The sequence below is a fragment of the Callospermophilus lateralis genome, chromosome X, assembly GCF_048772815.1.
Source record: "Callospermophilus lateralis isolate mCalLat2 chromosome X, mCalLat2.hap1, whole genome shotgun sequence".
NCBI classification, from domain to species: Eukaryota; Metazoa; Chordata; class Mammalia; order Rodentia; family Sciuridae; genus Callospermophilus; species Callospermophilus lateralis.
In genome coordinates, this window is record NC_135325.1 from 35,638,438 (window position 1) to 35,708,985 (window position 70,548).

The 70,548-nt window shown below is 44.0% G+C and overlaps 4 protein-coding genes and 2 non-coding genes across 16 annotated transcripts in view; 2 read left to right on the forward strand and 4 right to left on the reverse strand.

The window, feature by feature from the left end:
- LOC143639609 (U6 spliceosomal RNA) overlaps nt 1-70 on the forward strand; it is a 107-nt gene extending 37 nt beyond the window's left edge. Inside the window, exon 1 of the small nuclear RNA XR_013154752.1 lies at nt 1-70. This exon is cut by the window's left edge and continues 37 nt beyond it. This is a non-coding gene — a small nuclear RNA (U6 spliceosomal RNA).
- Nucleotides 1-10,006, reverse strand: part of Tbc1d25 (TBC1 domain family member 25) — a 13,066-nt gene extending 3,060 nt beyond the window's left edge. Inside the window, exons 1-3 of one of the 3 annotated variants that reach the window (XM_077107238.1) lie at nt 9,803-10,006; nt 8,047-8,204; nt 6,935-7,089 (exon numbers count right to left, since the gene is read on the reverse strand). In XM_077107238.1, the coding sequence (XP_076963353.1) occupies nt 6,935-7,089; nt 8,047-8,204; nt 9,803-9,925 (436 nt within the window). In that variant the 5' untranslated portion in view covers nt 9,926-10,006. Of the gene's footprint in view, nt 1-6,934; nt 7,090-8,046; nt 8,205-8,625; nt 8,752-9,802 lie in introns of those variants that run through there. The other 2 variants (XM_077107237.1, XM_077107236.1) reach the window with 2 other exon arrangements.
- Nucleotides 10,007-17,040: 7,034 nt separating this feature from the next.
- Nucleotides 17,041-17,113, forward strand: Trnaa-ugc (transfer RNA alanine (anticodon UGC)). Its single transcript has one exon. It is a non-coding gene; the product is annotated as a tRNA-Ala (tRNA).
- A 1,536-nt stretch (nt 17,114-18,649) lies between these two features.
- Ebp (EBP cholestenol delta-isomerase) lies at nt 18,650-26,333 on the reverse strand. Its single transcript, XM_077107189.1, has 5 exons — nt 26,053-26,333; nt 24,565-24,927; nt 20,574-20,610; nt 20,321-20,451; nt 18,650-19,143 (listed from the first exon to the last, which is right to left on the reverse strand). The coding sequence occupies exons 2-5, from the start codon at nt 24,863-24,865 to the stop codon at nt 18,920-18,922; spliced, it is 693 nt and encodes a 230-aa protein (XP_076963304.1). The 5' UTR covers nt 24,866-24,927; nt 26,053-26,333; the 3' UTR covers nt 18,650-18,919.
- An 874-nt stretch (nt 26,334-27,207) lies between these two features.
- Nucleotides 27,208-40,391, reverse strand: Porcn (porcupine O-acyltransferase). 4 transcript variants are annotated; one of them, XM_077106320.1, is made up of 17 exons: nt 40,293-40,391; nt 39,466-39,638; nt 37,951-38,143; nt 37,508-37,551; nt 36,958-37,139; nt 36,747-36,877; nt 36,612-36,629; nt 35,444-35,458; nt 35,220-35,345; nt 34,962-35,062; nt 33,616-33,692; nt 33,462-33,525; nt 33,273-33,358; nt 32,230-32,265; nt 32,054-32,122; nt 31,816-31,926; nt 27,208-27,592 (listed from the first exon to the last, which is right to left on the reverse strand). In XM_077106320.1, exons 2-17 carry the CDS (start codon nt 39,599-39,601, stop codon nt 27,491-27,493), a joined length of 1,491 nt encoding a protein of 496 aa, XP_076962435.1. In that variant the 5' UTR covers nt 39,602-39,638; nt 40,293-40,391; the 3' UTR covers nt 27,208-27,490. The 4 variants fall into 4 exon arrangements, with proteins under 4 accessions (XP_076962435.1, XP_076962433.1, XP_076962434.1 ...); XM_077106318.1 differs by lacking the exons at nt 35,444-35,458; nt 36,612-36,629 and having other exon boundaries at nt 40,293-40,372; XM_077106319.1 differs by lacking the exons at nt 32,054-32,122; nt 32,230-32,265 and having other exon boundaries at nt 40,293-40,372.
- Nucleotides 40,392-66,257: 25,866 nt separating this feature from the next.
- Ftsj1 (FtsJ RNA 2'-O-methyltransferase 1) overlaps nt 66,258-70,548 on the reverse strand; it is a 12,271-nt gene continuing 7,980 nt past the window's right edge. For all 6 annotated transcript variants that reach the window (XM_077107023.1, XM_077107027.1, XM_077107025.1 and 3 more), the window contains 2 exons: nt 70,211-70,252; nt 66,258-66,612 (listed from right to left, as the gene is read on the reverse strand). In XM_077107023.1, the coding sequence (XP_076963138.1) occupies nt 70,220-70,252 (33 nt within the window). In that variant the 3' untranslated portion in view covers nt 66,258-66,612; nt 70,211-70,219. The remainder of the gene's footprint in view (nt 66,613-70,210; nt 70,253-70,548) is intronic.

The window sequence follows — 70,548 nt, forward strand, 5'->3', positions numbered from 1 at the left end:
GATACAGAGAAGATTAGCATGACCCCTGCGCAAGGATGACACACAAATTCGTGAAGCGTTCCATATTTTTACAATGAGAAAAAAAAATGACTGGGAAGACTCTAATATTTTATTTTTATTTATTTAGGGGGTACTGGAGATTAAACTCAGGGGCACTCTACCACTGAGCCACATCCCCAACCCTATTTTGTATTTTATTGTGAGACAGGGTTTTCACTGAGTTGCTTAGCACCTCACCATTGCTGAGGCTGGCTTTGAACTCACCATCCTCCTGCCTCAGCCTCCTGAGCCACTGGGATAACAGGTGTGCGCTACTGGACCCAGCTAATATTTTATTTTTATTTTAGTACTGAGGATTGAACCCAGGGGTGCTTTACCCCTGAGCCACATCCCCATTCCTTTTTCTTTTTTTATATCTATTTTTTAGTTGTAGTTGGATATAATACCTTTGTTTTATTTATTTATTTTTATGTGGTGCTGAGGATTGAACCCAGGGCCCTGCGTTTGCTAGGTGAGCACTGTCTTGCTGAGCCATAATCCCAGCCCTCCTTTTTCATTTTGAGAGAGACTCTCACTAAATTGCTTATGGCCTTGCTAAATTGCTAAGGCTGGTTTGGAATTTGTGATCCTCCTGCCACAGCCTCCTGAGTTGCTGGGATTACAGGCATGTACCACCACACCCAGCCCTCTAATATTTTAATAACATAAAGTAATAATATTTATTGAATGCTTACCATGTGCCAGGCACTGGGAAAATGACTAACCTAACAAATAATAATACTAATGAGCTGAGCATCGTGATGAGTACCTATAGTCTCAGCTACTGGGAGGCTAAGGCAGGATAATCACTTGAGACTAGGAGTTTGGGACCAGGCTGGACAACAGAGCAAGACCCTGTCTCTTAGCTGGCTGTGGTATCACACACCTGTAATCCCAGCAATATAGATAGATAGGACCAACTGGGCAGGCAACTTTTAAGAAGAAAAAGAAGCTAGGTGCAGTGGCACACATAGCGCAGTGGCTCAGTAGGAAAGCACACCTGGTTCAATCCCTCATACCAAAAAAAAAAAAAAAAGGTTGCTTACAATGAAATGAATGTCAGACTGGAAACAAACAGACTGCTGTGACAACTTTGGAAGCAGGACAATAGCTCAGGCACCCAGAATACTTGAGATCCAACAGGCCTACACATAGTTAAGACAGTAAAGACCTATTTAGCCAATTTTTGCAGTGCTGGGGATCTAACCCAGGGTCTTAAGCATGCTGGAGAAGCACTATACCACCGAACTATACCCCCAACTCAAGAAAGAAATTTTTTTTGGGTCCTGGAGACTGAACCCAGGGGCACTCTGTCACTGAGCTACAGCCACAGACCATTTTAATTTGAGACAGGGTCTCACTAAGTTGTTTACAGTCTCACTAAATTGCTGAGGCTAGCCTCAGACTTATGATCCTCCTGCCTCAGCCTCCCTAGTTGCTGGGATTACAGGCATGTACCACCATGCCCTGGTAAGAAAGATATTTTGACCATTAGAGTACATCTAACCCATGCACCCTATTGGAGGAGAACAAAGAAGTTCTGGAAGCAAATGACCACTAAAGGGCTCAAGATAGGGAAAAGCATGCTGGGGTTGTGGCTCAGTGGCAGAGCGCTTACCTTGCACATGTGAGGTACTGGGTTTGATCCTCAGCACCACATATATAAATACATAAACAAAATAAAGATATTGTATCCATGTATTACTAAAAAAAAAGAAGGGAAAGGAAAAAGGAAAGAGTAAAGAGTAAAGGAAAGAGTAAAAGAAGGGAAAGGAAAGAGTAAAGAGTAAGGATTGGGGGGTGTAGAGTGTGTGCTTAGCATGTGTGAGGCCTGGGTTTGATCCCCAGCACCAACAAATTTTTTATTTTTATTTATTTATTTTTTTAAAGAGAGAGAGAGGTAGAGAGAGAGAGAGAGAGAGAGAGAGAGAGAGAGAGAGAGAGAGAGAGAATTTTAATATTTATTTTTTTGGTTATCGGCGGGCACAACATCTTTGTTTGTATGTGGTGCTGAGGATCGAACCCGGGCCGCAAGCATGCCAGGCGAGCGCGCTACCGCTTGAGCCACATCCCCAGCCCCACCAACAAATTTTTTAAAAGAGAAGGGTAAATGGTGGTGGGGCACAAGTATTTAATATACACAGTCATTAGGTTGGGGGAGTGGCTCGGTGGTAGCACATTTGCCTAGTATGTGTGAGGCCCTGGGTTCAAACCTCAGTACCACCACCAGGAAAAAAAAATACATTTCAAATACAAGAATACTAAAAATAAGATAATAATATATGTAAGCCAGGCTCAGTGGTGCACATCTGTAATCCCAGTGGCTTCGGAGGCTGAGGTAGGAGGATTGAGAGTTCAAAGCCAGCCTCAGCAACCTATGGAGGCCCTAAGCAACGTGGAAGTTCTTGTATCAAAATAAAAAATAAAAAGGGCTGGGGATGTGGCTCATGTAGTTAATTAAGCACCCCTGGGTTCAATCCAAAAACAAAAACCTATCACCTAAAGCTACAATGATTAAAAATACATGAAACAATTTAGGAGTTAATGAAGAGATCAGTGTGGGCTGGGGCTGTAGCTCAGTGGTAGAGCACTTGCCTAGTATGCATGAGGCACTGGGTTTGATTCTCAGCAACACATAAAAATAAAAAAAATAAAATAAATGCATTCTGTCAATCTACAACCACAAATAAATAAATAAATAAATAAAAAGATCAGTGTAAGAAAATCAGTAATTCAGAAATAGACCTGTGCATATGCAGGAATTTTGTAAGTCAGACAGCTTCTAAAAACAGTAGGGAAAGAAATGACTCATCAATGGAAAAATGAGTCTCTTTAAAAAGACAACTTTCTAAAATGTATTTTTGACAGAGATGGATATCTTTGTTTCTCTTTACTTTATTGGCACTTATATAGTTGGAGTATTCCTCATATGTTAATTAGCCAGGCAGATTTAATTTCTTTACCAAAATAGTGCTACTTGTCTACTTTACAGGTAAGGAAACCAAGGCCTGGAGAATGAATTAATTGACTGACCTAAGTCATTGATGCAATGGCAGAAATTCCTGTCTCTAGCTATCTATCTTCCTCAGTTTGTCTTCCCGTGCATCTCTGTCATTACCTTTCTGTCTGACATTTGTTCTCTCTTTCCTTCAGCTGCCAATCTTAAACTCAAAATGTTGTAGAGCCAAATGATTAAGAACAAGGACGAGAGGCTGGAATTTTGGCTCAATGGTAGAGCACTTGCCTAGCATGTGTGATGACCTGGGTTTGATTCTCAACAGCACATATAAATAAATGAATAAAATAAAGGTCCATCAACAACTGAAAAACAAAATTTTTAAAAAAGAACAAGGTGTGGTGGTGCATGTCTATAATCCCAGCAACTTGAGAAGCTGAGGCAGGGGGATTTCAAGTTTGAGGCCAGCCTTAGCAACTTAGTGAGGCCCTGTCTCAAAATAAAAAATAAAAAGAGCTGGGGATGTGACTCAGTCATTAAGCACCCCTGGGTTCAATCCCTGTAAAGGGCTAAGGAAAATATTAAAGATCTCTGTCCATGTGCCTGCTGTGACCTTTGTACATACATCCTTGTTAGAACACCTAAAGAATATAGATTTCTTGGTTCAGCTCACTCATGGGAACTCAGAGACATTCAGTTATCTCAAGGCAAACACTCCCTCCATTTGGGGATCTGACCAGTCTTTGGGAGGATGCAGTATTCTTGAGGAAAACACTAGGTCATGCAGGTTATTAGAATGGAGCTTTGTTTGTTCTAACTTGTATTTAAAGAGCCCCACTGGGAGTAAGATTTTGGAGTCTCACCTGTGCAGAGGAGGCACTGCCTGGAACTTCCCAATCAGGACCCTGAAAAGCTGCCCCGGGACTCCCCAGCTATATGACTTCAGGTGCTGGTATTTCCCTGATCTGGTGATGTATTTTCTTCTATTTTTCTCTCACCTATCACTTTTGATTTTGCTCTTGCTTTCATATTATTACTAAAATAAATGCTATTGTGTATAAAAACAGTGTCTTTATTGTCTATCAGATCTGACCTGCCAACATATGTAATGCTTTACCATTACACCCTGGTAACAACAACAACAACAAAAACAAAAAACAAGGTGAGTCAAGCCAGTTATTCACTGCCTAGGTTCAAATTCTATCCTTCAATTAACTGTGTGTGACTGGAACAAGTCCTGTCACCACTCTAAACTTCAATTTTTTCTTCTATCACATGGGGAATTTACTGAAAAAAATAAGTGCATAGAATGGCCCGAGTGTTGAATCTATGTTGGCTATGGATATATTACTATAATGTCAATAAAATGCCTCACGTATCCTAAATAGTCATGTGAGCCCCCTCAGGCTGGGAACAGTATTTTCTACTATATAACTTCCTATTTAAAAAAAAAACTTGAAACACACATTAAACAATAAAGAATACAGTGAACTACTCATACATCTCTCACCTTGATCCTGTTATACTTGTACTGGGGATTGAACCCAGGGCACTCTACCATTGAGCTACATCCCCAGCCCTTATTATTTTTTTATTTTGAGCCAGGGTCTCGCTAAATTGCTAAGGCTGGCCTCAAACTTTCGATCTTCCTACCTCAGTCTCCAGAACTTCTGGGATTCCAACCTGATAACATTTTTTTTGCCACATTTGCTTTATCTCACTCCCTCTACATAGAAACATGTTTGCCAAACCACTTGCAGATATCATGACACTTATCTGTTCTTACCTGTTTTTTCCAATGAACAACGACATTTTTCTTAAATAGCCTTGCTACCATTACCATACTGCTATGATTTGAATACATCTCCCAAAATTCATATGTTGAAACTTAATTGCCAATGTAATGGCATGGGTTGAACATCAACAATTTGAAATCCACAACCCAAACTTTTGAGTGGACATGATCTCATGTTCAAAGTGTATAGGATTTGGTAGCATTTCAGATTTCAGATTTTTGGATAGGGAATGCCCAATTTGTACAGTTTCTGAAAACATTCCAATATCTGAAAAATACCAAAATCTGAAACATTTCTGGCCCTTAGAATTTTAGATAAGGGATACTAAACCTCAATTAAGGAGTGAGGCCATTAAGAGATGATTAAGTCATGAGGGCAGAGCCTTATAGATGGGATCAGACCATATAAAAGGGCTTGAAGGAGTGGGTTCGTTTTCTTCTGCTTTTCTACTAGGTGAGAACACAACATTCCTTCCCTTTACTTTGCTCTTCTATCCCTTCTGCCATGTGAGGACACAGCAAGAAGGCCCTCACTAGACATGAAATCTGTCAGAACCTTGATTTTGTACTTCCTTGCCTCCAGAACTGAGAAATAAATTTCTGTTCTTCATAAAGTCCTTAGGCTGTAGTATTCTATTATAGCAGCACAAACAGACTGAGATAAGTCTGAGGAAGTTTAACACTGATAGAATACTACTAACTAATATGTTTGGTTCATAATCAAATTTTTTTTGGGGGGGCTGGGGTTGGGGCTCAGTGGTAGAGCGCTCGCCTAGCACATGCGAGGCCCTGGGTTCGATCCTCAGCACCACATAAAAATAAATAAATAAAAAATATTGTGTCCAGGGGCTGGGATTGTGGCTCAGCGATAGAGCGCTTGCCTAGCACGGGTTGGACCCAGGTTTGATCCTCAGCACCACATAAAAATAAAGGCATTGTGTTGTGTCCATCTACACTTAAAAAATAAATATTTTTTAAAAAAGATATTGTGTCCAACCAAAAAAAAAAAAATTGGGGGTGGGGGACCATGTCTTAATTTATCTGTGTGTTTGCAGGGACCAGCATAGGCTAAATTGGAGGAACCAATATGAGAAGAAAATAAGTAGCTGAGAGATTTAGGGAACAAATGAATTAGTGAGCAAGAGTGCAAACAAATATAGGTACAGGATGAGTGAATAAATAAACAAAATTACCATTAATATAATGGGCATTGTTATGTTTAGATATTATAATTGAAATACATAATAATATAGCTATACTGTTATATTATATAACATATATTACTAAGTTATATGCTCTAACAGTATAATAGAGCTAACTTTTCTTTTCTTTTCTTTTTTTTTTTTTTTTTGTATTGGGATAGGGGGCACTTGACCACGAGCTACATCCCCAGCTCTATTTTGTATTTTACATAGAGACAGGGTCTCACTAAGTTACTTAGTGCCTCGATAAATTGCTGAGGCTGCCTTTAAACTCAAGATCCTCCTGCCTCAGCCTCCCACACAGCTGGGATTACAAGCGTGCGCAGCTCATTGTTTTTCTTTTTGTACTAGGGATTGAACCAAGGGGTGCATAAACGCTGAGCTACATTCCCAGCCATTTTAAATTTTTTTTCATTTTGAGACAGGGTCTTGCTAAGTCACTTAGGGCCTCCTTAAATTGCTGTCTGGCCTCAAATTTGTAATCCTGGGCTGGGATTGTAGCTCAGTGGTAGAGTGCTAGCCTTGCATGTGAAAGGCACTGGGTTTGATCCACATAAAAATAAAATAAAGATATTGTGTTCATGTACAACTAAAAAATTTTTTAAAAATTGTACTCCTCCTGCCTCAGCCTTCCAAGGTGCTGGGATTATAGGCATGAGCCCTGCATCTGGCAAGTAGTAACAACTCTTTAACATTAACTGTGCAGCCACGTATTGTTCTAGGCATTTGATGTGAATTCCCTATTTAATCCTCACAATAGCCCTAAAATACTAACATCTTTGTTTTATAGGTGAAGAAATTAAGCCCCAGTGGCTAAGCCAGGATCTGAGCCTAGGATACCTTGCTGCCCAGCCCACTGAGGGAGTGTACTGTAAGGGGTGGAGTCATCCTATAGGGAAAAGGTATGACCCAGAGCAGTGCCCAAAGGCACTGGGTACTCACTGTCCTCTGAGGGCCGAATGTCTACACGCAACTGCAGGTAAGGTTTAGAAGCAGTGGCGAAAGCTGTGCTGAGGTCCCAGTCAGACAAGAGAGAGAGGTAAACTTCCTGTCCTAGCCGGTCCCGGGCCAGGTAGCTGATGCCAAAGTTCTTCTTCCTGGACAGAGGATATGAGGGAGCTCTCCAGAGGTCCTCAATGCCCTGGAAGCCTCAGGGAATTTCCAAAACAAGAGGGGTAATATGGAAGGTACTGAAAACAACTTCCTACTATCTGCTGGGTACTATACTAAGGATTGTGGGTAGTTTGAGGTCAGGTCATTTATATCCACTTTGTTACACAAACACAGAAACAGATACACACCTGCTTATATCTGGAGGGCACACTGAAAACTGGTAAAATGTTGATCCCCTCTGGGGACAGTGACAGTGTAGTTGAGGGACAGAAGTGGGAAGAAAGCAGCCTTCTTACTACATAAAAAAATAAAGCGATCTGTATGTTTGTTATTTTTCACAACAGAAAGTGTATATGTGAAAAGTCAAGTACCAACTAATTTATTCTTCAGGTAGACTTGTGCAACTAAGCAAAGAAGTATGTTATAGGATAATCACTGTAACCATGGAAACATCCTAAATACTCAACAATTCTTTATTGTTTACATTTGTTACCATGGGCATGTCTTCTTCCAAAACAACCACCCCACCAACACAAAATAACCACCACATCTGCCCCCAAGAGATACCAATGTTCAGCTATCAGACTGGCAAATTTTGAGTGTTTTCTAGCAATCACTGAGAGGGGGTGAGGGAAACAAGTATTTTATATGCTGCTGTTGAGATTCTAAATTGGTAAAAACCTTTCTGGAGAGCATTGTGACAATATCCACTGCAAGTTTAAAAAGCACATACCCTTTAATCCAGCAATACCACTACTAGGAATTTATCCTATGTGGGGACTAGACGTCCCCATGTACTCCAAGCTATTCATATCTGGATGTTCACTAAGGGATTATTTAATAGAAAAGTAAACCAAAATCCCATTTAAAAAAAAAAAAGCCAGACAACTGCTGTCAAGGTGAGTGGCCCACTGGCCAGTCCCCAGTATCCCTCTACTCACCCATTCAAATCAAAGGCTCGGATGAGGATGTGCTGTAATACATCCAGTGAGGTGATTTGGGGGTCTACAGCAAAAGAGCGGAACTCATGTGGTAGGAAGCTCTCACATTTCTGGAGAGAGAAAACATGGGGTAGGCCATGAGGGGCCACATTTCCATGCTGAAGGGTAAGAAGTGGTAGAAGGCAAGATTGGAGAGATGTTCTGGGCCATGGTGGGGACTTTGGTTTTTGTTCTGAGTGATGGGGAGCCACAGGAGGTTTCTGAGCAGAGGAGGGATGTGGCCCAATTTACAGAATCCTTATGGCTGCTCTGCAAATAGACTGTGGAGGGCAAGGGTAGAAAAGGGGTCCAGTGAAGAAGAGGATACAGCAATAGTCCAGGCATCCAAACTTGCTATATTCCTTCAAATATGGTTGCCAGAATCATGATGACCAGTCTAACTACAACACTGCACCCAATCTAGCACATCTATCTATCACCTGCCCTGTGAATCTCTTCAGTGACAACCCTAGGGTCCCCAACAGGTGGGCCTGAGAGGCCCCAGCAAGCCACACCACAGTTACTTTTTTTATTTTTTACCTCTACACTCTGGTAGTACCAAATTGTTGGCTGTTATCTTCAACACATCCTGGTTTCAGGCCTTTGTGTGTGCTGATCCCCCTGTCTGGAACATCCTTTCCGTTTTCTTCATCTGGGTGACTCACAGATCAGGCATCCTCTGTTTTTCTTAATTCCCAAACTGCTCTCTTACAGCACTATTACACAAAGCGATCTGTTGACTTTCTTCTCATCTCTGCCAATTCCACCACCCTAGTCTGGGCCACCATCACTGTCTGCTGGAACTACTGCAACATCTTTCTTCCTCAGAGTACACACCAAAGGCTCTTTACCACCTGTGCCCCAGTTGCTTCTCTGTTTCACCTCCTTACCACTCTTCCTTCCCCTCACTCTTGCTGTTCTAGCAATATGGGAACCTACAGGAGATGCCAAGCTCATCTCCAACCCCCAGCCTTTGCCCTGCTGTTCCCTTGGCCTAGAACTCTTGCCCATCCCACCACCTGCCATGAAATTCACATAGCTGACCCTTCTTAATTTGGATCCCTGAGCCTTTAATATTTTCTCCAGAGGGTTTTCCTGTACAATCTGTACAACCTTGGCTAAACTCCCTAGTTCACAACCTTTTTCATTCGTTCCTCATGGCATTTAGCAATGTCTGAAGTATCTCATTTATTTAGCTGTTTATTTCCCCACAAGCACAGGGGCTCAAGGGTAGGGACTCGCACAAAAGTGCACTTTTTTTATTCTTTTGCCACGTTGAGGATCAAACCCAGGTCTTTGTACATGGTAGGCAAACACCACTGAGCTGCTTCTCCAGCCCCAGAAGTACACCCTCACCATCTCTGATTCGGAGCTCCTTTTTCAGTCATTATGGGCATCCCAGACATTAGTCAGGGCCCCACCCCTCCACTACTGTGACCCCTCCTCCTATCCTACAACCCTGCCCCTTCACCTACAAGCTCCACCCATCTATTTCATAATAGGCCTTTGCCCCTTCATTTTCAGTCCCACGCCCTAGGATGTGTCACTAGGACCCATTCCCTCAGGCCCTCCCCGCCACAAGGATCATTCTGCCTTCAAGCCTCACCCCTCGGGTAACGCCCCAAATTTCAGATCCCGCCCTCCATCCTAAGACAGCTACCGCCCTCCCTTCCCCTGGGATGCCAGGGCAGGTTGGCCGACCGGCCGCCAGCTTCACCTTGACTCGGACCCGTACCACCTCTCGCTCTTCCTCCTCAGCTGCCGCCGCCGTCAGGGCTGCCCCGCCAGGCGGGGGCGCTCCGGATCCCACCAAATCCGAGGACCCGGAGGCCGTCGCCATGCCGCCGTCGCCTGCCTCAAGGCGACGGTTGACCGTGGCCCCCCACCCCTGCGCGCACCCTACAGTGCGGGCGCTCACGGCCCCACCTTGCGCCTCAACGCAGGCGCAGAAGGCACCGTGCGACCCTGCCCCCCACCGCCCCTCCCACCTGGCTCAGGAGGGAGGTCGCCTCTGCACATGCGCCTGGAGTGCTCTTACGCGGAGCTCCACCCCGGCAAAGCCGGGCATTTTGCTTCTTTTCTGACATTGTGTGGGCGCCTCCTGAGGCCCCGCCTCCTTTGGTTCCGTGGCAGGTTGTTTTGGAGGTCTACTTCCGGATTCATATTCGGGTGTATTAAACTGAGGTCCCTTTTGGGCGATGGAAATGGGCGGGGAAAGGAAGCTGCTGCGTGAGCACGTCAAGTTTGGACACCCTGCCACAAATTGTCCAGCACTTATGCTGACAGATGATGTCATCTGTTTCAAATACTGTGGCCCTCACTTCAAGTGAATCTCCTAGACGGGAAAAGAAAATACTTAATCCAGAGTCTTTTTAAAAATAATGTACACGTTGTGAAAATTCATGGAACTGTACATTTATGATTTTTGCAATTTGTATGCTTATACAAATTCAAAAAATTTTATTATTTTTATTATTATTTTGGTACTGGGGATTGAATCTAGGGGTGCATTACCACTGAGCTACATCCTGAGCTCTTTTTTAAAAAATTTTTTTTGTAGTTGTAGATGAACAGCATGCCTTTATTTTATTTGTTTCATTTTTATGTGGTGCAAAGGATCGATCCCAGTGCCTCACACATGCTAGGCAAGTGCTCTGCCATTCAGCTACAGCCTCAGCCGCCTCCCCCCACCCCAGCCCTTTTTATCATTTTATTTTGAGACAGCCTGAATGGCTTGGGGGCTGAGCAGGATGGTGCACTCCTATAATACCAGCTACTCAGGAGGTTGAGGTGAGGGATCCCGAATTCGAGATCAGTCTCAGCAATTTAGCGAGGCCCTGACCAACTTTGCTGGCTCAAAAAACATTTTTACACTCTCTGGAAGTCCTATCTTTTTATTATATTACAACAGGTTTTTATTTCTTAAACATTTATGACTGGTCCTAGGTTTTTCAAGTCTGCCTTTGTTTAATTTAATCCTCACAATATGTTGAAGTAAGTCCTGATATTAAACAGTGTGTCAGGTTAGAAGTATCACTCAGTTCTACAGCATTTTCCTAGTATGCATGAGGCCCCAGGTTTGGTCCCCAGCATCGTAAATTACAAAGTGTCCAATAAATATCAACTAAATGATTGGATATATTTTGGATATTTTTTGAGAAAACTTATGTGTGGCAAAATGCAAAAAGGTATTCTTCCTACTTTATTCTACAACATAGCATCCATGTGTTTTGGACAAAATATAAGTTTGCCCTAACAAATGTTAGTTCTAGGGCTGGGGATGTGGCTCAAGCGGTGGCGCGCTCGCCTGGCATGCATGCGGCCCGGGTTCGATCCTCAGCACCACATACAGACAAGGATGTTGTGTCTGCCAAGAACTGAAAAATAAATATTAAAACAAAAAACAAATGTTAGTTCTAGCCAAGGAGTTTTTTTTTTTTTTTTTTTTTAAGAGAGAGAGAAAATTTTTTAATGTTTTTTTAGTTTCTGGCGGACACACATCTTTATTTCATTTTACGTGGTGCGGAAGATCGAACCCCGCACCTTGCACATGCCAGGCAAGCGTGTTACTGCTTGAGCCACATCCCCAGCCCTTAGCCAAGGAGTTTTTTAGATGGCTGGACTTTACCTACTGCAATGTTGGTATGGATAAGCTAACTTTTATTTATTTATTTATTTATTTTTGTCTAACTTTTTTGAGGGGGTACTGGGGATTGAACTTAGGAGTACTTAATCATTGAGCCACATCTCCAGCCCTCTTTTTATTTATTTTTTTATTTTGATACAGGGTCTCACTAAGTTGCTTAGGGCCTCAATCAGTTGCTGAGGATGGCTTTGAACTTGGGATCCTCCTGTCTCAGCCTCCTAAATTACAGGGATTATAGTTGTGAGCCACCATGTCTAGCTAACATTTTCAAATTTTTAAAATTTTGAAACAGGGTCTCACTAAATTACCCAGGGTGGCCTTGAATATGCCATCCTCCTGCACCAGCCTTCTGAGTAGCTGGGATTATAGGTGTGTGCCACTGCCATTTTAGACAAGTCTGCAATTTTATTTTGGTATATTTTTAAATGTACATTAAATAGGGGCTGGGACTATGGCTCAGTGGAAGAACATTTGCCTAGCATGTGTGAGGCACCACATAAAAATAAACAAATAAAATAAAAGCTCTTCTGTCCATTTCCAAATACAAAAAAGTTTTTTAAAATAAAAAAAGTATACACATTAAATAGATATCTTTGGAAGCCATAAATAATGGGAACTTTTACTTGAAAGCCAGAAGGTGACTTATGGGTCTCTCTTGTCCCACATCATGGAGTCAAAAACACCTATGGTAGCTGAGCATAGTGGCCCATGCCTGTAATTCCAGCAACTAGGGAAGCTAACCTCAGCAAATCAGCCAGGCTATAAGCAACTTAGTGAAACCTTGTCTCAAAATGAAAAATAAAAAGAATTGGGGATGTAGCTCAGTAGTAAAGTGCCTCTGGGTTTAATTCCCAGTATCAAAACCAACCAACCAAACAACAACAATAACAACAAAAAATCCACCTATGACACTGGAGTTTCTTCTTTTTTGGGGGGGAGGTTACCAGGGATTGAACCCAGGGATGCTTAGCCACTAAGCCACATTTCTAGCCCTTTTTAAAATATTTTATTTAGAGACAGGGTCTCATTAAATTGCCTAGAGCCTCACTAAATTGCTGGGGCTGGCTTTCATCTTGTGATCCTCCTACCTCAGCCTGCTGAGTGGCTGAGATTACAGGTATCTGCTACCACCACACCCTGCTTCTTTTTTTCCCTTTTTTTTTGTGCTGGACATTGCACCCAGGGACTGGTACATGCTAGGCTAGCACTTACCACTGAGCTACATCTTCAGCCACTGCTGGATTTTCTTTTCTTTTTTTTTTTTTTTAAGAGAGAGAGAGAACGAGAGAGAGAGAGAGAGAATTTTTTTAGTATTTATTCTTTAGATTTCGGCGGACACAACATCTTTGTTTGTATGTGGTGCTGAGGATCAAACCTGGGCCGCATGCATGCCAGGTGAGCATGCTACCACTTGAGCCACATCCCCAGCCCCCTGCTGGATTTTCTAATGGAAACAAGTTGGCAGCCTACCTCTCATTTCAGTTATCACAGGGTGGGATGAGGAAACTCTTAGCCTGGAGCTGGGAGTTTATCCTGAAAGCATGGAGCATAGGTTTTAGACAGAGGTATGGTCAGATGCTCCTGTCTTGGTATTGAGGAAAACTTTGGACAGGAAGATATTGGAAGCAAGGAGATCAAAAAGGAGACCCTTGTTATAGTCCTGGGGAGAACTTTCTCTTTCATTTGTGTATTCATTCTTCCATTCAAAAACTATAAAGTATATGCTAAACCGTCTACATATATCAATTCATTTAAACTGTATAAAAACCCTATGAGGGGACTGGAGTTGTGGCTCAGAGGTAGAGCGCTCACCTAGCATACGTGAGGCACTAGGTTCAATCCTCAGTACCACATAAAAATAAAATAAAGATAGCGTGTCCACCTATAACTAAAAATATAAATATTTTGTTAAAAAAACCCTATGAGGTAGGCATTATTATTAGTAGTAGTATTTTATATACAAGACATTGAAGGCCAGGGAGAAGCAAGCTCAAGGTTAACAGGTAGTAAGTGGCACAGAGAATAAGTAGTGCAATGGACAGAAAGATGGCTATGCCTGGTATATTTGAGGCAGAGCAAAATCAGCATGCCTTTATCGTGAGTAAACAACAGAGTGATAGTATATTAGATGAGAAAGTAAATGAGTTCAGATTATGCAGGGCTTTGGCATTAACAATTAGACATTTCTTCAAGTCTATACTGTAGGCCTAAAGAGAGCCAGAGTTTGAACTGAAGTCTGGCTTTACACAGGTCACCTAAAACCAGTATTCAAGTATCTGCCATTTTATTATTCATTCTTTACATCTCTTTGAAATCCTTCAAGGAATCAATTACTTAATGATAGAGAGTATGGAATAAGGGGTGGGGGTCTTCAGGGTGAGTGAGGAGGAGTTCCACAGGGTAACTGTGGAGCATCTATGGAGTGAATAATAGGTTGCCTGTAGGGAGATTTGTAGGGGGAATGAAGGGACTCTGAGTGTGTGAAAGGCAGTCTATATAGTAAGCGACAGGTGTCTTTGGGGTGATTAAGGCATTTGTTGGTGACCAATGGGTTATATACCATGAATGGTGGAGAACTGCAAGTTGACAGATGGAATGATAGGTAAGGTGAGTGATAAGAGGTCTGTGGGATAAGTGATGGAACCTGGGGGTGGTCTATGATATGAGGCATGGGTTCTGTGAGATGAGTTAGAAGGCCAGGGATGGTGGCTCATATATGTAATCCCAGTGGGTCAGGAGGCTGAGGCAGGAGGATCACAACTTCCAAGCCAGCCTCAGCACTAATGAGGCCCTAAGCAACTTAGTGAGACCCTATTTTGAAAATAAACAGGGCGTGGGATGTGGCTCAGTGGTAAAGTTCCCCTGGTTTCAATCCTTGATACCCCTCCTAAAATGATGAGTTATGGGGAGTCTATAGGGTTAGTTATAAAGGATCTATAGGATGAGTGATTGGTGTATCTGTGATGTCAGTGATAGGTTGGTAGGGTGATAGGGTTTTATGGGATAAGTTATGTGGTTTTCAGGGTGAGTATAGGAGACTTTGGGGATGAGTAGTAAGATTTAGTGGGGTGAGTGATAGGAGACTATGGTTGAGTGAGTGATAGTGTATGAATGATGGAGGTCTGTGGGGTCAGTTGTAGGGTATGTGGTATGGATGATGGGCAGAGTGTCTGTGGGATGATTTATCAGAGTCAAAAAGGCTGAATAGAGGGGGGGGGGGCGTGTGGTGTGAGCATTGGGAACCCTGTGAGGTGTGGGATGTGGCACCCATGAACCCATGAGTTCTGGGTGGGGGGGTCAGTGATAATGAATTTGTGAACTTAATTGTGTATCCCTGAAAGAAAATTCTTATATTGAAACCCCACCCTCTAAAGTGGAAGATATTTGAGATAGAATCTTTAAGAAGGTAATTAAAGTTAAATGAGACCATAATGGCAGTGGTCTTTTTTCTTTTTCCATTTAAAATATATTGTTGCTCTGGTGCAATGGTACATGCCTATAATCCCAGCAACTTGGGAGGCTGAGGCAAGAGGATCATAAGTTAGAGGCCAGCCTCAGCAATTTAGGCCCTAAGCAACATGGTGATACCCTGTCTCAAAATAAAAAAATAAAAATGGCTGGGGATGGAACACAGTGACAAAATGTCCCTGAGTTCACTCCCTAGTACCTAGATAAATAAATAAAATTTATAGGGGTGGAGATGTAGCTCAGTGGTAGAGTGCTGGCCTAGCATATGTGAGTCCCTGGGAATGATCCCCAGCATCACAGCAAATAAAATAAATCAAATAAAGTTGGCATTCATGTAAAAACTTCATTTTAAAAAATAAATAACCTAGGCATGTAATCTCGGTGACTCAGGAGACTGAGGTAGGAGAATGGCAAATTTAAGGCCAGCCTTAGCAACTTAGCAAGGCCCTAAGTAACAAGCAACATAGTGAAAAAAAGGGGGGTCTGTGGATGTAGCACAGTGGTAAAGTGCCCCTGGGTTCAATTTCTAGTACCAAAAAAATAAAATTAAATAAGTAAATTTCTGTTGTTTAAGCCATCTGGTCTGTGGCATTTTTATTATGGCAACCCTAGCAAACTAATATATATTTTGATACTGGGAAGTTGGGTGCTAATGTAATATATAGAAATGTAACTTTGGAACTGGGTGATGGGTAGAGGCTGGAAGAGTTAATTTTTTTTTTTTGTAGTTGTAAATGGACAGACTGCCTTTATTTTATTTGTTATGTGGTACTAAGGATCAAACTCAGTGCCTCATACATGCTAGGCAAATGCTCTGTCACTGAGCCACATCCCCACCCCTGAGGCTGGAACAGTTTTTGAGGTATATGTTAGAAAAAGCCTTGATTGTGCCACGTATGGTGGTACATACCTATGATCCCAGCTGCTCTGCAGGCTGAGACTCTGCAGGAGTCTGCAAGTTCAGGAATGAACTACAGGAGGATTGCAAGTTCAAGGCCAGTCTAGGAAACTAAGTGATAACCCTGTTTTAAAACAAAAAAATAAAAAGAGGACCTGGTATGGTGGCAGTGGTACTCAACTGTAATCCCAGTGACTTGGGATGCTGAGGCAAGAGGATGGCAAGTTTGAGACCACCCTCAGCGATTTAGTGAAGCCCTAAATAACTCAGCAAGACCCTGCCTCAAAATAAAAAGGGTTGGGGATATGGCTCAGTGGTAAAGCACCTGGGTTAAATCCCCAGCACTGCCCCACCCCAGAAAAAGAAATGAAGAATCTAGAATTCAATCATTCCACTATATGTGGATACAACAAGAAGGTGCTATCTATGAGGAAGTGGGCCCTCAACAGAAACAGAATGTATCTGTGCTAGCCTCAAGAACTGTGATAAATAGCTGGGCGTAGTGTCACACCCCTGTAATCTCAGTGGCTCAGGAGGCTGAGGCAGGAGGATCTTGAGTTCAAAGCAAGCTTCAGCAAAAGTGAGGCCCTAAGCATTTCAGTGAGACCTTGTCTCTAAATAAAATACAAAATAGGGCTGGGGATGTAGCTCAGTGGTAGAACTCCCATAGGTTCAGTTGCTAGTACAGAAAAAAAGAAAGAAAGGGAGAAAAGGAAGTATTAGGAAGGAAAGAACAAAAATGTGAAGATTCATAAAATTCTCAGCCTGTCCAATATTACAAAATCAAAAAGTGTTCTGGAGGGCTAGGGTATAGCCCAGTGGAAGAGCACTGCCTAGCATGTGCAAGGCACTGGGTTCAATTCTCAGCACCACATAAAATAAATAAAATAAAGTCCCATCACCAACTAAAAAATATTTTTTTAAAAATGTGTTCTGGAGGGCTGGGGATATAGCTTAGTTGGTAGAGTGCTTGCCTTGCATGCACAAGGCCCTGGGTTCAATCCCCAGCACCACCACCACCACCACAACAAAAAAGTGTTCTGTAGAGAACAGTATGGGTGTGGCAGGAAAATTACTCCATAAAGAAATCATGAGTGTGCTGCACTGATCTAATCTGCTGTCTCAGCAGAAGTCAGGAATAAAGGTGGGGCAATACCAGTGGAAACACTCAGGTAGCTTGGGACTAAAGGGAATAGAGATGGGATAAAATGAAGGAAGGCTGTCTACCTTCTGAGATTCTACAGAACAAAACAATAGAACTTTCTGGCTATAAATATATTTTAACTTTCAAAAAAAGGAAGAGTGACCCTAATGGTACTGCCATGCCCTCCTCAATTCTGGAGGGCAGGGCCACGAGTTTTAGTTGTAGTGCATCAGGTAGAGAAAGCAACAATGCTGCTCTAGTTGGCCCAGAAGGTGTTGACCTGACCCTGGTGGGCCAGGGGACAGAGTATCCAGCCAAAGAGGATTACTCTTAGGCCTTAAAATGTAATGGAATTTGCCCTGTTAGGTTTTGGATTTACTTGGGACCTGTGATCTCATTATTCTTACCAATTTCTTCTTTTGGGAATGGGAATATCTCTCTGATACCTGTCCCAACACTTCATTTTGGAAACAGCAAACTGATCTGGTTTCACAGGTTCTCGCTAGAGAATTTTTGCCTTAGAATAAATCATACCTCTCACCCATGCTTGATTTAGATGATATTTAGGTAAGAGTTGGGATTCAAAGTGAATGCAGGGGTTAGGGGTATAGCTCGGTGGCAGAACACTTGCCTAGCATGTGCAAAGCCCTGGGTTCCATTCCCAGCAACCCCCCCCCCCCTCAAAAAAAAGTCAATGCCAGAATGGGCAAAGAGTTTTGGGCTGCTGGGATATGGGTGAATATAATTTATATGCAAGAAGGACATGAATTTGGGGGAGAACAGAGAGCAGAATGTTATAGACTGAATCATGTCCTCCCCAAATCTATATGCTGAAGCCCTGAACTCCTGTACCTCAGAATGTGACTGTATTTGCAGATAAGGCCTTTATTTTAGATGAGGCTGTTAGGGTGGCTAATCCAATCTGACTTCCTAAGACGAAGTCTGGACACACAAATACACACAGACACCAGGAGCTTGGGTACACAGAGAAAAGACCACATTGGGACACAGTGAGAAATCAGCCACCTGCAAGCCAAGAAGAGATCTCAGAAGAAATCAACCCTATGGACACTGTGACTAGCTCCAGAACTGAGAAAATAAATTTCTGTTGTTTAAGCCATGCAGTCTGTGGCATTCTGGTATGGCACTTCAAGCTGACTAACAGAAGGGCCTATGGAATCTGTGATAGGGTTTATGGGGTGAGTGATGGGGTGGTCTTAATGCGGGAGTCCAAGTGGTGAGTTATGGGGTCGTTAGGGTAAATGATGGGATCATGTGAGATCAGTACTGGGAGTTTATGAAGTCAGAGATGGGAGGTCTATGTGATGATGATGGGGGTCTGCAGATGAGTGAAGAAGAGATTAATCACAAGGCATTTCTAGGGTTAGTAATTAAAGATCTCTCAGTATTCAAGTTATGATATTTTATTTTCTGATTTTAAAAATTGCCACCATCATGGCTTATGTCTTGTTCCTTGCCTTATGTCTTGTTCCCAATGGCTCCTGGCAGTAGTGCTATACAATCCCTATCTTTCTCATATCTGACCCTTTTGTGGCCACTCATCAGTCTGAGTGTCACAAATCAATAAGCTTTGGCCCCTCCAACCTGTGGGAGCAGGATTGGACTCTTCTGGCAGGAACACATCATCGGTCAGTGTTCCAGGCCAGTCCACTGCTTGTTAGTTCTGCTTGCTCTTGGCTTTTGTGCCTTTGCTGTCCAGTGTTCTCTGGGCACGAGTGAGCTGCTTCACGGAATCCAGCACAAAGATTGCAGGTAGCACTAGCCACAGGGCATTCATGAAGACGAAGTAAAACCAAAAATAGAGTGGGTGGCCGAATTCCCCATGCTGAAATCCATCACGGTACTCTGTCAGGAAGTATAGTACATCCCCGTAGATCTGGCCTGTGGGAGGCAGGAGGGGAAAGGATCAACCCCTGTGAGGAAGAGGAAGCTAACTCAGACTCTCTTTCAAGGCATTTCCCAAGTCAGCCTTCAAGGTTTCAGATCTTAGGATCCTAAACTCAGAGAGCTAAGAATTCTGAAATCACAGAACTAAAAATTTCAGAAATCCAAAAATGAGAATTCTACACATCAGAGCATTTAGAAGATTTTGGCAGCTCTGGGGATTGAACCCAGAGGTACTCTATCACTGAGCTACATCACCAGCCTTTTTTAAGTATCATTTTGAGACAGGGTCTGGCTCATTTGTCCAGGCTAGCCTCAAATTTGTGATCTTCCTGTCTCAGCCTCCCAAGAAGCTGGGATTATAGGCATGTGCCATTGTACCCAGCTAGCACTGAGAATTTCTGAACTCAGGAGAGCTCATATGTCCAGAATTGAAGGAAGTTCAAAATCCTAAAATTCAAGACAGCTTAGATTCCAGGGCTAAAGGGAACCCCTACATCCAGAACTAAAGAAAGTTAACAATTTAAGAATACAAGAAGACTAGCTGGGTACAGTGGTGCACACCATAATCCTAATAGCTTGGGAGGCTGAGGCAGGAGGGTTGTGAGTTCAACTCAGCCAGGCCCTAAGCAACTCAGTGAGATCTTGTCTCTAAATAAACTACAAAAAAGGGCTGGGGATATAGCTCAGTGGTTAACTGCCCGTGGGTTAAATCCACAGTACCAAAAAATATAAGAAGACTGAGTCTTAGGGCTAGGATTGTGGCTCAGTGGTAGAGCGCTTGCTTAGCATGCACGAAGCACTGGGTTCAATCCTCAGCACCACATAAATGTAAAATAAAGATATTGGGTCCACCTAAAACTAAAAAATAAATATTAAAAAAAAAAGAAGACTGAGTCTCAGATAAGGGAACTCAGAATCCTTGTCCTGGAGGATCCAGGGGCTTCTTGAAAGCATAGGACATTACATATAACTTTCATAGGAGACTCTGTGATGAAGGAAGAAGAGAAATTGAGATGCAAGATCAGAGAAGGGCATGGCTGTTTTAGTACTTTAGGGAGTTGGTCACTCAGGCTGATGTGCCTCTGGATGGACACAAGAGAGATACTACCAAGAGGGCTATACCTGTGTCTGTGGATTCCCCCATCAATCCCTCTAGTGCCCAGTGCCTCACCCACAGAGACCAAGAACTGTAGAACAAAGCGGAGGGGTTGCTGGCGGAGAAAGGCAATCACCACCCATAGGCTGAGTGGTCCCCACAGGCAAGCTGTGATGGTTTCCATACAGATAGTGAAGTTGTCATTACTGCAAGAGAAAGGATGGAGGGACACTGGAATTGGTATGCTGTGTGCACAGGGTACCCTATTAAAGCTGACTTACCACCACCCCAAACCTATGCAGGGCTCCATTGACCCATAAACACTTACATGATGTATCGGCTGTCTCCCTTGGAATACTCTTTCCCTGAAGAAAAGAAAAACACACATGAAGAATTAAGGAAGAAAAGGAACTTTCCTTTGTGAGAGCTGGGGCCCCTGTAAGTTGGCAGACTTTATAACCTCTCCATGCCTCAGTTTCTTCATCTGTGAAATGGGGTAGCAGTTTGGATTTTAAAGTTTAATAATGTGTGTCTTCTACATCATGTACAACCATAAGAAGGGGAAGTGATACTCCATGTATGTATAACATGTCAAAATATATTTTAGTCATGTATATCTAAAAAGAACAAATGAAACATTAAAAAAAAAGAATGTGTGTGACACAGAACAGTGTTGCTGTGACTGCTTGATACTCAAGAAGTGTTTGGTCACACTTGGCAGGTGCATGCCTGTATTGCCAGCTGTTAGGAAAGCTGAAGCAGGAAGATCACAAGTTGAAGGCCACTCTGGGGTAAATTTGCAAGACCCTGTCTCGAAATTTTAAAAAACAAAATAAATGAAAGGTAGCTCTGAGTTATAATAGCATCCTGGGTTCAATCCCTACTACTGAGGGAAAAAAAAAAGCATTTGTGGCATAAAAGGAGGCAGATATAGATAGATGATCGAGTGAATGGGGAGGGGAGTATAGTTCATTGATAGAGCACTTGCTTAGCATGAACAAGACCCTGGGTTCAACCCCCAGCACTGTCAAAAGAAAAAGGGATGATGGAGTGAATGAAATATTTCATGATAGTGTGCAAGATAGAGCATATATGCAGGTGAACAGATGAGTGAATGAAAGAATGAACAGAAAATAAGAAAAATATCACTTGGGCTAGAGCTGTGGCTCATAGTAGATGTTTATCTAGCATGTGCAAGACCCTGGGTTCCATCACCAGCATGGAGAAGAGAAAAAATTAAAACAAACAAAACAAAACAAAACAAAAAACAACCCAAACCCAGAACCGCCCAAGGTAAAAGTAGGCAGGAAACCTAAACAGTTCTTCACAAAAGAGAATTTCCAAGTGGCCAATAAACATGAAAAGAGCTCAAACTTTTTTGTTTGTTTGTTTATAGTAATGGAGAATAAACCCAGGGGTGCTCTACCTCTGAACTACATTCCTAGCTCTTTTTATTTTTTATTTTTTTAATTAACAATTTTTTTTTTTTATATTTATTTTTTAGTTTTCGGCGGACACAACATCTTTGTTTTTTTTTTTGTATGTGGTGCTGAGGATCGAACCCGGGCCGCACGCATGCCAGGCGAGCGCGCTACCGCTTGAGCCACATCCCCAGCCCAGATTCCTACCTCTTTTAATCCATTTGTTTTTGATGGGGATCAAACCCAGGGCTGCTTAACCACCAAGTTACATCCGAGCCTTTTTTTTTTTTTTTTTTTAGTACAGGTGCTTAACCACTGAGCCATATCTCCAGACCTTTTTTATATTTTATTTAGAGACAGGGTCTTGCTGAGTTGCCTAGGGCCTTGATACGTTGCTGAGGCTGGCTTTGAACTCAAAATCCTTTGGCCTAAGCCTCCAGAGCTGCAGGGATTATAGGCATATGCCACTGTGCCTGGCTTCCCCAACCCTTTTTATTTTTTGAGACAGGATCTTACTAAGTTGCTGAGGCTGGCTTTGAACTTGTGATCCTCCTGCCTCAACCTCCTAAATCCCTGGGACTACAGGTGTGTGCCACAGTGCTCAGATAAAAGTTTCTCAAACTTTCATTAATCATTAAGGAAAAGCAAATTAAAATCATGAGTTATCATTCAAATTCACTAGAATGACTAAAATTTAGGAAATATCTGACAATACCAAATGTTGGTGAGGATATGGAGGAACTAGAATTGTCCTGTTTTGCTGGTGGGAATGTAACATGGTACAATCATTTTTTTTTTCTTGGTACCAGGGATTGAATTCAGGAGCACTGAAACACTGAGTCACATCCCCAGCCATTTTCTATATTTTATTTAGAGACAGGGTCTCACTGAGTTACTTAGGGCCTTCCTAAGTTACTGAGGCTGGCTTTGAACTCATGATCCTCCTGCCTCAGCCTCCTAAACTGCTGAGATTACAGGCGTGTGCCATTGTGCTGGCTAGGTGCAACCATTTTTGAAAACAGTTTAGTAGTAGTTGTTGTTGTTTTCAGTGCTGGGGATGGAACCCAGGGCTTCAAATATGCTAGGCAAGCATTCTACCATTTAGCTGCAAAACCAGCCCCAGGTAGTTTTTCATAAAGTTATATGCACACCTACCATAAGACTCAGCCATTCTACTTCTACATCTTTACTCAGAGAAATAAAAGAGGCTTAGTCAACACAAAGACACATGTCAGAATGTTCATAGCAGCTTTATTCATGAGACCAGAAAGAAATATTGTTGAGACAGTAGAAGATTAGAGGGAAATGCACTGTATTGATTGTACATATCAAATAAATTTATTACATCTATGCTTTGAAAGCTCTTTATAAACTGGGCACAGTGGCACATGCCTATAATTCCAGCAGCTTGAGAGGCTGAGGCAAGTGGATTGTGAGTTCAAAGCCAGCCTCAGCAAAAGCGAGGTGTTATGCAACTCAGTGAGATCCTGTCTCTAAATAAAATACAAAATAGGGCTGGGGATGTGGCTCAGTGGCCGAGTACCCTGAGTTCAATCCCCGGTACCCCCCAAAAAAATAAAGGAAAGAAAAAAGAAAAAGCTCTTTATGATAAGGAGTGACCTCAGTTTATTTTATTTATTTGTTTTTGGTACTAGGCATTGGACCCAGCGGTGCTTAAGCACTGAGCCACATCCCCAGCCCTTTTTATTTTTTTATTTTGAGACTGGTTCTCATTAAGTTGCCTAGGGCCTTGCTAAATTGCTGAGGCTGGCCTCAAACTTGAGATCTTCCTGCCTTAGCCTCCTGAGACCCTGGGATTATAGGCAATTACAGGCATGAGCCACCATCCTGGCTAGAATTGACCTCATTTGAAAAAGCAAAGTTCAATGGGGCACAGTGGTGCATATCTGGAAACCAGTGACTTGGAGACTGAGGCAAGAGGATCACAAATTCAAGGCCAGCCTGGGCATCTTAGTGAGACCTTGTCTTTTTTTTTTTATATATTTTTTAAGTTGTTGATAGACCTTTGTTTATTTATTTATTATTTATTTATATGTGGTGCTGAGAATCAAACTCATTGCCTCACACATGCCAGGCAAGTGTGCTACTCCTGAGCCCCAGACCCAGCCCTCTTTTTAAAAAAAAAAAAAAAATCTTTATTTTTATATTTATGTGGTGCTGAGGATCAAACACAGTGCCTCATGCTTACTAGGCGAGCGCTCTACCACTGAGCCACAATTCCAAACCCGAGGACCCTGTTTTCAAGTAAAATAAAAAATAAAAAATGGGCTAGGGATATTGCTCAGTGGTAGAATACCTCTGGGTTCAATCCTCAGTATCACACACAAACACACACACACAAAATCAAAGTTCAGAAGTATATATAGCTTGTTTCCATTTACTTAAAAAGGGAAAAAATAAATATAATAATGATAATAAAAATAATAGTAAATAACTGCCACTGTTCTAAATCTCTTACATATATTTAAGTAACTACTATTATCCCCCTTTTACAAGTGAGCAAACTGAGGCCTATATATAAATAAACTCAAGAATTTGTCACTGTGTGTGCTGGGGATTTAATCCAGGGCCTTGCACATACCAAAGTTCTCTCTCTCTCTCTCTCTCCCTCTCTCCCTCCCTCCCTCCCTCCTGCTGAGCTACATCCCCAGTCCCAGAAACAATTACTAATAGCACCTAAGAGATTTGGGGGATTCTTGGTAGAGAGAAGGCAGATTTTCACTGCATACTTATTTAAACGGCTTTGTTTCTTGATCCATGCAAATATATGTGGGGCACAAAAGTTTTATAAACTTTTCAAATAAATTAATTGAAGAATTTGTAAGCCAATCCCTGCCCAGGAAGTTCCCTCCCATAACATAAGAATTCAGGACTCACAGAGTTGAGACAAGAAGACTTGATCTCCAAGAAGGACCTCGTGGTAGAGAACGAACCAGCCCTCAATCACCAGATGAATGAATGCACACACTGCAAACCAGCACAAGGACAGTCGCCGCCAAGTCCCCAGTGGGACAACTGCAGCACGACCTGACAACAGCCATGTGGTCACAACTACGACCCCAGAGACGGAGAATAGGCCAGCCAGGATATGCCAGGTGGGGATGTCATTAGGCACAAAGTTGTCCAGCCTCAGGTGCCGAGGCCAATATGGGTGCAAGGGGCCTGTGTTGGTGGCCATGTCTCTGTGGGCTGACAGCCACGTGTGGACCAACAGGAAGGAGAAAAAAGGAACAGAATAACCTGGGCAAATAAAAAGCAAAGTGAGATAATTAAATTAAATCCAAATACTTTATTACTACAAGAAATGTAAATGGACTGAATTGACCAGTTAATGGACTGACTGTAAAACTGGATTATAAATAATCTAATTTTAGAGATAAATAGACAATAATGGAATTGTATACTGTTTAAGAACATGACTATAATAAGGCCACAGAAAGACTGAAAGTCCTTCAAGCCCTCTGGGAGCTGCAGTAATTGGAAACAGGTCTCTGGTTTAGCCCTCAGGGGTCACAATCTTGTTAAGGACACACAGAAACAAGGCCCTCACTGGTCCCAGCCCTCACTGGTCACAGTCTAGAGGAGGTGACAGGTACCAGGTCTGGTCCCAGCCCTCAGGGGTCACAATTTGGTGTGGGACACACAGGAACCACTCCTGATCCCAGCCCTCATTGGTTACACTCTGGTAAGTGAGTTCAGTCACCAAGACAGACCCCAGAAGTCAGGGCTAACACTATTTTCTTTCTTTTTTTTAGTACCGGGGTTTGAACCCAGGTGTGGGTTAACCACTGAGCCACATACCCAGTCCTTTCTCTATCTTTTTTTTGAGACAGGGTCTCATTAAATTGCTGAAGCTGGCCTCGAACTTGCAATCCTATATCAGCCTCCTGAGTTGCTGGGATTACAGGCAAGCAGCACTGCAACCCACAGGGCTGAAAGTTTGATGGCAAGACACAGGAACCAGGCCAATGTTTACACTACTGAATGGAAAGGTATTCCCTCCCGCCAGAGGGAAGGAAACCGCGGGCGAAGCATTTAAAGCCCACCATTCAAAAGCTACAGCCGGCTGGCAAGAGTATATTATGCTGCCAACCTGCACGCGACTAGGAAGGGCTGGGGTCTCCCGAGCGACGCTAACGAGGAAAAGGGGAGTCAAACACAGAGACCACCAATCAGAACCAGAACCCTCCAGTCCAACAGCCCAACGAGAAGGCGGGTCTTCCGTCGTCCGGACAACCGCGGGGAGCAAGGGGTCCCGCGCAGGCGCAAGGGTGGGGATACGAGGCCGGCGAGGCTGGCGGAGGGCGGGCCATCAGGTGGTGGAGAGCTAGGGGATGGAGTGGAGAGTCGGACGAGAGCACTCACCGAAGCCTCGCGATCGCAGCAGCCAGCAGCCGTTTCCCACAGGCTCCCGATCTCGCTAGGCTGACTTTCGCTTGAAAACGTCCCTAGTTCGGGCCCATCCCCTCACGGTTCCCCCGCCTAAAGGAGCAGGCCAATGGAGAAGCGGGAAAGGTGCCTCCCAACCAATAGGAGATCTCCGTGTGCTGCAGGTCCCATCCTCACGCGTGGTGCCATTTTCGCTGTTGGCTGAGACCAAGTCAGGAGTGGGGTGGAGGCGGGGACTGTCAAAGGTTGGTGGGCGTTTCCGACCGGTAACCAATCTGCAACGATTCTTGGTTTCAATTTCCCCGACCCCACAGCAATCGCAGCGGAGATAGTTTAGACATACGTGCTCCACGTTTGCTGGAGAGACAGCGTTTTCTTGCCCTCTCTGTTTGTTTTTATAGACAACCAATCCGTTCCCAGGCCAACCCTCAATGCAAGGAAATTATAATATGACAGGCAGATCACATCATGCACACTGCAGAACCCTTGCCCTCCACCGGCCCTGGGCCCTGGACTTTTGCTCTCATAACTCCATAGTCCCAATAGCAGCAGGTGATCCTCACCTCTCCCGACTTCAAGTCAGAAGAACCAATCAGAATCCAGGCCTCTCGGTCCTGCTGGCCAATTGGCACGGAGACCCTCAACTGAGCCAATTCTAAAAAGCCAACCAGAATGAAATAACGCTAAATCTGGACACCCAAACCGAGCTCTCAGTCACAATTCAGATTCACCCAATTAGAACCCCCAACCTTCAGATCTAGGGACCAATAAGCGTCAATCCTTCATCTGTCATGCGTTCCTTCCCGTCTGTCCCAGAACAACCAATCAGAACAGGGATCCCTGTTTTCTGGCCAATTAGTATCAGACTTTCCCTACGTTCTGCTATAAAATCTGTACCCACTCAAGTCAAGCAGGACCAGGATACTGCCATCCTTGGACCCATCACCAACAATCATAAATTAACTATGAACCAATCATAAACTGCTCCCTCTACATGGTTTTCAGTTTCTAAACCTTTATCTGTGCTGTACCCCCCATTCCTCATACTCCTATTCGAATCTGACCAGTGAAGAAAGAGCCTATTGTGTATTTCTACTTTTATTTGACAATAACAAACTGTATATAAAAAGGGAGAAGGCAGGCAGGGAAGCCCTGCATCTCCCCCTCTCTGCTTCCCCATGTATCCCCCACCCCTAGGCCTTAACAGGGACCACCCCCTTCCCGCCTTGTGGTGGGGTGGGGATTGACAGGCATGGAAATGTGTGTGTGTGTGTGTGTGTGTGTGCGCGTGTGTGTAGGGGTGTGTGGGTGGTGTCATGAATGGAGACGGGTCCAGGAGTAGGGCCTTTTCTCACCCCCCATCAGAGCTGGCACTCTGAGGAGGAGTCTTGAGGGGCTATAAGGGTCATATGCCTCAGCCTATGAGACGGTAGAAGATCCAGCATCCAAAAGTGACCCAGTGACTGGCCCAGCTGAGCTCTGACCACTTGTGGACAGTGTATGCCATGCCGTAGCCCTGTGGGAGAGAAATAGGTGATGGTTCTATTCAACAAGGACAAAAAGGGTCTCATGAAAACTCATCCTTTACCCAAGGATGTTCTGTGACTCCATAGTATCCCCAAGTGATAGAAGTACCTGAGTACATACACATGAAAGGTGACCAGATATAGTTTTTATTTTCTTACTTTAAAATCATTTTAAGAGTCTGAGGGTGTAGCTCAGTAGTAGACTGTATGTTTAGCATGATAAGGCCCTGGGTTTGGTCTGTAGAAGCACCTCCAAAATATTTTCAAAATGAGACAATGTAATTCTACTCTCTGACCTGTATTCTACCTAACATATAAAAAGTTGCTAGAAATATTTTTTAAAATATTTATTTTTTAGTTGTAGTTGAACATGATATCTTTATCTTATTTTTTAAAATATTTTTTTTTAGTTGTTGATGGACTTTATTGTCTTTATTTTTATGTGGTGCTGAGAATCGAACCCAGTGCCTCATACATGTTAGGTGAGCACACTACCACTGAGCCACAACCCCAGCCCTCTTTATCTTATTTTTATGTGGTGCTGAGGATCGAACCCAGGGCCTCGCACATGCTAGGCGAGTGCTTTACCACTGAGCCACAATCCCAGGCCCCCCAAAATAATTTTTTTAAAGACAAAAATTACCAAAGGAGGTGTGAAGGCCATTCTCATAAGGGAAAATAAAATGACTTAAGGATATGAAAAAATGCTCAGCTTCACTCATAATCTTACTCCTTTTTTTGGGAGTGGGGTACCAGGGGTATCAGGGGCACTCAAACACTGACTCACGTCCCCAGCCCTTCTTTGTATTTTATTTAGAGACAGGGTCTCACTGAGTTGCTTAGTCTCTCACTGTTGCTGAGGCTGGCTTTGAACTCACAATCTTCCTGCCTCAGCCTTCCGAGCTACTGGGATTACAGGTGTGCTCCACTGCGCTCATAATCTTTCTTCTTTTTTTTCCTATGTTTTTTGTAGTTGTAGATGGACAGAATGCCTTTATTTTATTTGTTAATTTTTATGTGGTGCTGAGGATCGAACCCAGTGCGTCACGCATGCTAGGCAAGCGCTTTGCCACTGAGCTAAAGCCCCAGCCCCTCATAATCTTTCTTACTCCTAACTGGCAAACATATCCAAAATGTCTGAGAGGCAGTCTGCTGGTGGGGTAACAGGTGCACTCACACATTGCTGGTGGGAACACAAAAAGATAACTTCTTCATTGACACTCTCTGGAATATATCTTAAACAGATCTGTCTACATTTGTATGATTCCAAATGGGTACAACTTGATTCAGTGTCATTTGCAATAGGAAAGGACTGCAAATAACCAAGTGTCCATCAATTAGGGACATGTTAAAGTTTGTTGCATCACCACAATGGAAAAAAATGGATGAGGACACTATGTACTGATGTGGAAGATTTTTAAAAATTGCAGAATAGTGTGATTCATGTGTTATGTATAGGGTAAAATGGGGGAGGGGATAATTAACATATATTTCTATATTTGCTTGATATGTTTGAATTTTGGAAGGATTTTGTGTGTGTGTGTGTGTGTGTGTGTGTGTGGTACTGGGGATTGAACCCAGGGCCTTGTGCATGCCAAGCAAGCACTCTACCAACTGAGCCAAATCCCCAGCCCCTGGAAGGATATTTTTATAAAAATAAAAGTAATTACTTGTAAGAGGGCAAGTGATTGAGCATGGGAGAAAGACTTTTCCCTGTAAATATATTGCATACTGCTTTTATTTTTTCCAATGCTGAAGATAAAACCCAGGGCCTTACCTGGAGAAAGCAATCATTCTACTACTGAGATATACATCTAGCCCTAAAATATTGAGGTTTTTTTTTTTTTTTTTTTTTTTTTTTTTTTTGATAGGGGTGGTTCTGGGGTTTGAACCCAGGGGCACTTTACCACTGAGCTACATTCCAGCCTTTTTTCAAAATTTTGAGACAGGATTTCACTAAATAGCTTAAGGCCTTGCTAATTTTCTGAAACTGCTCTAGAACTTGCAATACTCCTGCTTCACAGCCCTAAAATATTGAAATTAAAATAAAACAAAAAAGTTATTAAAAAAATAAGCCGGTGTGATGGTGCACGCCTGTAATCCCAGGGGCTCGGAAGGCTGAGGCAGGAAGATTGAGAATTCAAAGCCAGTCTCAGTATAAAGTGAGGCGCTAAACAACTCAGTGAGACCCTGTCACCAAATAAAAAATACAAAATAGGGCAGGGGGTGTGGCTTAATGGTTAAGTGCCCCTGAGATCAATCCCTGATACCCCCCCAAAATAAATAAATAAAAATAAAAAGGAAGCCAAACCAAGACTTTGCACACTCAGCCTGAATAAAAATTAAAAATTGTTTTAATGAGGAAAAAATGAAGTTTTATTTTTTGTTAAAAATTTAAATAAGAACCAAAATCTGGATTCTGCAAGAGTCATTTGAATAAACACTGTTTTAAAAATTGTTCTTAGTTTTTAAAGAAATATTTATTTTTTTAATTGTAGTTAGACACAATATCTTTATTTTATTTATTTATTTTATGTGGTGCTTAGGATCCAACCCAGGGCCTCACAGGTGCTAGGCGAGCTACCACTGAGCACAATCCAAGCCCCTGTTCTCAATTTTTAAAAGAGTAATATCTTGAATTTACACTCAACATTAACTAAAATAGTATAAACATTTTAATGTAACTTTTTTGAGACAGTGTTTCACTATGTTGCCCAAATTAGCCTCTAAATTCCTGGGATCAAGTGAGCCTCTCCAGTAGCTGGCACTACAGGCACATACCACTATGCCCAGCAAACAAAATTTTTAAGGAACAGAATTTGGAGTTTGCATGCTCAACCTGAGTAAAATATAATACTTTTTAAAAAGTTAAAAAAGGGGCTGGGGTTGTGGCTCAGTAACAGAGCACTTACCTCATACATATGAGGCACTGAGTTCTAACCTCAGCACCACATAAAAATAAATAAACAAAATAAAGATATTGGGGCTGGGGTTGTGGCTCAGCATTACAGCGCTTGCCTTGCATGTATGAGGCACTGGGTTCAATCCTCAGCATCACACATAAAGAAATAAAGGGGGGCTGGAGTAGTGGCTTAGCAGTAGAGTGCTCGCCTCACACGTGCGAGACCCTGGGTTCAATCCTCAGCACCACATAAAAATAAATAAGTGAAATAAAAGTATTAAAAACAAAAAGAAATAAAGGTATTGGGACTGGGGCTGTAGCTCAGTGGTAGAGCGCTTGCCTAGCATGTGTGAAGCATTGGGTTCGATCCTCAGCACCACATAAAAATAAATAATATTGTGTTCATCTACAACTAACAAAAAATAAGAAAAATAAAGGTATTAAAAAATAAAAGAGGGCTGGGGATATGGCTCAAGTGGTAGCGCACTCGCCTGGCATGCGTGCGGCCCGGGTTCGATCCTCAGCACCACGTACAAACAAAGATGTTGTGTCCGCCAAGTACTAAAAAAAAATAAATGTTAAAAAATTCTCTCTCTCTCTCCCTCTCTTTCTAAAAACAAAATTAAAAAATTAAAAAAAATAAAGATATTGTGTCCATGTATAACTAAAAAATCTTTTAAAAAGTTAAATAATCCTGGCATAGTGGTACTTGTCTATAATCCCAGCAACCCAGGAGGCTGAGGCAGGAGAATCACAAGTTTGAGGACAGCCTCAGCAACTTAGTGAAACAGTGTCTCAAAATATAAAGTAAAAAGGACTGGGGATGTAGCTTAGTGGTAGAGCATCCCTGGGTTCATACCCCATTACCACAAAAATGAAAACACAAGTAAAACAAAAAAAAAAAAGTGAAACCTGGATTTTACACTCTCTACAAAATGAATTTTATTTTATTTTTTTTTCCTTTTAACATTTTCTTAGTTGTCAATGGACCTTTATTTTATTTATCTGTATGTGGTGCTGAGAATCAAACCCAGGGCCTCACATATGCTAGACAAGTGCTCTAACACTGAGCCACAACCCCAGCCCTAAAATGAATTTTATAAGGAAAATAAGTAAACAGATTTTGCACCCTTTACTCAAAGAAAAGAGCCGACAGTGTGACTCAATCTGTGGGACAAAAGGAAAGGTGGAACAAGTTGCACTAGTTGCAGAAGCTAAGAAGCATGACCTCATGCCTGCTTCCCTGCTCTGTCCACGAACAGGAAATCCCATCCCTGATTCACACCCCCCAACAAAGGGCCCCCACCTCACCTGCTCCTCTGTGGTGTCGTCCACATCAACATCAAACAAGGAACCCAGGTAGGCCAGGTGGAAGATGGCCAGGGCCCCAAAGAGCAAGTTTAAGGCTCGCACCCCCAGGCCCTGTGGGGGACAAATGGATACACTTGGCAGCTGGACCTGTTCACTGTCCCCCACCTCCACCTGTGCAGGAAAGCCCCGGGGGACACACAAGGCACTGTGAGTCCCAGGAAGGAAGATGTCCATGTACCCCGAGATAGGAAAGAGATGGTTCAGGGGGCCTCTTATGGGAGCTCAGAAGTATCCAAGGACAAGGGTGCTGTTAACCATGAGAGCATCCAGGTTGGGGGAGATGCGAGCCTTTAGGCAGAGGAGCAAAAATGGTGGGACTTTGAACTGGGGGCTTATGGTGATGAACATTGGTACCAGGTAGGAGACGAATGGGAGTTGTCTGTATTTCTTCTGGCAAACAGAATGAAAACAACAACAAAACAAAAACAAATACCACCATAACCTAGAGAGCCCATATTTTCCCCACCCAAATCCTCCTTACTCTGCTCAAGACACCCTGACCTTCTCAGTGTTTGTCAAGGATTCCAGGCCTGTACCTGTGTTGGAGCCTTTTACATGGGGTGTTCCCATTACCCGGATGCTTCCCTCCCTCTCCTCCTTCACTTAAAACTCAAAAGTCACCACACCCAGGAGGATCTCTCCTACCCTGACTTCCCTATTTAAAATGGAAATCACACCCCAAATACTTCCCACCCCTTTTCCCTTACATTTAGCACTACTCATACCCTGACAAACATTTTTTTTTTTTTTTTTTGGCACTGGAGATTGAACCCAGGGGCACTTTCCCACTAAGCCACACCCCCCATCCTTTAATTAATTAATTGATTGATTGATTGATTTTTGGGTACCGGAGATTAAACTCAGGGGCACTCCACCACTGAGCCACATCCCCAGCCCTATTTCATATTTTATTTAGAGACAGGGTCTCACTGAGTTGCTTAGGGCCTCGCTAAATTGCTGAGGCCATCTTCAAACTTGTAATCCTTCTGCCTCAGCCTCCCAAATTGCTGGGATTATAGGCATGACCCACCACACGTGGCCCCTGACAAACTATTAGACTTCACTGATTTTTATTTTACTGTCTCCCCTATTAACATGTTTGTCCCAAAGGGCCAGGACTTTGGCCTGCTTTGTTCACTGCTGTGTCTCCAGCATCTAGAACTAGCATGTGCTTAATAAATGTTCCTTGGAGGAATGAATGGCAGGTGCGTATACAGCAGGTATTCAATAAATGCCTGTTAGAGAAACAGATGCCAGTGAATAGATGTGAAGTTATGGGGATGGCTCCGGGACCAGAACAGTAGGCTGGACACTCTGAGACAGGTACAAGATGGAGACATAAGTGACATTTTTGAGGGGGAGCGTTGGGCACAAGGTTGCCCAGGCTGAACCCTCACCAAGCGATGCCGGTGTGAACAGTCTGGCAAACACCGCTTGGACAGGACGCAGGCACTGAGGATCCGAGCCAGGCGCTTCCGGAGGACTGGGACAGTGCAGAAGATAAGGGGTAAGTTTAGCCTCAGGGGACAGTGGCTCCAGCTTCCTACCAACATTCCATCTGTCTGCTAACTAGGCTCTGTACTCACCATGCTCCACATAAGTGATAAATGCCAGAGACAGGAGTACTGCAGCCAGGTGGAAGCTGAAGCCCTGGGGACCCAAGGGCAATGAGGTAAGTGAGGAGGAGGCTCTACTACCCCTGCGATGCATCCCCCCACCATCCTGTTCTGCCCTGCTCACGTGCAGGAGGGCACTGGCTGCATAGGTGACCAGCACAGCTGAGAAGGTCCCCAGTCGGAGGGCATTCTTGAAAACATCTGGCAGGGAGAGATGTAGATTAAGGTTCTTTGGAGAGTCCCCCTGCCCTTCCTAGAAAGCCCTGATACCCACAATCTATTGGTACTCCAGGATAAAGTCCTTAAGATGGTCTCCACCTCCACATATCTAAAATCTAGCTCCTGATCTTCCCTTCCAACATACTTATCCCATGGTCTTCCCAAGGTCAGTCAATGCCAAGTCCACCCTTCCAGGTCCTCAGGGTAAAATAACTTGGAATCACCTTCCATCTGCTTTTCCCAACTCCCACATCTAGAGATTTAGCAAATCATGTCAGTTCCTTCTTCAGAATATATCCAGAATCTGATTTCTCCTCTCCATGTGCTCTGTGTATTGCCCACCATCATTGTTAGCCTGGGTTGCTAACAGTGGCAGGAACCTAACACATTGCCCATGGCCCTCCTCTATGAAGAGCCCTGACATTGAGTGCCTCAAAAAGCCAAAGTCCTCTCTGTGGCTCACAAAGTCCTACAGGACCTCTCTGACTTCATGTCCTATCATTGGCCTCCTCATTTCACTGTGCCTACCCCAATAACCTATTTTTATTTCTTTTCAGTGCTAGGGATCAAACCCAGGGCCTCACACAGGCTAAGCGGAAGCTTTAACACTGAGCCACATTCCTAACACTCCACTGCAGTGACCTTGCTATTCCCCACACACCAAACAAACTGCCTCAGGGCCTTTGCACTTGCTGTTTCCTCCATCTGTCACACTTCTCCCATATATCCACATTCCTTGCTCTATTACCTTCCTCAGGTCTTTGTTCAAATGTCCTAATGTCCTGTCCTCATTCAGACTTGCCCTGGCTAATTTATTTTAAATTGCAGCACGGCCCCCTACTCTTGTCACCTGGATTACCTTTACCTGCATTATTATTGTGAATTTTTACCAGAGCACTTATCACCAACTAAACCATTTGTGTTATTTTTTTTCCTCTTCTTTATTATTTGCTTCCCTCTTAAATGCCAGTTCTACCAGGGTAAGGATTTTTGTGACTGTTTTTTTTTTTTTTTTTTTTTTTTTTTTTTTTTTTTTTTTTTGTGTGTGTGGTGCTGGGGATTGAACTCAGGGCCTGGGCATGCTAGGCAACTGCTGTACCAATGAGCTACACCCCAGTCCCTTGTGAATTTTTTGTCTCTGCTGTATCTTCAGTGCCCACTCACAGTAATTGCTCAGTAAATATTTGTTACATAAATGTGTGAAAGGGCTAGGGTTACCAACTCCCCTGGAGTGGTGACTTGATGACTCACAATTATTTAGCCAGTAAGACATGGGCAGGTTCCAGCTTGTGACAACTTCCACCATTGACCGGGGCAATTCCACGTTCAGTGGCTTAGACACTGTTAGGTCCCTGTAGACAAGAGACATGCAGATCCAGTTGGGATCTCAGTCCATCTGGATACCACACATTTGTCTTGTTCTTCCCTCCCCTGGGAGTCCCCTCCCTCCTCCCTGCAGTTCCTCTAGGCAGCACCCTGTAGGAGAAGGGGCCCCCATGCCCTCCCCACCATTCAAGGTGATCCTTTTCCTCCGTGAAGCCAGCCCCTGCCAACGTGGCTGTGGCCTCGGATAGAAAGCCCACAAAATAGTTGCTGAAGTGGAAGGAGACAGCACTCTCATAGGCTCGCAGCCACCTGGGAAGAAAGGGGCAGGGGAGAGAGGCATCATGCCCAGGCCCTGCCAGGATACCCCACCATCTGTCAGCATCCCCTCCCCTGCTCTGTGGACTCACCTTACCATGGTGCCCCTAGGGCCCCCAGGGGTCAGGAAGGGAGCAGAGAAGAAAGAAAAGAGAGTCAGAGAGACCCCGGAGGTTGGCCTGAGATGTTCACAGACAAAACAGAAATGTAGTGGCAAAAGAGGCAGACACACAGACAAATACTGACAGGTGGCTGTTTTCATGCAACTTAAACGGATGCATGACATGACCTATGATATGGCATGGCCCTGTATCCTAAAACAGTCATAACATCAGACACAAACGTTATCAGACTTCCAGCTTTGCAGTGACCACAAGACAGTCAAAACAAACAAACAACGAGAAAAACCACCCCTTAGTCTTAGAGACAGTCAACTGTTCAATGTACACGCACACATATACACGTTGGCAGTTTTACGATCAGATGGTCAAAAACAGGCAGCATCCTGCACTGGAAAAAGCATAGGCTCTGAAATAAGTCCTGGGATTAATGCTTGGCTGCTCAGCTGGATGACACTGGTCAAGTGACTTTTTGGAGATTCATCAGCATCAGACATAATTAGCAGCCAGTGAATGGGGGAGGGAGGCATATAATCAGAGAGTAGATCCAGTCCTGGACAAACCAGAGGCAGATAGTGTGTCCTATGTGCAGGTGCAGGCTCATGATTGGTCATGACCTCTCAGTTAGACAATATCAGGCAGTCAGAGAAGGCAGACACACAGGCAGGATCAATCACAGAGAGGCACATACCAGAGTCATAGGCCAGCAGGAGTCATGAACTTAGATTAACCCTGTCCAATGACAGCTACACACTCTGTCATCGACAATGGCACAGTCAAAACTCTGAGTTCCATATTCAGGGGATCAGTGGCCATAGGCAAACAAACTATGCATCCCCCTACCTGGAGTCACAGACAGGTTAGTCACCAATGAACACAAACTTGTCATGTAACTTCCTTTGAATGGAGAAAGAACCGAACAGATGGACAGCCAGACACAGTAATGTGTCAGAGTGTCAGTCATACACTGAGTCACAGAGTCAATCTTGGTCAAATGGACAGTTAGAGATGGATATCCGATCTCTATCTAGTCATGGGGTATATAGTCAGATACATTCCAATTTCTGGAACCAATTGGTCCTAGATTCTGCCCCCATTCCTAGTCAGCCCCCCGCCACCCTCAGCACCTGCCCTTATTTACCTGGCTTTGCGTTTCTTGCTGTAGTAACAGAAGACAGACAGAGAAGCATTAAGAGATAGGATCAGAGGTGGGGAGACCCCAGGCCCCTACCCAACCCCTTCACTGCTGGGCAGGAGCCTCAAAGATCATGCTCACTTTCGAAGGAGGCGGTCACCATCAAGGGGGATGAAGTAGGGAAAGAGGTAGGGGCCCACACAAGTGGAAAGTACAAGGCACAGCAGGGCCAGCGCCAGGCTCCGGGCCACCTTCTGCAGCCATCGGCGGCTCTGTGGGGATTAAGGTTCAGTGAGCACTGTCCAGTGATGGCCCCCACAGTCCCTGCCCACCCATCCTCCCAGGACCTCACCAGTGGGCGGCCTTGGACAGCCTGTAGGTAGCTGTGGAAGGATATCCAGGGCCCAAAGACGATGGTGCCCACGAAGTAGAGGTAGCCCATGAACTCCACAGGTGAGGGCACTGCACCCACCTCGCCCCGGTCCAGATCGAAGCCCAGAGACACTGCCTTCATAGCCACAATCATCTGGGCCCCTATGTGTGGGGCCCATGGTCAAGTGGATGGGCAAGAGAGCAGGTCAGCATGGAGGGACAGGGCACACCCGGTGAGGAGAAGGCGGGTACAAGGATGGGTAGGTGGGCATAGGACCAAACAGGCAGACTGCTGGGTAAGTGGGCCCAAGACAGGCAGACACCCTTACTCAAAAGCATCAGACACATACATGAGATGACCCAGCAGATTCTCCAGGAAAACATGGTAGAAAGAGACATAGACACAAAGGGAATCTGAGGTCTACATCATGGGGCAGCAGACAAGGGAGCAAAGTGGAGGAGAAGAGACCCAGGGTGGGGGCAGTTAGGAGACATGGAGAGGGCAGGAAGGCTGGGGCAGGGCTACCTACCTCGCATCTTGTGCCATGTCACGGTGTCCACCATGTGCATCTCACTGAGGAAAAAAGGTGCTTGTCTTGGCCCCACAACCCCCATGGCCTCTGATACCACGGGGGTCGGGGGGACCAAGTTGCTGAGAGGGTTCTGCCTTCCCCTTTCCCCTGTTCTGTACAACTTCCTGGAGGAAAAATTCCCCTAGGTTCCCTCCTCCAGGGGGAACCCACACCCAATCGGGCCTGTACCACCTCATGAAAAGACACGTCTCCTAGGCATGTTTCTCCAGGAATACTCCACATCCTCCCTGTTTGGTGCCTCCTCATTGAACAATTATCCCAGACCCTTTTCTTTCTACTCAAAATTCTGTGCCCTCCCTATCTTGGACAACTTCATCGGATGCCTAGGTACCCTCCTGCCCTCCTGCCCACAGGGCGAGGATGAGAATGCACACCCATACCCCATGAGTAGGTAGATGAGGATGGTGACGGAGAGGAAGACGCCGCGATGGGAAGAGTGTCGGCAGAGGAACAACACGAGGTAGCACAGGAGGCTGAGCAGCACGACCCAAACCATGTGCAGCTGGAAGAAGTGGTAGAGGCTGAAGAACCCGCCTGCCACGGTGCTTGCATGCTTCAGGTAGGATGGCAACCCTTCAGGGGAGAGGGAGAGAGAACAAGAGAAAAAGGGAGAAAGAGGGAGAGAAAGAGGGAGGGAAAGAAAGAACAAGAAAGGGAAGGTTGGTGGATTGGTAGGGAGGGGAGAAGGACCTGGGCAGAGGGCAAAGCTTGGGTGAAGGCCTGGAGGTTGGAATGTGGTGGAATTGGAGAAGACCCGAGGCTGATACTGAGGAGCTGAAGAAGGTGGCAAGGCCTGGGTTTAAGGAAAAGAAATCTATAAAGGACATTTTGGGGACCCAGAAGAAATTCAAATATCAATTTATATTGGGTAATATTATTGTCGGGGGGTGATGGTTGAGGCTGTGGTTTGGGAGAGGATATTCTTGTTCTTGGGGGCTATACACTGAAGGATTTGGGGGTGAAGTGTCATGATATCAGCAAGTTATCCAAGTGATGCAGGAAGATGATAGATGAATGGACGGACAGAAGAGAGATAAAGATAGGTTGAGGGAGCTAATGTGGCAAAAGGTTAACAGTTGGAGAATCTGATGATAGATGAGTAGTTCATTGTATTATTCCAACTTTTCAGTAGCTTTGAAATATGTCTAGATAATAAACCTAGGAGGGCTGAGATGTAGCTCAGTGATGAGAGCCTATTTAGCATGTGCAAGGCCCTGGGTTCCAACCCCAGCATCACAAAATATTAACAATAATAAAAAACCTAGGGGGATTAGAACATCCATTTAAAACAAAAAAAAAAGAAAGAGTAGACCCTTTGAATCTCAGATTTCTAAAAACATCTCTGCATCCTATAGGAACGTAGGGACTTGGAACCTTATCATTTGGATACAAGTCTGCTAGGATTTTGGAAACATTCCAGAATCCTAGTAACCAGAAATCTCATCAGGTCCCCATTATAGAAATCCAGAATGCCAACATTTTGGAAGCCTAGAATGTGAGGATTTCAACTTGTTAAAACCTCCAAACCCTGTAAACATGGTATTTTGGGATTCCATAACCCTACAAATCAGCATTCCAGAATTTTATAATCTTGAAATGTAGACATTTCAGGATACCAAGAACCTCAGTTTTCCAGAATCATAGACTCCAGAAATACTGAAGGGCATGGCTTGGTATAATAGGATGTGGCTTGGCCTAGTGTGGCTTGGGGTAGCTGGGCAGAGTAGGATGTGGTTGGTAGAAGGGGGAATGGTCTGGTGGAATGTGATGGGGCTAGACATGTTGGGACCTATTTTGGCCTGGCTGGATGTGGCAGGGTAAGGTGTGGCTTATGTATGAACACGGCAGATATGATATCATCTGGTGTGGTGGCACACAGTGTGGCAGGCACTTACCAAGCCTCCAAAGGAGGCGACAGGCGAGGCAGATGGCAAGAAGCAGCCAGATTTGGTCAAGGCCCTGCTGGACTGTAGGCAGGAGACAGCCCTGCAGTAGCTGCTGGAAAAATTCCTGACGGCTGAAGGTGGCCATTGTAGACCCCCACGGATGGAAAGACAGATGGATAAATCTGCCAAGGGGGAACACAGAGGGAGCAGGATGTCCATGGGGTCACCCGTGTTCAAGGGATGGACTTGAGCACTTTTGGGAGCTGTGTACTCCACAGCTGGTATTGGGAGCCTGGGAGAGGATGTGAACATCAGGTACATCAGATTGAGCCACCAACTGTGTGTGGGGGGTGAGTGTTCTGAATGCACACACACAGCTGTGACCTGCGGTGAATGAAGGACCCGTGTCTTGAATGCTGTGAACCGTCCGGTCTGAGGCGATGACTGAATGATGTGCATTCTAGGCCCATATATCAAATGGGGCGGGAGGGGGGTAGGGGACTCCTTGGTTTCCAAGGTAGAGTCGCTCTGTGTGGAGGGCAGAGAGGGGGATTCTGTGACACTTTGGGGCCGTGTGCATCTCTCCTTGTATGGATGGGGGGTGTCCTGTATCCTCCGCGTGCCCCATCTCACCCCCACCCGGCAAAAGGCCACCAATAAAGCCTTGCCCACATTCAAGGACTGCAGGGAAGTGTAGGTTTTGGCAGGGGACAGAGCAGGAGGGGAAGTCGGAAAGGTGATGCGAAGGGGGTCCCAGGACATGCGCTACAGATCTCGCGGGGAGGCCGGATCAGGATGGGAGCAGGAGAGCCACACGCACACTATTAGCAACCTACCTGGCAGAAAGGAAGCCGTGGTCCTGGGGGCCGGGGACGCGCCGCTGCTGCCACCGTCGCCTCCTCCTCCGGGCAGCCTTCCCCGCAGGCCGCAAGGCCAGGACCAGCAGCGGCTCCCAGGGCGGCGCGGCGAAGCGGGCCCTTTAAATCCCGGGGCGGACCGGCCGCCAGGATCAACCAATCGGGGAACGAGTGGGGGCGGGTATCAGGAGGAGGGAGCGAGAGGATCGAGTGAAGGAGGAGCAGCTTGGTAGAGGGGAGCGGGGCGCGGGGCGCTGGAGGACGTCGGCGCGCAGAATGTTCGCGCGCGCACTTTTCCGGCCTGTTGCTGTTCGAGCCCTGGAACATTTCGCTTGGGGAGGTTTTCTGGTCTCCCTTGAATTTCCGAATGGACAAATTTCTGATCCTTGGGGACTGAGATGAGGAAAAATGGGGAGAGGGAGGAGGGCAAGCACCTTCTCCCCCAAATGCTCGCCCACTCATGTCCTCTCAACACCTGTGTGTCCGGTTTCACAAATGCGAAAATAAGCCGAAGTCTATCCTTTCCCAACCTTTGAGAAAACTGAAGGGATTTCCAATCCTCCCTACCCCCGGGGCCGACCAGGAACATTTATGGGTAATGACAGTGTCACCTATGAGCACACACTAGGCGCCTGCGCTTCCCCTAAAGGCTAACTGTGGGCAGTTGTCTTAGCGATAACTGATTTGCTTGCTTAATTCCCCACCAGATTCGATCCCGCAAGGAAGGTGACCCTAGTGATTAGTAAGTGTTCCTGTGCAGTAAAAGAAAGCCAATACAGAGCATTTAGAAAGGGAGAATTTATAAAGCACTTACAGTCGCCTCAACAAAGATCTGTATCGGGCTCTATGTACTCCTACGCTAAGGATTTTTCAGCACCTGCTGTCCACACTACCCTGCGGCTTCTGGGCATTACATTTCATTTCTAGGTTGAAGGGCCTTTGTCCACAACACCCCCCGCCCCATCCGGCCCCCTAAGAAAGGCCTGCTTTTCCAAAGGAGAATTTACTGAGTACTAGGGGTGCTTAGCTTTGATGAGGAGGGGAGGAGGAGGCCAGGTCAAACCGGACACCACCCTGACTCAAGGAGCTAAGGAAAACAGATTCTAATAAGATTAGTGCCTGTCTCTATGGAGTGAAGGAAGTCATGCCCACTCACCCAGTGGTGTACCTTTCCATTAGACAAAAGGGTGGGATTAGCAATTCTTGGCTTGGAAACACCAATGGCAACTGGAGAGAAATGTAGTCTTTTTTTTTTTTTTTTTTTTTTTTTTTTTTTTTTTTTTTTTTTTTGTGGTGTGGGGGCATGGAGTTCAGGGCTTTGTGAATGCTAAGCAAGTATTCTGCCTCTAGGCTACACCCCCAAACTGTTCTCTCTTTCTCTCTTACCCTCCCACCCCACCCCCCAATCTGGGGATTGAACCTGGGCCATCTACCACTAAGCTACATCCCCAATCTTTTTCTTTCTTTCGTTCTTTTTTTGAGACAGGGTTTCCTAATTTGCCCAGACTGGCCTCAAACTTGTGATCCTCCCACCTTAGTGAACCAATTACAGGCTCCCACACAGTTAATAATGTCCTTTTATGTCAAAAGGAAGGCCTAGGTAAAGAGATGCTTTGTGTTGTTAGTGGGTCTTAAGTCTTCCTTTAACTTTCATGGTCTTGACTTTTCTGTTTTTTTATCTTGTTGCTTTTGAAGAACACGGGTCAGTTCTTAGGAAGAATGTCCTTCATTGTAGGTTTATCTGATGTCTCCTCATGATTAGATTCAGATTATGTATTTTGGTTTTGGGCAGGAATTCCACAGAGTTGACACTGTGTTCTTCTTTTTTTTTAGTAGTTGTAGATGGACAGCATGCTTTTATTTTGTTTATTTTTATATGGTGCTGAGTATTAAGCCCAGTGCCTCACACATGCAAGGCAAGCACTCTGCCACTGAGCTACAGCCCCAGCCGCAGACACTGTGTTTTTAGTGTATCAGGAGGCACAAGGTATTGGTTAATCCCCAAATTGTTGGTATTAGTTTTGGTCATTTGGTTAAAGTAATGGCTTTCAGGTTTTGCTATGGCAAATATATTTTTCTTTTCTTTTTTTTCCGAGACTAGGAATGAAACCCAAGGGGATTCTACTACTGAGCTACATCCCCAGCCTTTTGTATTCTTTGAGACAGAGTCTTGCTAAATTGACTTGGCTGACCTTGAATATGTGATCCTCCTGCCTCAGCCTCCCTAGTCCCTGGGGTTATAGGTGTGTGCCACTGCACCTAGTTTTATTTTTCATTTACATTACATTATATTTCCATTAGTATCTTACAGATGATGATTTTTGGTACTGGGTGTTTAACCCAGGGGCATTTTAACATTGAGTATATCTCCAGTAAACCACCCTTTTTCCATATTGAGACAAGGCCTCATTAAATTGTTGAGGCTGGCCTTGAACTTGCTATCCTCCTCTCTCAGCCTCCTGGGTTGGTGGTATTACAGGCCACTACCTAGCTTAGAGATACTTTTTTTTTTTTTTAAGAGACAAGTGTGGTGGTATGTACCTATACCTACTCAAAGGAGTGAGGCAGGAGGATCTCACCTGAGCTGAGAAGTTCAAAGCCAGCCTGGGCAACATAGCTAGACCCTGTCTCAAAAATCAAATAAGGGGCTGGGGATATAGTTGGTAGAGTACTTGCCTTACATGCACAAGGCCCTGGGTTCAATCCCCAGCACCACAATAAATAAATAAATAATAAAGCTTATCAACCTTTGGTGATTCTTGCCTCAATTACTACTCTGATGGTGGCCAAATGATGATTTATTTTATTTTATTTCAGTCTGTGACATTTACTGAGGCATCCATGTCAGAAAATCCACTAGGAAGTAGTAAATACAATTCTAGGTAGAGGTAAAATCTGAGGTAGATCCCGTTGTTAAGAATTAATGCTTTAGAGTCAGGAGGATCAGGAGTTCAAAGCCAGTCTCAGCAACAGTGAGGCGCTGAGCAACTGAGCAACTAAATAAAATACATGATAGGGCTGGGGATGTGGCTCAGTGGTTGAATGCCCCTGAGTTCAATACCCCCTGCCAAAAGAAAATAATAATAATGAATGCTTAGGGCTGGGGCTATAGCTCAGCGGTAGAGTGCTTGCCTGGCACAAATGAAGCACTGGGTTGATCCTCAGAACCATATAAATTCTTTGTGTGTGTGTGTGTGTGTGTGTGTGTGGTGCTGGGGATTGAACCCAGGGCCTTGTACATGCAAGGCAAGCACTCTACCACCTGAGCTATATCCCCAGCCCAGCATGACATCAATAAATTGATAAAGTTTAAATAAATAATTAATGCTTTAGCTGGGCACACCTGTAATCCCAGTGGCTCAGGAGGCTGAGGCAGGAGGATCATGAGTTCAAAGCCAGCCTCAGCAATTTAGTGAGGTGCTAAGCAATTCAGAGAGAACCTGTTAAAAAAGGGCTGTGGATGTTGCTCAGTGTTTAAGGCCCTTTGGTTCAATACCTGCTATATGCAAAGAAAGAAAAGAAAGAAAGAAAGAAAGAAAGAAAGGAAGGAAGGAAGGAAGGAAGGAAGGAAGGAAAGAAAGAAAGAAAGAAAGAAAGAAAGAAAGAGAAAACAAGAATTAACTCTTTACAAGTAGAGCAAATTGCCCAGAAGTGACAGAAAGAGAGGAGGACAGATACTATCAAAGTAAGTGATACAGCTGTGGGAACTCATCACCATGAATCTCACTCTTTTGTATAATTAACATGTACTAATTTCTAAGCACAATGGCACAGGCTTATAATCCCAGTGATTCTGAAGGCCAAGGCAGGAGGATCTCAAGTTTGACCCTGTCTCAAAATAAATGAAAAATAACAAGTAGCGCTGTGAGAGAGCCAGTGTGAACTTCAGTTTGGTTTCAAATGATGATTTAAAAAAAAACATGTATAGTGAAATTTTGTTGTAAGGAAGAGCTGTCCTCCCTCCCTCCCTTCCATTTTTTGGAGAGTAGAGGGTGGGTATTGGGGATTGAACTCCCGGTCAGACTAAGTTGCTTAGGGCCTTGCTAAATTGATGAGGTTGGCCTCCAACTTGTGATTCTCCTGGCTCAGCCTCCTGCATTACTGTATACCTTTCTCTTCTGTCACTGAGCATAAGTTTTTTGTTTTTTTTTTTCAGTCCTAGGAACTGAACCCAGGTCTTTGTACTTGCTAGGCTAGTGATCTGTCATAGAGCCACATCCCCAGCCTCAATGAGCATACTTCTTTAAATTTTGGTGAAATAAACCTAACACAAAATTTACCATCTTAACCATTTTGTTTTGTACCACACATTGAACCCAGGGGTGCTTAACCACTGAGCCATGTCCCCAGCCCTTTTTTTTGTATTTTATTTTGAGACATGGTCTCACTGAATTGCTTAGGACCTTGCTAAGTTGCTAAGACTGGCTTTGAACTCATAATTCTCTTGCCTCAGCCTCCTGAGCTGCTGGGATTACAGGTGTGCATCACTGTGCCCAGCATCTTAACTGTTCTGAAAAATACACTTCAGTGGCATTAAGGACATTCATGTTGTGCAACCAACACCACCCTTCATCTACAGAACTTTTTTTCATCTTTCCAAATTAACTGATTTCCCTTAAACTCTAACACCCCATTCCACCTGCTCCTAGTCCCTGCAACCCCACTCTACTTTCTAAGATTTTTTTTTTGATGCCAGGGATTGAACCCAGGGGGTACACAACCACTGAGTCACATCTCCAGCCCTATTTTGTATTTTACTTAGAGACAGGGTCTCACTGAGTTGCTTAGCACCTCGTCGTTGCTGAGGCTGGCTTTGAACTCAGGATTCTCCTGTCTCAGCCTCCCAAGCGGCTGGAGGCATGCACCACTAAGCCCCCCTACTTTCTTAGAATTTGACTACTCTAATCACTTCATAGAATCATAAAGCATTTGTAGTTTTGCAACTGGCTTATTTCACTTAGCATAAAGTGCTCAAGTTTCATCAATGTTGTAGCATGTGTCCTTCATTTTTAAGGCTGGATGATATTCAATTGTAGGTATATGCTATATTTTGTTTATTCAGTCATCTGTCAGTGGATACTTGGGTTGCTTCCACCTTTTTATCATTGTGAACAATGTTTCTGTGAACACAGGTGTGCAAATATCTCTTTGAGATCCTGACTTCAATTGTTGTGGATATACACCCAGTAGTGGGATTGCTGAATCATACGGTAGTTCTATTTTTAACTTGCGTTCTACCATTGAGCCACATACCCAGCCCCTATTTTTATTTTTTTGAGGAAGCAGTTTTTCATAACTGCTGCGTCATTTTAGTTTCCCACTAACAGCAACTTTCTCCTATTCTTATCAATTTTATTTATTTTTTAAAGTATGTGAAACAATGAGATGGTTTTAAAAGTCAGAACTAGACCAAAAAGTATTCTCAGAGAAGTATCACTTCTCTTTCCCCTTTCTCCCATCCCACTCCCAACCACTTTCTTCTTTATTTATTTTTGCAGTGCTGGGGATTGAATCCTAGGACCTTGTGCATGCCAGGCAAGCTCTCTACCACTGAGCCACATCCCAGCCCACTCCTCCCGACCATTACTCTCAAGGAACCAATCTCAATAGTTTCTGCTTTATTTTTCCTGTGTTTCTTTTTGTAAAGATAAGCAAATACATGTATATTTTCTTAGATCATCTTTGCATACTATAAATTTATTTATGTACTCACTTACTTACTTATTTTTTTGAGACAGGGTCTCCTTATGTTGCCCAAGCTGGCCTCAAGCAATTCTCTCACCTCAGCCTCTCCATTAGTTAGGACTATAGTGGCACACCACCATGCCTGTCCCTCATACACACTTTTTTGCACTTTACTTTCTTTCATCAACAGCATGTCAGTTCATAGATTTCTTTCTCAATCATTTTATAGTTGCATAAGACACCATTGTGTAAATGTTCTACCCTGTGTGTAGGAACTAGCATTATTTCCACTATTTTGTCATTGTAAACCATGCTGCAAAAAAGAATCAAACAAACAAATAAACAAAAAAGCCAAGGAAAAAGGAAAAAAAACATGCTGTAATGAATAACCTAGTGCATATGTGTTTCCACATTGATGGAGGTGTCTCTTCAGAGTAAATTGCTGAGTGGGATTGCTGGGGCAAAAGAGAAAAATGTATTTTTGTTAGATGCCAAACTCTCTTCCATTAGTGTAATAAAAGGGCTTTTGAAAAAAAAATAAGTATGCTCAAGGCCCTGGGTTAAATCCCCAACAGCAAAAAAAAAAAAAAAAAAAAAAAAAAAAGACACAAAAAAAGATAAGTAATAAATAAACAAATAAAAAAAGCACAAAGAAGAAGAAAAGCTGTTCTTCACAAAAGAAACCAGTCTTTCTTGTGGCCATCCAATAGTCCATGTTGGTTTTAAGATTGAGGGATTTAATTTCACAAAGACTGGTTTTTACAGAGTGATTTATTTCACATTGTTGGAGACTCAGCTGGTGGCTCTGCCCTCCATAGGACCTCATGCAGCCATAGGAGCTTGCTACTTTACAAAAGCAGCAACTGAAGCTCAGATGTGATAAGCTGTTGATAGGCTAGATATATGTGACTCAAAGCCTGTTGATATATGTGATTCAAAGCCTGTTGGGGCTGAGCGTGTATCTTAGGGGAACCACACTTGCCTGGTAAATGCACACAACCCTGGTTTCCATCCCCAGCAACACACACACACACACACACACACACAAACATACAGCTGTAAAGATTAATTGTTTGCTTCTCTGTGAGATCCCAGATCTCCCAGGAAATCTGGTGCAAATCGAGACCCTATTTCTCAGCAACACACTAAGAAAGAGAAAATCAGCCTCCTAAAAGCTGGAAGCTTGTACTGGCACCCACAGCTAGGCCTTAGTGTCCTCCTGTTGAACAATTTCACAAAACATCAGCATCAGACCAGACTGCTTTAATTGTAATGAATCAAGACAAAAATAAGACCAGCCTGCAATCTTTCTTTTTTCTGGTACCAGGGATTGAAACCACGAGTGCTTAATCACTGAGCCATATCACCAGCCCTTTTATTATTTTTTTTAAATTTTGAAACAGGGTCTCACTAAGTTGTTTTGGGCCTCACTACGTTGCTGAGGCTGGTCTCAAACTTGTGATTCCCCTCCCTCAGCCTCCCAAGTTGCTGGGATTATAGGTGTACACTACCATGTGTGGCACTAGCCTGCAGTCTCACCTTAGCACAAACACATGAACATTTTCCAAGCCAAAAAAAAATGACCAAATGTCCCCCAAACCCAGCTGATATGCCTTTTTGTTTTGTTATATATATATATATATATATATATATATATATATATATATATATATGTTGTAGTTGGACACAATACCTTTATTTTATTTATTTATTTTTATGTGGTGCTGAGGATCGAACCTAGGGGTTTGCAGGTGCTAGGTGAGTGCTCCATCACTGAGCCACAACCCCAGCCTTGTCCCTGTTTTTATTTCCTGTGCTTCTGGGGATTGAACCAGAGCCTTGTGTGTGATAGGCAAAGACTCTGCCACTGAGCTACATTCCTAGTCCCAACCTAGCTAATATGCAGCTTCATTGCTAATTACAGCTTAAATCTCCTCTCTAGTGTACCTCCTGTATGACTTACTGAGATACCCAATCATAGACATACCTTCACTTCCTGTCCAGATCAAATGGAATCCCTTCTTCCTTAAACCCTCACCTGGTCTGGGTGCAGGCCAGGTAGTGTGCAATCCCAGCTACTCAGGAGGCTAAAATAGGTGGATCACTTGAGCCCAGAGATTCAGGATTAGCCTGGGCAACATATCAAGAGCCCATCCCTCAATGAACAAAAAGGAAAACACAGTGCCCAGGATGTTATTATCACAGTGGTAGAATACTTGCCTAACTAGGGCTCTTTGACTGGAGACTTTGGCAGCACTTACAGAGTTGGCTACAAGTTCAAGGACTCATTGGAACCCCATTTATGGATACTTCTAGTCCACAGACTCATTTAAATAGCCTCAAGCCCAGAGCATCAGTAAACACATGGAGAAACTGAGTTTTAGACAGATGGACTTCTTCAGAGTCCCACTGTGAGCTAGTTGCTGGGTGGGAATTGGAAACCGGCCACTGACTCCAACGTGAGATACTTCCAGCAGATACAGGTCCCATTCCCAAGCCCATCCTGACCAAGACAGTGTCCTCCCTGCACGAGCCACAGAACTGCCCAGCAGGACGTGCACATGCTCATCTTTCAAGTATGGCTTCATTCTCTCCCAGCTTTCTTCCTGTAGAATCAGGCAATAAGATCCCAGATGGAGGTAAGAGGTTAAGAGAATCCCCACACGGGGATGGCCCCTTAAGGAGGCTCAGGCTGTGAAGTCTCAGCTCAAAGGAGCTTCATCTTCCCTGTCCAGCAGCTCTGTATCTTGAAGCCTACACCTTCACAGACACTGTAGCCAGGAGCAGACCTCGATTCCTTTCCTTGGTTTCCTTCTTATACCTCCCTGTTTTGTCTTTGCCATGCTCTGTACCTGGAATGCCCTCCCTTCCTTTCTCATCTTGGAGGTGGTGCCATGTTCCTTCAAGCTCTGTTTCAATTCTGAATTGGAAGAAACTTCCCACCTCCTGCCTCTGAGGTTTCGTCGCCCTGACCAGGCCCTTTCTTCATAAGCCTTTTTTCCCAGTAGTGCGCAGATGTCTCCCTAGGCCACCCCACTACAGGAAGTACATTGCACTCAGCTTCTATGTGATGCTTGGTCAATTTACTATAGGACTTCATCAGCCAGCCCAATAGCAGGGTTGAGGACTCGGTGGGTGCTATTGGCATCTCCCTGCCTGGAGAGCACAGGGTTGTGATGCAATGTCTGGCTTTGGGAGGAACCCTGAGGCCCCTTCTCACCCTGCAGCCCCATTCCCTAGGCTTCCTGCCTCACCCCACCTGCAGTCTGCTTCCCCCTTTCTTTCAGAGCTACCTGGGATTTCCCCAGAGCACTTGGCAACCCAGGACCTCCCAGTACAACATCTTCTGCCTCAAGTTCCTCTGGCACCCCAAGACCTGCCTGCACTAGCTGTCAAGGCTGAGGGCTTTTCCTGACCAGGCATGATACCTGGAAGCCTGGCAGCACTGGGCAGGAGGCTGGGTCACTGAGCCCCATTCCCTGCCAGGGTGTTATTCCTGGAACACATTCTCAACTATTCTAGCTCTCTCTCTCTCTCTGTGAAAGAGAGCTTCCTCTGAGCAGGGTGTGGTGGTGCACACCTATAATCCTGGTGGCTGGGGAGGTAGAGGCAGGAGGATCACAAGTTCAAAACCAGCCTCAGCAACTGTGAGGTGCTAAGCAACCCTGTCTCTAAATCAAATAAAAAATAGAGCTGGGGATGTGGCTCAGTGGTCATGTGCCCCTGAGTTCAATCCCTGATACTCAAAAAAAAAAAAAAAAGAAAGAAAGAAAGAAAGAAAAAAGGAGAGAAAGAGCTTCCTCTGATGGATCCAACGGTGTTCCTAAGGGAGGCCTAGGGTAGTTTCTTAAAATCCAAATTCAGCTATTCTCAGGGTAATTCATAAGGGGCTGCCCTCTAAGAAATTCTTAGAGCCCCAGCTAGGAGAGGCCTTGATTTTATGGTTCTGTTCTTTTGGGGGATATGGCTGAGTATTCTGTGAGCCCCCCAAGCCCTGTGGAACCAAGTACATTGGGATGCACATCTCTGATGCTCCTGACCACATGATTTCATCTGCATACCCACTTGTCCACCTATCCATCTATCTTTTTTAAATTAATTTTTACTTATAGGTGGACACATATCTTTATTTTATTTTTTTTAGAGAATTTTTTTTAATATTTATTTTTCAGTTCTCTACGGACACAACATCCTTGTTTGTATGTGGTGCTGAGGATCGAACCCCGGGCCGCACGCGTGCCAGGCGAGCACGCTACCACTTAAGCCACATCCCCAGCCCTTTTATTTTATTTTTTTATGTGGTGCTGAGGATTGAACCCAGGGCCTTGCACATGCTAGGTGAGCACTCTACCTCTGAGCCATAATCCCATTCCCTGTCCATCCATCTTTGAGTTGGTTCTTATGAATGGCCTCTTTCTTGAAGTTTAAGGTCTTTTTGTTTCTTTGAGTTGTAGGCTGCAGTTTGGCACATATGTATCCTGGAATCTGGAATGAGAACCTGATGGCCACCTTGAGCCTCTGGCTACACTCTCTAGGTGCTGCCTGTTTCGCTCAAAACTCACCCGTGCTCCTCAGAGTCAGGGATTAAAGGCCCCTACTCAGCTTCTCACTCAACTTATGCCTCAGCCCTCTATCCATCCCATGCTTCAACTCTACTTGTTCTTTTTTTAAAAACTTATTTTTTAATATCTATTTTTTAGTTGTAGGTGGACATATATCTTTATTTTATATTCATGTGGTGCCAAGGATCGAACTCGGTGCCTCATGCATGCTAGGCGAGCAATCTACCACTGAGCCACAACCCCAGCCCCCTACTTGTTCTCTTTTACACATCCCAAGGTTTACCCATACTGTGCCCACTTCCAGGAATGTCCTTCCTCCTTTTGTCTCCTAGAAAACACTGACATATCTGTCAGCACTCAGTTAAAATGTCAATGTCATAATCAAATGGTTCTTGGGATGCCCACAGCATTGATCACAGAATCATGCTGAGAGATATACGTGTGGATATCTCTCCTGCTAGACTGGGAGGGCTTCAAGAGCAGGGGATGAATAGTGCTCACATCTGTGCTTCCAGTGTGCACAGAAGGCTGGATCTCCAGCAGTCATCAGGGATGTGGGTACACAGATAGGTGGTCAGACAGATGAATGGAAAGGTGGGTATATGGGTGAATGATAGGTGGATAAATGGGTACAAGGCTAGGAGAGTAGTTGAGTAGATGCACTGTGGCTGGATAGAAAAGCAGGTTAATGATTGATGATGCTTTTTTTCTCCTTTTTCTTTTCCTTTTTTTTTTTTTTTTTTTGGTACTGGAGATTGAACCCAGGGGCACTTAACCATTGAGCCACATCCCCAACACTTTTTATATTTTATTTAGGGACAGGGTCTCACTGAGTTGCCTCACTAAATTGCTGAGGCTGGTTTCAAATTTGCAACCCTCCTTCCTCAGCCTCCCCAGTTGCTGGGATTACAGGCATGCATCACTGCACCCAGCAGGTTGATGATTATTCTAATGATCTAACTTGACCCATTTATTTCCTGGTCCTTCCCTCTGACCCTCTTACACACAATTCATCTTAAATTAATCCATAAGAGTAGACCTCCCTCTTTAAAAAAATGAGTGTTAGATGCTTGGAGTTGAGGATGTAACTCTGCGGTACAGTGCTTGCCTAGCATGCATGAAGCACTGGATTCAATGCCCAGCATCACCAAAAGAAAGAAAGAAATTCATGCTTGATGAATACATACCTACACAACAGCTTTGAAACAGAGCTGAACTGATAGGATGACAGGGGACAGACAGATCCCTCAGAGAAAGAGGACAACAGAGCCAGAAGCTCAGATGTGCCTAGGAGGGCCATCTGCTCTACATGGAGACATGAACTGGAAAGGAGGTTGCTCTCACCTCCCAGGCTGCCTTTGAGCTGCTAGATTTATTGAGTACTTGGAAGTCTGCCCAGAGATCTCCTGTCCTTTTGCCACACTGCACTGAAGTCCACCAGAAGATTCCACTAATTCCATTGAGGCTTTGCCTTTTCCAGACAGCTTCTGTCACAAACATGTTTTAACATTTCTGGGAGCCACTGACATTTTAATATAAATTACCTTGCTTGACAAAGTGGCATGTGCCTATAATCCCAGTGATTTAGGAGACTGAGGCAAGAGGATCACAAGTTCAAGGTAGCCTAGGCAATTTAGCAAGATCCTATCTCAAAATAAAAAATAAAAAAAGGCTGGGCATGTAGCTCAGTGGTAGAACACTTCTGAGTTTAATCTCCAGATATATAATCTCTTTTCCATCTGTAATGGGTGGCAGAATTTTGAGTGGTTAAGAGAGAAGGGGCAACTTCTTTGGGGCATAAAACTGGGGACCTCCAGATAGTGGGTAGAGAGGAAATAGGTCTGCTGGTGTTTTTACTGAAGGATTGAACTCAGGGGCACTCAACCACTGAGCCACATCCCCAGCCCAATTTCAGTGGTGACTTACTATAGCAGGCACACACTCCTTTTGCCTCAGCATCCCTTCCTATTTTGATTACACGCCACCTACCCTTCACTTTCTTTTTTGTTTGTGGTGCTGGGGATCAAACCCAGAGCCCTGAATGTGCTAGGAAAGTGTTTTGCCACTGAGCCACACCCCACATTTTATTTCTGGTTCAAGGGATAAAACCCAGGGCCTCACACATACTAGGCAAGCACTCTACCACTGATCCACACTCCAGTCCTTTTTTAATTTATTTTGAGACAGGGTCTCAATAAGTACCCTGATTAGCCTCCAACTGTGATCCTCCCATCTTAGGCTCCTGAGTAGTTAGGATTAAAGCCAATTATATATATTTTTTTGGTGCTGGGGATTGAACCCAGGCTTCATACATGCCAGAAAAATGTTCCCCAGCCCTCCATTTTCTTTCTTTTCTTTTTTTTTGGGGGGGGTGGGGGGAGGTGTGTACCAGGAATTGAACTCAGGGGCACTCAACCACTGAGCCACATCCCCAGCCCAATTTTGTATTTTATTTAGAGACAGGGTCTCACTGAGTTGCTCAGCACCTCGCTTTTGCAGAGGCTGGCTTCGAACTCTTGATCCTCCTGCCTCAGCCTCCTGAGCTGCTGGGATTACTCATGTATGCTACTGTGCCCGGCTCCATTTTCTATGATGACACACCTCACTCTGCTCACTGCATGTGGTTCTTGTGGATTTGGAATACCCCCAACCTCCCATTCAAAGCTCTAGACATGAACTCATGATTAGTCTGGCCAATCACAGTAATTTGTCATCTTGACTACAGAATTAGGAATGTGCATGGGACCCAAGCCAGGCTACATGACCTACAGCAAGGTAATGAAACTTCTCCATGATTGGGTCTCCTAGCTGTTAAGGGGTAGGTGAGGCAGCCTCTACTGGGAGAGTTGAGGGCCAAGCTGTCAACAGCAAAACAAATCCCCCTTTGCAGAGACAGGTGGAGTGCTTGGACAAGGTGTACACACCCAGAGCTTGGCCCCAGACCTTGTACATTACTTGGTGTTTTAGTCTGCTTTGTGTCACTATGACCAAAATACCTGACCAGAACAACTTAGAAGACAAAAAGTTTATTTGGGGCTCACAGTTTTAGAGGTTCAATCCATGGTAGGCCAAGTCCATTGCTTTGGGCACAAGATGAAATAGAGCATCATGGAGGACAGGCCTGGGGGTTTCATGGGGCAGGAAGCTGCTCATCTTACACCAGGGTCAGGAAGGGGCCCCCAGAAGAACAACCCTTCCTGGGCATGCCCCCAGTGACCTACCTCCTTTAGCCACATCCCACCTGCTTTTTTAAAAAAATATATTTTTTTTAGTTGCCAACAGATCTTTTATTTTATTTATTTACATGTGGTGCTGAGGATTGAACCCAGGGCCTCATACATGCCAGGCAAGTGCTCTACCACTGAGCCACAATTCCAGACCACATCCCACCTGCTTTACAGTTACCACCCAGGCAGTCCATTCAAACTAGGATGGACTGATTAGGTTATACCAGTCACAATCTGATCGCTTTACCTGAGAACATTCCTGCAGGGACACAGGAGCTTTTGGGGGACACCTTATACCTAAACTATATATATGTATACACATATACATATATACATATACCAGATAATTTCCTTCTACCTTAAGGTGGCTTGACTTGTCTTTCTGCACTTAAAACCGAAACATTCTTGGAGAATACATCTGCCTTCCTGCCATCTCAGCCCAGGTGAGGGTCATCTTCCCATTTCAGAGATTAGTCCTCTGGGGTAAGTGCATGCCAATGCCACAGACAGGAGTCAGGAATGGAAGGAATGCCCTCAGGCCACTGAATCCACCCCCCCTGGTCCCCACAAGTTCCCAGGCAGGCCTCAGGAGTGGCCGGGATCCAAACCTCCTCTTCACTGGCCCAGAAACTTGGGCGGGCAGGCTCTCTGCTGCTCCACCTGCTGGGTAACTTCCCACGCTGTGCAGGGGAGTTTGTTTTCCCTTATTGTCTGATGGACTTTGTCTCCAAGAGCAGCGCCTGGGCTGGGAAACTTCAGCTTCCAGCTGTTAGGCTTGTGCAGACCATCTGTTCTTTTCCCCAAAAGGTGGTTGCAAATGTCCTCAGCAATTCACAGCTCCAGAGTGCCCTTTATGCAGATACAGAAACGAAGGGCACCTAAGAGCCAATTTTTAACCCCAGGGCACCCCACAGTTAACTATTGGGAATTCACCTCCCCATTTATTCCTTCCTCTTTGATTCCCGGATGGGCCCTAGGAATCCCCAAAGGGCAGCATGGGGGTTCCACAGAGAGCAAGCCAGGCATATCCTCCCTGGCCAGGGGTCTGACCTACCTCATCCATCACCCAGGACAACTTGGTGTGTGTCTTATCCAAGAATGGAGGAGCTGGGTCCTGCTAGGCAAGCATCTGGAAGAGGTTCTGAGGTGGGAGTTTAGAGACCTCAAGATGGCGGAGACAGGATACAAGAAAAATGCCGTCTGGAATACAAGACCAGGATATGAGTCATCAAGTCCCTGTTTACCATAAGTCCCATTACCATGACAACTCCCGCCACAGAGGGACTATGCTCATGGCAACTCCCCCCACAGGCTCTGTATTCTAATTAGGCAAAAATAAAGTATTCAGTGTGAACAATTGGGGCCTGATCTTCTATCAGGTTCATACAGAGTGGGTAATGAAGCACAGCTCAGCATATAAGACAAGAGTTGCCCAAACATCAGGACCTTGGGTCACTCTCTCGCTGGATGCACTCAGCTCTGCTTTACGGGGTGTTATTTTCACTCTCAATAAATCTATGCTCTGCCTGTTACTTCTGTGTGTCGGTTTCTCTCTCTCTCTCTCTCTCTCTCTCTCTCTCTCTCTCTCTTTCTTTCTACTGGGGATTGAAACCAAGGGTGCTTAACCACTGAGCCACATCCCTAGCCCTTTGTTTAAAATAATTTTTTAATAGATATACGTATATTTTCAGTTGTAGATGAACACAATACCCTTATTTATTTATTTATTTAATGTGGTGCTGAGGATTGAACCCAGTGCCTCACATGTGCATGACAAGTGCTCTACCACTGAACCACAATCCCAGCCCTCCCCAACCCTTGTTATTTTTTATTTTGAGACAGGGTCTCACTGAGTTGCTTAGGGCCTTGCTAATTGCTGAGGCTAGCTTTGAACCTGCAATCCTCAGCCTCTTGAGTTGCTGGGAATAAGGCATGTACCACCACACCTGGCTGTCTTGCTCAATTCTTTTTTTTCAGCATGCCAAGAACCTGGACTCCAACTGGTCCCCCCACCAGTATCAGTTCTAAGCAGCCTTTCAAAAATATCTGCCATGCTGCTATGTTGGTGCATGCCTATAATGCCAGTGTCTTGGGAGGCTGAGGCAGGAGTATCACAAGTCAACCTCAGCAACTTAGTGAGATCCTTTCTCCAAAAAATAAAATAAAGACTGGGGATTTAGCTCATACCCAGTTGCAATTACATCACCTCACTTGACATAACCAATGGACAATCCCAAGTATAAAAACCACAACAACAAAACTGCCACTATGCTAGGTGCAATGGTGTGCACTTGTAGTTACAGTTATTCGGGGGCTGGGAAACTGAGGTGAGAGGATTACTTGAGCTCTGGATTTCTGGACCAACCTGGACAATATAGCAAAATTCCAGCTCAAAACAAAACAAAAAACAAAAGTACCACTGGAAGTTCTGCAAAAACAACAGATCCAATGACTAGCAGCTGATATATATTGAGTGCTTACTCTGTACTGGGCAATTTGAAGTGCTTCAGGTCAGTTATGTCATTTATCTTCTCCAGATCAGGAACCATAATTGTCTGCATATTATCGATAAGGAAGCTGAGGCTCTGCAGTTGAAATAACCTGCCTGAGAACAAAGGCCTTCCCACAGGTGTCTCCAGAATAGCAATCCAGGATGACAATGCGGGTATTTCAACACTGCCTCTGGCCAGGATGGCCTGGGGGTTGGGAGACGGCTGAATCTTGGGTGTGAAACAGGACACAGCTCAGAGGGTAGATACCTACAAGCAGACCTTCACCAAAGAAGGTCATTCCACATCTGCATGGTAGAGGTGTGTCACAGTTCCCCAGTTACACACCCTGGACAAAACACAGCCCCTCCCTCCAGGATCACAGCAGAGCCCTGAAAAGCCTGGGTTTATCTCTGTCTCCCAATCCTAGTCCCTAAGGGTCACTTTAACTAAGATTCTCTCCTCCCCATTTTGTGATTTCATTTGTATTATAAACTGGTAGATGCAGGGAAAGGATTCTTTCCAAAACTGTAACATCATAACTCATGCAAATATAAAGTGAACACATGTAAGGAGCATTTGCTATAGACATGCTGGGACATGCTGGAACTCACTAAGTTGCTGGCCATAAGGAACAGCAGCCATTGAACTGCTTAGTCACCTCTGCTTACAATTGATAAAGAGTTGCAAGAGGTATTAGCCATAGGCATGCTTAGCAAAGGACATACCTAATTGCAATGGACATTGACTTTCACTGGGTGTAACCAATCACCAATATACAAGATCAACTTGGAACTATATTCAAATTGCTGGTCCTGCTACATTGAAGAGTTTTTGCTCCGAGGATATTGGTGAGACTGCCTGCCTTGCTGTCTATTCCTGGACTGACTCACCATTCCCTGACATCCAGCCATCAGCTGGAGAGAACCACTAGACAGGGACAATGTCTGCTATTTGGCTAAGAAAAGTCGTGTGGCATTGGAGGTATTTTGGGGCTCATGGTTGCCCTAGGATTGTGTGATTTGCTTACAGTGTTTAATTAGTGTGTACCGAATACTAGTTGGGGTGCTCCAGCACACCCAACACTTTTTGCATTAATTGTTTATATTTGATGATTGGTGTGATCGAATATACGCTTGCATTTAAAGACAACCTGCCTCCAAGTAATTATTTATAGTGCTGCTCAAAATAACATGCATCAAAGATTTTATTTAGCTGAGGATGTGGCTCAGTGGTAGAGCACTGGCATAGTATTCATGAGGCCCTGGGTCCCATTCTCAGCACCAAAAAAAAAAAAAAAAAAAACGAAACAAAATGTTTTTATTTTGATCATTTATTAATAAGGGAAATGGTAAAGTGGTATAATTAGATCATTTATTAATGAGGGAACTGGTAAGATGTTATAATAGGTTCAAAGGAGAATCTAAAAGACAGACATACAGGTTAGGTGTGGTGGCATATCTTTGTAATCCCAATGACTCCAGGAAGCTGAGGCAGGAGGATCACAATTTTTAGGTAAACCTCAGCAAATAATATTAATGTCAACAATAACAACCGACATACAGGCCTCTAGATAGACCAAATAAATTTGGCATATATTTGGAACCATCTTTGTCTATAGGGTAGAAATCAGTTATATCTCTATATGAAAAAGTTCATTTGCATTTCACACTTCCCCCTTCCCCGATTGAACCCAGGAGCACTCAACCACTGAGTCACATTCTCAGCCCCTCTTTATATGTTATTTAGAGACATAGTCTCAATAAGTTGCTTAGGACCTTGCTACTTTGCTGAGTCTGGCTTTGAACTTGCGATCCTCCTGCCTCAGCCTCCAGAGCCAGTGGGATTACAGGCGTATACCACCATGGTTGGCTGTTTCACACTCTTTTTTGTTTGAGACATGGTTTCCTATGTTGCCCAGCCTGCATCCTGAAACACCTGGGCTCAAGCCTCAGGGAGTAGCTGGCCTACCACACCCTGCTTCATTTGCATTTTTGTGTATGGCAATCTTGAGTCTTGCACAGGGTAACTTCTGTCTTACAGTTTGAAAATGTCCTAACCTGTAGAGCATGGTGGCACACACCTATAATTCCAGGAACTTGAGAGCCTTGAGGCAAGTTCAAAGCCAGCCTCAGCAACTTAGCAAGACCCTGTCTCAAAATAATAATAATAATAAGAAGAAAAAGAGCTGGGCATGTTGTGGCTAAGTGGTTTAACACCCTGGGTTCAATATACAGCACCGGAGTGGGGAAAAAAAAAAAGGCCTAGCAGAAGATAAGGGGCTATAGAAAGAATCAGATAAGTCTTAAGGGTTTGCTACATTCCATTGCAAAGAGCACCTGGGGAATTGTTTTGTGCATTGAAAAGCTTTTTTACATTTTTTCCTAATTGTGCATGGGGCTCACAAGATAATCGCTGAGCATTTTTCTATCTTAGAGATATCGCTGGGGTGAGGCCTGCCCAGCCCTCAGGCTATATCCACTTTCTGCCACTTCTCCAGATTTTCTTTGCTTTTAAAGACCTGGTCGCTGAGGGGCGCCACCAACTCAAGTGGGAATTTTAGAAAAGAATGCCCTTCTTTTTGATGGACATAGCACCAAGCTAGGACGTGAGGATTTCTGCCCAGGCTGTTCCTTTTTGTCCAGGTGTCCTTTGTCAGGGCACAGCCTGCACAATGGACGGTGGCCTGCTGCTGCCTGTTATTCTACAGTCAGTATTTTGAGCTCCTGAAGGATCTAGAAGAAAGCCTTTGGCTTGGGTTTGAGGTGGGAGTACAGGGAGGTCTTGCGCACTGTACCTTATTGCTTTCAGGGGTGAAGCTAGGTGGGGCTTGGGTGCTAAAACCAGAAGGGGACATCCCTCTGCCCTCTCCAAATCTGTTCTCTATCTGGGCTAAATTGGGAATTTAGGAGCAGCAGTCACTCTTCTCAAACCAGGCCTAGGAGATGGGTCCTTCAGGGACAATGGCCAGTGGTATTGTTGTCCTTCCTAGCCCAGGGTTGCCACCCCACATGGCCTGGCTTCCCATGATGGGCCTGGAGATATGGCTCTTCCAGCCCATTTCCAAGGTTTGCCCTGAGGGCAGGATATGAAGTGGCAGGGGAGTAGGAGGAGTCTGTGTCTTCGGAGCAGTCACCGGACCTGTTCACTGCCCTTGGTATACTTGGTCAGGTTAAATGCCTCCCTGGCCCTGGGCTGTGGACAGATTGGCCATTTGAGGATGGACAATACTGAGGCAGCTTACCCTAGGCCCCGGGGACTCCAGGAATCCTGGGCAACTCTTCAAAGTTAAGGGGCCTGTTCCAGGAACAGATATATGCCCACCTACCCCCAAACCCTCCTTCATCTCTGGGATCCTCCCAAGCCTGTGCACTTTGTCTCGTACTGACCATGAGAGAGCCAGACACAGCTTCCTGGTCAAACTGCTTTCCCACTCCAGGCCTTTGCCTTGTGAGTGCCCCTTGCCTTGCCATCTGTCCCCAGGCCCCAGTACAGCATATCCAGTTCCTCCCCATTGCTGTGGTCTCCCTTCACTGAGTTTTCCCACCCTACCCACTAGGAAGCCTTCTCTGAGTATCAGGCACAAATCTCCCTGCTCACAGGGTCTTTCTGGGATCTCTGCCTCATATCATGGTGGTTTACAAATCTTGCTCATCTTTCCAGCCCTTTGGAGCCTGGCCATATTGTCTCTGGGTTGCTACAGATCTCATCTAAGGGGGAAGAGGCTGAAGGAAGGAATGGCCATTTTCTAAGCTCTAGCTTTGTCCCAAGTAACAAGGATTAAGACAAGAAAAATAGTCCCAAATTTCACTCCATTGGCTCTGCCAAAACTTTGATTCCTAGAGGAAGTGCATTCCTTGGTTTTCCTTATGATCCCTGACCAAGTGTAGTTGGAAGTGAATCTGTACAACTATTCCCCTAAAGGCCACATATGCATGCATGAACATCATACATGGGCTCCCAAGGTATATGTGCATAAGCACAAAAGATCCAAGCCCACTGTCAACAGCTGAACACTCATGCCCAGAATCCTAGGGCTACATGTACACACATGCCTAAACCCAGGCCCATGGCCACTTCTGAAACCTGCACATATACATGAATAGGCCCCCTGCATTATACATGAAGACACATATAGGCCTAGTCCTGTGGGCATATCTGCTCTTGTGTACACACACATGAATAGGCATCCAAAAGTACATCTGCATGAGCACAGAGGGCCAGGTCCATGGGTATACCTAATCACTTCCACACACACAGGCAAGTTCACACAGGTATATGTGGACAAACACCCAGCCCTGGCCCCGTGGACAGATATTCACCTGTGTACACATATGTGATTATGGGAACCCAGGGGTGTACATATACTAAGGCCCAGGCCAGTGGAAATTCCTGCAGACACATGAATGTGTAAACACATACACACATAAACACACATACACACACACACACACACACAAACACACAACTTGTGTACAGGTTCCCAGAGACACATGTACAGACATCCAGGCCCAGACCTGTACTGTTAACTCACGCTAGCACATGCATGGATGCCCAAGGATATGCATGTATACATACAAGACACACCAGACTGGGCCAATAGGATCTCTTGCACCTTTGCATTTACACACAGCCAAGCATGTGCACACTGGCCTACATATATAGGCACAAATACTACACTCAATTTTAGCCAAAAGGCCAGGAAGTGATACTACTACTATGCAATAACGAAACCCCAGAACACTCAGGTTAGCACCCATGGCTATATGGGTTTACATATGGTATCTCATGTATAAACACCCCCCCCCAGTGTATACACATGTTGTTTTTCAGATATACCTTTGTCAGAGCCATGCATGGTGGTGCACACCTGTAATCCCAGTGGCTTGGGAGATTGAGGCAGGAGGATCTCAAGTTTGAGGCTATTTTCTGCAATTTAGCAAGCCCCTCAGTAATTTAGTGAGACCCTATATCAAAAATAAAAAGTGAAAAGGGCTGGGGATGTGGCTCAGGGTTAAGCACCTCTGGGTTCAATTCCCAGTACCAGAAAACAAACACATGGGTACTCTAGCATCTCCATAAGAATGTACACTTGCAGTTGTGTAGCACACCTGTGTATTTAAGCATACCTTCATCTTAAACAGCATGTATCATGCATGCATGCAAAAAAGCATTAAAATGTACACACACAGAGGCATAAATACACATGTGCACAACTTCACACATACTGGGATGCACACATGTATGTACACACACTTTTGTGCAGGCACACACAACCAGTTATCCTCTTTGGCTTTCATCCACCAACACTGCCTGGCTAATAATGGTTCCCAGCTCCTCCATCTGGCAGAACTTTCTGGCGAGGCACAAGCATGGCCCATGATTCCTCTCAGCTTTCCTCAGCCCCTATGTTGCCTTCTAGAGAGACTCAGATGTTTTACTACTTCCCTTGGGCTACCACTAGGCCTGAGATGATACCATTGGGCCTACTTTTCTGATCCAAGGCATGAGGGCTTTAAAACAGCATGTGTTGTGTGGGAAAATAACCTGGCAAGACCAAGTTTGGGTGGAGCAGTAGAAGATGACTGTGGGCAGTTCTGAAATCTCTCCAGGTAATTATTACTCAACCTGCAATATAGCTGAGGATGTTCCATGGGCACAGCCCTCAGGACCCATGAATATCATCTCTGGCTTTCCCTGAGCTGTTCAACCAGTTTTCTCAGCTCCAGAGCCTCCTTCTACTAGATGAGGAGTCTGTGCCAAATTTTCCTTCCTTCATTTGACTGCCTGCTCCCCTCACACATTGTCAAGATGAGTCTCCTGATATCATCCCTGAAAATGACAGGTCATATATCAGTTGCTTTGGTGCAATAAGGAAACCCCACAGGCTGGGGGGCTTGAATGATACACATTTATGTTCTCACAGTTCTGAAGTTTGGACATTCAAGGTCAAAATACCAGTGAAGTTGGTTTCTGGTAAGGTCTCTCTTCCTGAGTTGTAGATAGCTACCTTCTCAATCTGTCCTCATGTGGCCTTTGTTCTGTGTGGGTACAGATGGTGGAGGCTCTGGTGTTTCTTCTTCTCCTCCTCCTTCTTCTCCTTCTCCTCTTCTTCCTCCTCCTCCTTCTTTTTTTTTTTTTTTCTGGTGGTACTGGTGATTGAACCCAGGGGTGCTTTACCAAAGAACTACATCCCCAGCCCCTTTAATTTTGAGATAGGGTCATGGTAAATTACCAAGTTTGACCTCTCTCAATCTCCTGGGTTGCTGGGATAACAGGTGTGTTCTACCAAGCCTGGCATTTTTCTTCTTTTTTTTAATATTTATTTTTTAGGTGTAGATGGACACAACACAATGCTTTTATTTTTATGTGATGCTGAGAATCGAACCTGGGTCCCGCCCATACTAGGTGAACGCTCTACCATGATCCCAGCCCTGCATTTTTCTTCTTACAGCAACAATAGTCCTATCAGATTAGGACCCCACACTTCTGACTTCATTTCACTTTAATCATCTCCTTGCAGGCCAGCTCTCCAAATAATCAATCCTCTGTATCTGTGGATTCTGCATTGGTGGATTCAACCAATTTCAGAAAATATTCAGAAAAACTGCATCTGTATTGAATATGTACAGACTTTTCCCCTTGTCATTATAACAATACAGTGGGGGCTGGAATTGTGGCTCAGAGGTAGAGCACTTGCCTAGCATGCATGAGGCACTGGGTTCGATCCTCAGCACCACATAAAAATAAAATAAAGATATTGTGTCCACCTATAACTAAAAATTAATATTAAAAAATAACAATACAGTGTAACAGCCATTTACATAGCATTATCATCATAGTAAGTGTTATAAGTAATCTAGAAATTATTTAAAGTACATGGGAGGGGCTAGGGATTTGGCTCAAGCGGTAGCGCGCTCACCTGGCATGTGTGCGGCCCGGGTTCGATCCTCAGCACCACATACAAACAAAGATGTTGTGTCCGCCAAGAACTAAGAAATAAATAAGTAAATAAATCTCTCTCTCTGTGTCTCTCTCTCTCTCTTTAAAAAAAAAATAAAGTACATGGGAGGATATGTGTAGGCTATATGCAAATACTATGCCATTTAATATGAGGGCTTAAGCATCTGGGGATTTGGGTGGTGGTAGTGGGGTCCTGTAACCAGTTCTTCATGGATATCTAGAGTGACTGTATAGTCACATTGGGGACTAAACTTCATTATTTGAATTTGTTGAAGCCACAATTTAGTGCATAATAGACAATAAACGAAGTGCTACTTTAAGCAGCTATAGGGAGGCCAGGGCTCCCCTTCCTCCTCGGGCACATTCCTAGACATGTCAGTGCAGAAAGCACAGGAGGAGAGCAGGAATAGTAGGCATGATCTCAACAGCCTTTACCTTTACCTCATAGACAAGTAACTCTTTTTTGTTTTGTGTATGTATGTATGTATGTATGTATGTATGTATGTATATATAAATAATTTTTTTTGCAGTTGTAGATGGACCGCATGCCTTTATTTTGTTTATTTTTATGTGGTGCTGAGGATTGAACCCAGTGCCTCATGCATGCTAGGCAAGCGCTCTGCCGCTGAGCTACAGCCCCAGCCCCCATATAATTTTTTGATGTTCCTGGGTGTACCCAGGTACACTCTTTATCATTGATTTACATCCCCAGCCACTTTTTAAATTATTTTTTAATGTTGAGACAGGGTCTCACCAAATTATCCAGGCTGACTTGAACTTGCAATCCTGCTGCCTCAGCCTCCAGAGTAGCTGGGATTACAGGCTTGTGCCGCTGCTCCTGGCCAGCCATAGAACTCTTTATTCCTTGCAAAGTGTTGCACTTTAAAAAGCATGTCTAAATTTAGAGTTACAATTTATGTACAATGAATTTCATCTTCTTAGAGTTCTCAGAAACTGACAGGTAACCATCACCACAGCAGCCAAAAGGATTGTGTTACAACCTAAGTCAGCTATGGCCTTACTCTGCAGAGCCCCTCCCTGAGTGACTCCTGTCTCTCAGAGAAAAATCTGAAGTCCTCTTCATGACCCATGAAGCCTTACAGGTCCTCTCTTACCCCACCTCCTATTAATGGCTCTCTTGCTCACTCTCCTCCAGCCCACTGATCTTGCTATTCTTCAAATGTGGCAGCCAAGTTCCTGCCTCAAGCTTGGCCTTGGCCTGGATCACTTCTTCCAGTCATACCCATCTTGGAATCACATTGACTTAGAAAAGGACACTACTGGGGTCACAGGGACTGGAGTACAAACACTTCAGAGGTGGCCAGACCAGGGCAAATCCATTCTCAGAACACCAGACTGAGCTGTATACTCCCATGGGTTCACCCAGACTGGAATGTGGAAACTTTCTTTGGTCACAGTTTGAAGTATGCACACTCATGGCACCAGTAAAACTGGGCTATGGAAACTCTTGCGGCCACAGACTAAGTCATCACTGTTGCTGGGCTCACAAAGCCTGGTGTGGTGACTCTTGTGGGTTTCACAGGCTCTTTCAGGCAGAATTCACAGTACAATGGGTATGGCTATGCCTGTGGTCATGCAAACCTTTTGTGTGGACACTTCTGCCGTTATTCTAGGTTGTTCATATTCTGGGGCCAGACAGACTGGTGTGTGGACATTCCTGTGGTCACACTGTCTTGGATAAAAAGTCTCCTGGGTTAAATCACTGTGGTGTGGACTCTATCCTAGACTCATGAGTGTGGAATGGACATTTCTGGAGTCACACATAGGTGTGGTTATTCTTGTGGCCAGAAACTGAAATATAGATACACCTGTAACCACACACTGCAATTTAAACAGCAATTCCAACATGGATTGGACACTGCTTCTGACTCAAGAATGTACATTCCTGGGCCACACAGACTCGGGTGCAGACACTCCTTGAGTCACAGCCAGATACGGAAATGCCTTGGGTCAGTCTAGGGTGTGGATGTTTCTTGGGTCACACACAGTGTGGGTTCCTAATAATACAGGATTAAGTTGCAGAAAACATTCTGTCTGGCTAGAAGTCTAGCCGCCCCCCACCCATACTGATTTAATGAGGGCACTGAGCTACATCTTCAGCCCTTTTTTGAGATACAGTCTTAATAAATTGCCAAGACTGGCCTCAAACTTGTGATTCTTCTGCCTCAGCTTAAGAGAGGTCTTTGTTTTTTGGTACCAGGAATTGAGCCCAGGGGTACTCAACCAGGGGCATTTAAGCCACATGTCCAGCCCTTTTTATATTTTATTTAGAGACAGGATGTCTCACTGAGTTGCTTAGGGCCTAAGTTGCAGAGTCTGGCTTTGAACTTGTGATCCTCCTGCTTCAGCCTCCCAAGCTGCTGGGATTACAGGCATGTGCCACCATGCCCAGTAAGAGAAGGGTTTTGAATCTAAAACATTTATTTTGGAAACCCTATAACAGTTCATCAAATCTATGGATCCCTTCCACAGATTTTCTTGAGATGGAGTCTTGCTATATTTGCCAGGTCTGGCCTCAAACTCCTGGGCTCAAGCATTCCTCCTACCTCAGCCTCCTAAGTACAGGGACTGTATGTGTGCCACTGTACTGGGCTTAGAGAATTTTTTTTTTTTTTGGCAGCATTAGGGATGGAATCCTGGGCATTGCCTATGTGAGGCAAGCACTCTACCAGTGAGCTACACCCCCAGCTCTTAAATATTTAAAGCAAATGTGCATATGTGTTTGCACACACACAAAATATTACAATCAATTCTATTGAAATACAATTATCACTATATATTAAACAGAAAAAAATTGGGATGTAACAATTGGATTTTTATTAGAACATCAGATTATAAGATCTGTTGTCATCCAAAGTGGTAAAGAATGTGAATAACATTTTAAGATGTCTGTAACAACTGTAATGAAACATAAAAAATAACTGACTTGCATTGATGGGAAAATTGCAGGTACCACTTTTACTGTTGTGATTCGTGGGCAGCATTCATAACTGGGAGTAAAACTAAATTTCAATTTTATTGAAAATAAAGATGTAATAGTTTCCTCCATCAAGTACATTGGATATACCTGACATCTATCCAGGTTAAATTCCTGCTTTCAGGGGAAGTTCTGGACACCCCGAGAGAGGTTTAGAGAAGAGGTAGGTCTCACGCAAGTTCAAGAAAGTTCTACTCTATTGCAGCAGACTTCTGCACTAGTTCTGTCTTTGTTGTCCTTGTGGAGGTTGTTGTAGATTTCCACACCAGGCTTGTCTGTTCAAGTCTTGCTGATGTTTGAAAACAAGTTCATCGACTCAAGTTCTGTTTTTCCTGACAGGCATCAGCTTCTAAGTTGTATCAGCTTGCCAGCTAACTGAAAGTCAAAGACAAAGAAAATTTTAGGCAAAAATATATGTTTTCAGGAGCTGGGTATATAGTTCCATGGCAGAGTGCTTACTTAGCAAGTGATGATGATGTGTTCAATTCCCAGCATCGTGGAAAAGAAGAAAGTTCCCATTTTTCTTTTACTATAATCATTGTTCACTAAGCTGCTAATATTTTTTTAGTAATTTTCTCCCTTACTTTTACTGTGAACCATAACAGAAAAATGCATAAAACATATGTTCAGTTTATTAACTGTTAAGGTGTTATTTTGTATAATTACAGGATGCTCATTTTATTGCTGTGTAGTCCTCTACTGTTATTAGACCACGATTTAATGGAGTGCTGCTATGAACATACAATACCCGTAAAAATCTTAATTTCAAAAATAGTAATTTTGCCAGGCATGGTGGCGCATGCCTATAATCCTAGTGGCTCAGGAGGCACAAGTTAGAGGCATTAGGGTTTAAGGGAAGTCAGTTAATTTGGAAAGATGAAAAAAGTTCTGTAGATGAAGGGTGGTGTTGGTTGCACAATGTGAATGTCCTTAATGCCACTGAAGTGTACTCTTCAGAACAGTTAAGATGCTGGGCACAGTGATGCACACCTGTAATCCCAGCAGTTCAGGAGGCTGAGGAAAGAGGATCAAGAGTTCAAAGCCAGCCTCAGCAACAGCGAGGTGCTAAGCAACTCAGTGAGTCCCTGTCTCTAAATAAAATACAAAATAGGGCTGGGGATGTGGCTCAGTGGTTGAGTGCCCCTGAGTTCAATCCCCGGTACCAAAAATGAAGTAGTAGTAATTTTATTGAGAGCTAACAAACGGCAGGTATACTCAGTGTTATGTAGAACCAACAATACAAACAACTCAAACTATTAGCCATGTGCACGCCTATGGCCAACTTTGTGGATGTATGGGCAACAGTAACTGTATCATGACTACTGCCAGGAAGATGGCAACTGAGAGGTCCAGTCCTTTCTACTACTCATTTCTTAGGAGTGGAATTTGCATACACACACTTTAGAAAATACTATCTAACAGTTTTCCACAGGGGCTGCACCTCCTATATTCCTAGTATTCCAATGGTACATTTGTTTCTGGTACAATTGTACCTGGTTTCAAATTGTTGCATGTCATTCCAAAAACTTAGTATTGTCAATTTTTTTTTAAGTTTCTCCAACCAGCATCTTTTCATGTGCTCATTGGCCATTTTCATATTTTTGTTTCCTTATTGATTTATAGGACCTTTTATTTACTTAAGTACCAAGGATCGAACCCAGGGGTACTTTACCACTAAGCTACACCTGCAGTCCTTTATAAAAATTTTTTTGGAGGGGCTGGCTTTGTGGCTCAGCAGTAGAGCACTCACCTAGCATGTGCAAGGCGCTGCATTCCATCCTCAGAACCACATATAAATAAATAAAATAAAGGTATTGTGTCCAACTACAATATATATATATATATGTATATATATATGTATGTATATATGTATGTATGTATGTATATGTTTAAAAAAATTTTTTTTTGAAACAGGGTCTTGCTAAATTGCTGAGGCTGGCCTCAAATCTGTGATCCTCCTGCCCCAGCCTCCGGAGTCACTGGGATTTTAGGTGTTTGCAACCACACATAGCTATTAGGACCTTTTAAATATTAAAGGTGCTATGGGTAAGGATTATAAATATCTTTCCCCATTGTGATTTGATGTTTCAATTTTTTATCATTTTTTCAAGTTGTAGATGGACACATATTTTCATTTTGTTTGTATTATACAGTGCTGAGGATCAAACCCAGTGCCTAACATGTGCTAGGCAAGCAACCTAGTACTGAGCTACAACCCAGCCTCTTATTTAGAAAAAAAAAATATACTTTTTGTTGTGATAGGGATTGAACCCAGGTCCACATACATGCTAGGAAAGTGGTCAATCACTGAGCTACATCTTCAGTCCCTCAATTTAAAAAAAAAATGTGCTGGGGATTAAACCTAGAACCACTGAACTATACCCCCAGCCTTTTTAGAGACAGGGTTTTGCTTAATTGCCGAGGTTGGCCTTGAACTTACAATTCTCCTGCCTTAGCTTCCCTAGTAGATGGGATTACAGATGTGAGCCACTGTACTTGGTCCCAACCCTGCTCAATTTTTAAAAAGGTGTCTTTTTAACAAAAGACTGGACAACCTGTTAGGCCACTGTCAAAAATGGGTATCCTCAGGACTGGATGTGTAGCTCTGTGGTAGAATAGGTTCCACAGTGCTATGGGGGATCACTGTGGGAGCTGGAGGAGATGAAGGAAAGGAGGGAGGGTCCTCCAACATCTGGAGTTTAGCCTAATCTGCTACAGGTCAACTGGACCCACGCTGTTTTCCACCACAGTTCCTCTCCCTGGCATGCTCTCTACTAAGTAAATATGGATTCCCTTCCCTAGCTGTTTCAGGTCTTTGCTGAAAACCTCAGGGAGGCCTTCCTTGACAATCCTTTAAAAACCCCCAAACAACTATGCCTAGAATCCCTGATTCTCTTTACTCTGCTTTACCTTTTTCTATTTTTTATATCCCATATTACTTTTACATATTACATATACAATCTTGTCACTTAAAAAAAGGACATGTTGTGAGAAATGTCCTGAGGCAATTTCATCACTGTATGAATGTCATCGTGTGTATTTACACAAACCAAGATGGTTACATCATCACTATATATCTTATGGGACCACCATAGTACATGCAGTCCACCACTGACCAAAACTTCATTATGCAGCACATGACAGTGTTGTAAGATATACATGCATATATATGTGTGTGTGTGTATATATTGCAAGATACATAAAAATAACTTATATAAGCTTTTTATAACATGTGTCCATTCAAAGACTATTTTATTATTTATTAATTCTTCCCAAAGTAGTAGCTCAGTGAGGGCTATTTACCTGTTTTGTTCCATGCTCTTATCAACCTAGAGCAATGCCTGGCACACAGTATGTCATAAACATTTACTGAATGCCTCAACAGGTAATATGTAAAATGCTCAAAGTGGTGCTGGGGCTGTGGCTCAGTGGAAGAGTGCTTCCCTCACATGTGTGGGGCACTGGGTTCGATCCTCAGCATGACATAAATAAAATATTGTGTCATTTACAAAAATTGAAAAAAAAATTAAAAATGCTTGAAGCAGTTCCAAGCACACAATAATAAATGTTTAATAAATATTTGCTGATTCAAATATTATTTGTTGATGCAAAGGTGAAATTTAGCTGGGTGTGATGGTGGAAGCCTATAGTTCCAGGGCTGAGGTTGTGGCTCAGCAGTAGAGCACCTGCGCAGCACATGTGGGGGCCCTGGGTTCTATCCTCAGCACCATATAAAAATAAATAAATAAAAAATAAAGGTATTTGTCCATCTACAACTAAAAAAAAAAAGGCTATAATTCCAGCTAGGGACTGAGACTGAGGCTCAAGTGACAATCACTTGAGCTCAGGAATTTGAGACCAGCCTGGGAAATATAGTGAAAATTCCCTCCACCCCCATCTCCAAAACAATAAGGTGATATTTTACTGAACTTTTCCCCTTTACTTGACCCCATAAGATAAAAAGGAAACTTACCTTACTGTGTTAAGATGAATAATTCATTTCATTGTCTTCCATCTACCCAAGAAAAAGAAAAGGGACTCAGATATTTGGTAAAATCTTTTTATTTTGCTTGAGTAGACCCATTGATTTTTCTTTCTTTTGGTACCAGGGGATCAAACTCAGGGATGCTTTATCACTGAGCTACTCCCAGTCCATTTTTTTTTTTTTGAGATGGGGTCTCTAAGTTGCTGAGACTATCCTCGAACTTATGATCCTCCTGCCTTAGCCTCTGGTGGTTGAGACTACAAGCATGTGCCAACCATGCCTGGATCAACTCATTATTTTTATTTTAGTTGTAGAGGCACACTATA

Coding starts and splice junctions, on each gene's coding strand:
- Ebp (XM_077107189.1), bottom strand. CDS start 24,865: ATGGCCACCAACACAGGCCCCTTGCACCCATATTGGCCTCGGCACCTG. Junction 20,611..24,564: donor AGTCTTCTTGTCTCAACTCT/GTGAGTCCTGAA, acceptor TCTTTTCTTCAG/GGAAAGAGTATTCCAAGGGA. Junction 20,452..20,573: donor GGAGACAGCCGATACATCAT/GTAAGTGTTTAT, acceptor TTTCTCTTGCAG/TAATGACAACTTCACTATCT.
- Porcn (XM_077106320.1), bottom strand. CDS start 39,601: ATGGCCACCTTCAGCCGTCAGGAATTTTTCCAGCAGCTACTGCAGGGC. Junction 37,552..37,950: donor CTCATCTACCTACTCATGGG/GTATGGGTGTGC, acceptor TTTTTTCCTCAG/TGAGATGCACATGGTGGACA. Junction 31,927..32,053: donor CATCTCTTTCCTATCTCGGG/GTACATGGACAT, acceptor TGTCCCCCACAG/GGCCTGGGGGTGCGAGCCTT.